Here is a 72089-nt window from a genome sequence, read left to right as displayed (position 1 = left end):
CTCACACAGATAGGACAGTTACTGGGCACACACACAGGAGAACGCTCTTGCTACCCAACCAGGTGTCTGAGGATCTGGCTTGCTGTCCAATCAAATATTACTGCATTTTGTCTAGACTGTCCATTCATGAATATCAACATTCCCTTCCACAACAGCTTTCATGAGACACTTTCCCTTTGAGACAGATGGTCCTTAGTGATGTGAGGAGTAAGTTCTGCACTGCCTGGTGAAAATCAAACTTCATCAAGAGTTGCAGCAACATATCACTAGTGTGAAAGTCAGCTCAGGGCAATATATATTAAATTTACTTTCTTCAGCTGTAGATATCCCACTAAAACTGAGATTGTTTTCTCTTTCTGTAATGAACCATATTAGGCGTGAGTTCAGTGGGACCTTTGCTTGCCTTAGGAGTGTTGGGAGGAATGATGCAGCCACGTGAGCCAGGCTAATGCAGAAAGAAGGCTCATGTAAATCGCCAAGAGGAAAATGAAGACTGTAGAAAGGTCTGAAAGCTCCAGGAGAAGTTGTGCCATTTAATTGTTTCTTTTCTTTTTGATTTCATATGTAGATGGGAAGGCTGCCAGTGTCTTAAAGCTGCTTTTTGTCTTCCCATGTAAAGGGAGCCTAGAATATCTTTTTAACATGCTGAGAGTCAAGTACTGCTAAATCATCCTGGTCAGTTAAATATATACAATAGAATCAGAAAGGAAGGGAAATCTTAAAAGGAATCTAAATAGAGGACTCTCTTTAAAAATAAAATCTCAAAATGGAAAGGAAGACTGAACGCTATGTTGTATATGCCTACAAAAATACTGTTAGTTTCAATGCATCACTCTACTGATTTCAATGAGAATGAGGCACCCAAAGGCTGACCCTAGTGCTTTGTATTTTGGTTTAAGCATGAAATGTTATGATTCCCTATTCTATAAGGAAGTAACCTGTACACTCCACAGCAGCTAAACATCTTAAAAAATGAAAATTATCTGTATTCATTAGACTCTGTGCTAGAGCTCACAGATTCTGTGTTAGAGCTCACAAAGCGGTGGAAACTCAGACGAGCAATCACTGGGCGAAGGCAGCAAATTGCTCGGCACTACAAAGGGAAGTTTTATAAAACCTTCTGGCAGCCTCAGACTGATTTGCTGTGCAGGAGACAAACTGCAGCTTCAATTACTATAACAACATTACAGGGAAATTCTTTATCACTACGATGCACTCCACTGATCCCAAACAATGTTTCCACTGCATTACAGTTATCAGCTTTACAAAGTCAGTGTTTTCCAGGCTTACTAGTGTAGTAAGATACGGCAATTTTACATAATACCCTGAATATGAAATAGCTGTAGCTAGCTGTTGGTTAATGTTGATATTTATTTTGTATTATTTTTACAGCAAAAATGATACACCACAAATATTCTTAGTCATATTCACATAAATGATTTATTAATTTCATACATTGATTTTAACTTCTCATATCCCTGAAATCTCAGCTTGTACATTATCAACCAGTGAAGAATTAATCCTTCTTTCTTGGTCTATACCAGATTAACCACCATGAAATACTACATGCCATTGCAGTTTCTTCCCTTGTTCCATCAAGATTACTCCATCGGACAGGTCTTGTCACTGGTATATTCTTTTCACTCAGCCTCATTTTTCGTGCTTTAATTCCAGTCTATTAGACTTCATTATTTTGTTTCAGAAAATAGAAATGATTCATCTTTCTTGCTACTCACACCCCTGATACACTTGCAAATGACTAGTGCACTCCCACTAGTCACAGCTCTCTGTACTGTGCCTGTTCACTGGGTCAGGCTTAGAACATGCCTTGGAGAGAAAACACACTGGCTCAAGACTTCATTTGGACGTGTTGGCTCCCCAAAACCACTCTATGCATCGAAAGAAAACTCTTGTATATGTGGACTGTTCAAAAGATGCGAGGTCTGTGTACAGAAGTCCTGTCTGTTTTTTTGCCAAACATTCTCACACGTTTAAATTGGACTGAAACACGCTGAAACATTTTGCTGTACAGAGATCTCTTTAAACATGCGCGTATGTGCTTTGCTGATCAGAATGTGCTCATGTGAAACCTTACATGGCAAAAAATGGATGTTTCTGAACTGCATCCAAGCAGGCACCAGCAATTTTCTGCTAACGGCCACCAATCAGGCATCAGCACAATGGGACCCTGGTTGGTCCCTACAGGGACTGCTGCAGTATAACTGAGAATGATTTTATGTTCATGAATATCAGATAAAGTGTTGTCCTATTGCTTGAGAAGTGAAATATCTAGAAGGCAGCCTGACTTTTGCATCCCCCTGACTTACTCACTTTGTAGAAACATTACTAAATACAAATAGGTTTCGGTACAATATTAAAAAAAAAAAAAAAAAATCCTTTGCTATTTAGCAAGCAAAACTCAAAGCATAGAGGAGATAAATCCTGCATCCTCCCCTGGGCTTTTGCTTGGGAATGGCCACTGGCCAGCTGGACACCTCTTGCTTGTTTACACAGGAACAAATCACACCCTTGTCTGCCAGCAGGTTCTTCTATTTCTCCTGGTTGTCACAGTAATAAATCAGTTGTTGCTGCAAAACAGAGCTCCTATCCAGCTTATGGGGAATCTGTGAACTCTCTGCAGCACAAATGTCAACCAGTTGCTGGCCGGGCTTTCAGGCTGGAGTGGTTATTGTTTGCCAGTTAGTTATTTGCGTTGGAATGGTAAATTCCACTTGAAAAAGCCTTTGCCATTTGAACACTTATTTTGCCTTAGCAGCAAATTAATTGCTGCTGTACGACACCATCCCTGCTGTGACTCACATAGGGCACATTCATACTGCCTTGGCTGGAGGAGGGAACAGCAGTTGCCAGCTGGACTTCATCCTTGCACACTGGAGCTGTTACTGTCCTCCTCATATGTGGGCTCTTATCATCAGGACTGTTCACATCAGACCTGAGCAACATAAAGATTCATTAAAGTGAGCTGCTCCCATATCTGATGTGACTTGTCTGCACAAAGTGACTGCAAAGTGTTTCTGAGTTGGGGGAAAAGTGCAAAGAGAGTATAGAGGTTCTCAGGGAGCAGGTAGGAGCTGGCTGGGGGGAGTGTACATGGGCTGCTGGAGCAGTTCTTGGCTCAGCCACCCAAGGGCAGCCGGGTGAGGCACCCAAGTCTCTCTTCTTCCCTTCACTCATCTGGCTGCCCTCTAAGCACTAGTTTGCAGTGAGCAGGTGAGTGGCAAAGGGTTGCTGCGTCTGACATTCCCCCAGAAGAGGTCTGTCCCTTCCTACTCCCCATACAGAAAACCACCGTCGCCTAAATACCACGAGGCTCCAAGTACAAGAGACATTCTAAGAGGTGAATAGACCAGCCTATGAGACAACATCCTTCCCTCAGTTATTAAACCCAAGGGATGCCAAAGGGTTTTTTGGAGGGGAATATATTTTTTTATTCATAGGGTTGTAGATAGCCCCAGTGTGACAATGTTTGGGTCCAGGACTGAGACTTGCAGGTGTCAGTGCATGTAACAGTAACACTTGGCTATGCTGACTAAGCCTGTCATATAATAGTATGTGCTACCCTGAAAAGCTCGTGGCTCTCATGGCTCACAATTTTCAGGATTTTTAGGGGGCAAATAATAAAGTCTTATTCAACCTGACTAAAGAAGTTGCAACTATTTGTGAGTAAACTCTTTGTTTGTTGAAATCCCCACATAGGTTAAAGCAGCTCAATAAGTCACAAGCAGGTCTGTCACATCCACCAAGAGAAATAAAGCAAGCTAACTGAATTCCTCTACATTTCTTACTGTTCCAGGGTAAATGAGATTATAGCAATGACAGAGAGGTGGGGGAGAGTGAGATAATTTGCTGGCATGCTTCCTTCTTATGTTTCTGGGCTTAGCTTTCTCATCCAAATTGGTAAATTTTGTAGACTAAAAAACTGGATTTTGAGCAGCAAGACAAAGAGATTATGGAGCAATCCAACACTACTGATTCTTGGGAACTCTACAATTAGAAGTGGAGTGCAACAAACTATCTAAAATCCCAGATTTCAACCTAATTCACTATTACATCAATCCAAGACACGTGGTGTTCTGTAATAATGGCAGCTGCAACAAAACTGAAGGATCTGTCTGTACATCGGTCCTGTGATGGGAAGGACCTTGGCAGTAGGCTGAGGGGCTGGAAACATGCCTTACAGTGAGGTTTTATGCAAGGACTCCCACCTGCAGCCCAGTGTTGCAACTTCTCTTCTTCTCAGGGAACATATGAGGGACTTCCCCATGCTGCACTGTGGGTGTGTGAGAAAATGTTTTGTACAAGAAAATGATATTGATTCCTAAACAGGGATAATAATAGGGTATGAATAACCGAATAGGGAGAGTGATGGATATTTGGGATATATGTCTCTAGGTACAGCTTCATTTTTAGGAAGAGACTAAAATGAAAACAGCTCTTTTCATCCCTCATTTGATTCTACTGCTTTTTCCCCTGTTCAGACAATAGCACTGCTATGATTTAATGGGAAATGGCAGTTACTTCAGTGAAAGATCACCATCATTCAGTTGCCGGCTCATCTGCCCCATTCTGATCCAGGTAACAAAAGGTACACACTGTCCCAATAGGCCACATCCTCTGTCATGAGAGGGATCTTCCAAATCTTTAGTACATAATGAAGTATTCCTTAATGTAACTCAAAGATGAATGAAAAGCAACTCAAACCTGTTAGGGTTTTCGGAGGTTTTTTTGTCACAAAATGTTACTAAAACACTTTAAGGCTTTTCACTGTCCTGTTTGGCTAATCAGTATCTACCAATGAGCTGGCAAAAAAAACCCCACTCTCACTGGCAGAGACTGCAACACAAATGCAAACACAAATAAAAGTAAATTATTTTCTGGGAAAAACTGATAAAGGCAGAGCAAGAAACAAATGTGTGGTAAATTGGTCTCATTTAGCCATCATCCAGTTGAGCACATTTGAATGCAAAGTTTGCATGCAGGCTGTTTATGCTTACAGAATGAGAGCCTAGATATGTGATGATGAAAGACACTTAGAGTTGAGATGAGTTACTGTGAAAAATAAATGAAGCAGGACAATACCCACTCAGTGTGGTAGGAGATTGGCTGCTGCAATCATACAGTTACCAAGTAGTAGGGTGGAGAGCAGGTGTACCACCATGCATGGTTTTAGACACTCAGTAACTGTCACGGTAAGGGCTTCAGGAATGAATTAAGGTCTGAAAAATATGCCTTAAATTATAAAAAACATAACAGTCTTTTTTTAGTTTGCCCAATAAATGGTTTGGAGATGGCTTGATTGTGAATACCAGCATAGCAAAAAGCTCCAGGTAGCTGCGGGCTTATTAATGTAATAGATTAAAGCATATCATGCAGAAGTGTAGCACACAAAGTAGATGTATAATATAATAACAAGGTATTATCTTACCACAGAAGCAACTAATTTTGGATGGCAGACTTTGCTGTCAGGACTCTTGGCTACATAATATTCCAAAAGCATGACCTTTGAGAAGTCAGTCACTCAAAGGTTAGTATCCAGCATACCTGAGATCATGAGGGTCTTACACCTGGCCTAGCGCAAAAAGTGTGCATATTTTCCGTAAGTGCTGTTCTGCATCTGCAGGTAGATTTAGGGTATTTCATGGGGAACTAGACTCCTAAGCATTCTCAAATGAATCAAGCCAGAGTCAGCACTGTCATTGGAGCCTACAGGCATTTTGGCAGAGCAGCAACTTTCAGGAGATCAATGCACTGGCATCTATGGCCAGATGAGACTACAGCATCATTTAGGTTGGAGGAGACCTTTTGAAATCACCTAGTCCAACCCCTCTTCTCAAGAAGGGTCAGTTGGAGCAGATTGTCCAGGACCATGTCCAGACAGGATAAGATGTTTGAGACATCTATAAATGATGGCAAATATACCCTAGGGGACACATGAACCTTTTCGAAGTGCCTGCAAGAGGTCAGGAAAAGTGCTTCAGAACATCTGAACCGATATTAGATGTCTCTGGGCAACTGAATCCCAGCCCTTGTGTTTGCTTGAGCATGGGCCATGGAACTTTAGTTGCATATTAGGCTCCACTGCTGGTATTGACTAGATCTCCACTGACTCTAGAAGGAACTGAGACAGGTAATGCACATACAGATGTCGGTACTCAGGTGTCTTAACCCTGACCTGAACCTTTATGTCTGCTGCCTGCCTGTCTGCTTTTTTTGTAAGTCCTGTGGTGAGGTACAGAGGACTTTGCTGAGGGCACAGCTTGTGAATGATCATCTTTTACAAAAAACCCCACGGGTGAATAGGCTTCTTTTACATAACAGTCATAGAATGAGTTTCTCCCTTGATGCTTGGTTGAAAAAAATCTATCACATATAAATAAAGGCGCCTTAAACAGATGGTCCTACAGTCTGTGATACAGGAACGATGTCATGACCTTTCAGGCTTCCCCATTAGATCAGGGGATGCCTGGATCTGGCTGCTGGAGCCAGGCTGTAAACCCTATCCCCACACCACCATGCTAATATACCCAACTTCTGTTTCTGATCTCACAGATCAAAAAAGGGCTTGTGCCAGTTGTGTTAGCTGGAAATTAGATAAAAATCAGAAATGGGCCATGCGTTCTGGCACTGGAACAGAACCAACCATGGAAGCAGAATGGTGACCATTCTCCGAAATGCAAGTGACACTCAGGCAGCTCCTGCAGACTTAACTGCAGCCATAATCCTGACAAAGCAATCATTTCTCAGTGCATCTTCTCTTTTTGTTCTGCCACACTGAAGAGTCTGCAGCTTCAGATCCTCATTCCCTCATGTGAAACGAGACAGCACTATAAACTGTGCTGTCATCTCCTATTTTGGAAATGTAAATTCAAGGCCCTTTCCACAAAGACTGGAAACAGTGTGGTTAATGCTTTCCAGCTGATGAGACTAGATCAAGCCTTTCAGAAGCTGTTAACATTTTTTTCTTACGGTCTGCAAGATTTACCTTCCAGGTTTTCATATTGACTCCTGAATGATAAAGTATAAATGGTATTTTCATAAACTAACTCAGCATCAAATTTTATTCTGTTACAATACTTAAAGATTGCTTCTAACTCTGCAAAGTCCTTTTTTCTTAGCATTTTAACGAAAGTTTTGTCTTGCCTAACATTCTCTGGACAATTTCTCATGCATATTAAAATTGAACAAACAAAACTCTGCATAATAATTCTGATGTCATTGTCCTATGATTTCAATAGGAGTGAAGATCACTTGGTATAGCTGATGACTGAATTCAGTATTCTTACAACAGACAAAATAACTAAATGATGTGATTTCACCGAATCATCTGAATAAAAATAAAAGACTAACCACCCACACAACTCAAATAACAATCTATCAAGATGCACTGCCCTGTTTATTATTGAAATAAATCTGTGATTTAAATTCAGTGGCAAACTGTTTGCAAACACTTATTCCATTATTGCATGCTCATTTTTTATCGTAAGATGAATCAGATGAAGTTCAAGTAATGGTGTAGTTCCATGATGTTTAGTGCCACACATATGCTTAACATCACGTTCTCTAGTCCTCGCTGTGCCCCTGCATAGAAACGGTGTGACTTCATCTCCCATTTATTACAGATGGAGTGACAGACACAGATTGTACTACTGTCAAAACAGCATTAACACTTGGTAGTAGTTGGGTACTAAAATGCCATGGAGTTATCTCTCCATCAGACTGCCTGGAATGGTGTTATACTGCAGAAAAGATACCGTCATTGACGTGTCACTGGGAAGAACAAAAACATCAAAGCTGCAGTGCGGTGACTGAAGAACAAAATGAATCTGATTCATCACCCTGAAAAATCCCATCTAAAACAAACCATCTTGAAGAGCCAGCACAGTTGCACCTTTTCAGCTAAAGACAATGAGTAAAGTTAATGTGCATGAGAGAGTGAGCAATTGCCACTTGGCCAGGCTTGATGGGAACATGAAAGGATGTATCGCTAGTTAGTATGAAAGCAGAACAGTACATGTTGGAATAACACAGGGTTTAGAAGGGTAATAGGGAGCACAAGAATGAAAAGCAGTGTAGAGAGAAACATTACAGAAGAGAGAGGCAAAAGGGAAGGGGATGAGAGACCATTTCCATTTTTAGACCATTCTGTCTTCACACAAAGCTCCATTTTCCAATTTCCTTTGAGTGACTTTAATCCAATATGATGAAAGTTTCTTTAGTACTTTGAGCACTGCCAGTCGCGCTAAAGATGAATCTAGTTGGAACAGTTATGGTGCATACATGTGTGTGTGTGTAAGTATACCTGTATATACACACATATATGTATGAATACAGACAGCCTTACATAATTAATAAAAAATATTTGTAAGTACTTTCAGAAATGTTTGCTACAGCTATAAGGGAAGAATCTTTTAAGAAAATATTTACCTTTGGGTATATGTATAAACTAACACATATTTACATGTTTCCCCTTTGTGCTTATATACAAAATATTTTTTCTATTAATAGTTACTTTCTGTATGGTGCTGAAAAGATCCATCCACACAGTGCCATCCATTTACAATCCAGACGTTTGTAACTAGCAAGCTATGAAGTCAAGTCAGTAACAAGCTTCAATCTATTCACATTTCCCTCAGAATTAACTTGTCATTACTTTACTTTTTCCACAACCAGCACAGAACTGACTCACTCAATTGGAGAAAACTTAGCACAAAAAGATATTGAATGTTTCTGAAAATTAATGGCTATATGTCTTATCCCTTTAATTTCCAGTTGATAATTCTTTTGAGTGAGTCCTACAGAAAAAGTCTCAATGAAACTGAATGCATGAATAATTTTAATGAAATAAAATCTTTGTGTTATTCTCATTGATACACTTACCTGCAGGAAAACCAAGGAAACAGCAGCAAGGTTGTGGCTTATGAATCAAAAGAATGTTTTTGTAAGGATGTGGTGAAAAAGTGCTCTTCTAGTCTAACATATTTCCTAATTCTTCAGGATCTGAAACACTTGATTTAATTGCTAACAGTCCAAGGTCAGGGATGGCATTATAAGTCACTACAGTAAATATCTCTACTTTAAAACCTCTGTGAGATAACAACTGACCTCTGGTTTCTGATCTTACAGTTAAGCATCTGAGAAGAGTTAATAGCTTGTTTTTAAAGATCTGTGAAAAAAATGTAGAGGAACCTCTGTTCATTAATTTAATCAGTTCTAAAAAAGCTATCAATGCCAAATGCTCTGAAATGCGTGGATGAAATGCACAGTAAGAGTTAGATATGAGCATTAGTGCTTTCTCTTGAAGAAAGATGCAGCTTCTCCATCTTTATATAAAAAGATAATGTGCCTGGATTTTTGCGAATGAGCATTGAAAGTGCTTTGGTGTCTGACTGTCCTGTGATAGAAGGGGGATCCAAGCCTTCCCCTCCCTGCCCTGACATGGACATGCATGTGCTGGTGCCTGCTGCTGGTTCCTGGACTTGCACAAGCAAAGGAGGTGGCAGGTGGCTGCTTGGCTACATAAGCTGCCATAAAAGCCTTTTGTGTCCTTTTCCTAAGCAAAAGCGAACACCCAGCAGGTTTGTCCTGGACAAATCCAGCCTGCTGACTGGCACCAGGACAGCTCTGCTCTCCAAAGGAGGTTAGTCCTCCAGTCAGCTCTTGTTCCAGCTGCCCTGACACAAAATGCTTTTCAGGCTAGACTCCAGAGATGTCCCAGCTTTCCTGATGCATGGTTACTTTTGGACAGTTCCAATGAAGCTCAACACTGAATCAAAACAAAAAACCTAGGGGAGAAGATGGTGGAAAAAGAATGTCCTGACAAGCTTCCCTGATAATTGGACTCTTGCATCTGTGGAAAAGAAGACTGTCATTAATGAATTTTCCTCACTTTAGACAGAGACAGAAATTAAAAGGCAGCTTTTCCTGGAAAGAGGAAGTCCTGGGTGTGATACAGCCACCCTCAGCATCACGGGATAATGGAACTCCTCTGCTTCAAACTGTCAAGGGAAGGCTCCAGAGAGAAGGACGTACGTGAGAAACCTTCCTTGCCTCTAAACAGCAGAAATATTTCTTTATGCTTTCAAGGTAGTTTACTTTTCTCTCATGTTTTAGTTCTACTTGATATGGCATTTATAGCACCACAACGAAAGATAGTGATGTGTACTGCTGCAATGAGAGAGGAATATTTTGCCTAATACCAGCTCAGCTCTTCAACTCATACATCCATTGCCCACTTCTTCCCACAGTGGTGAATCTCATTCACCCCACTTTTGAGGGAGACAAACAGGGATTGTGAATCATCAAAAGATTTTAACTGGATTCCATGAGGTTCCTGCCAGCCCATTTCTCTAGCTAGTCAAGATCTCTGAACAGCAGAGCAACTGCTCCTTCCAGTTTTGTATCATCCTTCAATGGTGGGGGTAGAGTTCAGAGATAACTTTTCAGAGGCTGTTTAGAAATAGAGACAAAGAAGACATGATCCTTTTTACGTATATTGCCAACCTAAGGGCCTTAGAAAGAGACCTCTGTTGCAGATGAGCCTGGAAGTAGCTTCAAACATTCTTGCCTCACATGTGTGTTTGTGTCCTGTCCTGAAAAGATTCCAGTCACTGTTATGCCAGCATACTGAGATGTTCAGCCTCCCACTGAGTGCTCTTATTGACTTGCTAGAAAGAGGAAGCAATTTCAAAGTCTTTTTTCATGCACCTATTGATTTTCACATCACTCCTTTAAAAGGATTATTGGATCTTCAGCTAGTGACTAATGATGTTATCATTAAAGAATTCATTAATCCTGAAAAATGTCTGCCATCCATGGAGTTCAGCAAAGAAACTGAAAAGAAGATATTGTAGAAAAAACAAGTCTAATGTCCTTAATGAAATTCCAAAAAGATAGTTATTATGAGCAACGCATCTTAGGGAGTGATAATAGATTTTGCTTTCTTAACAGTGCTGAGAGGTTAGCTCAATGAATAGCAAGAGAAAGGAATGATATAAAATGTACAAGAGACAAACACAAGTTTAAAACCTTGTTTCTGCAACTATTTCTGCAGAAATTTGGACCCGATGTATTAAGACATTGACAAACTTGAGGAAGACCAGTGGAGACCACCAGGATGGTCAGGGCTGGAGCACTTGCCCTGAGAGCAGAGATGGAGGGGGCTAGGCTTGTTCAGCCTGGATGAAGGACAACTTCAGGAGGGTCTCACAGCAGCCTGACCCTGCCTACCTGTAGGGTAATTGAGGAGCTGAGCTGGGATCTTCACAAGAGTGCACAGCAGGAGAATGGAGGCAGGAGTCATAAATTGAAAGAATAGATTCCAGCTGTATAGAAGGAAAGAAATGTCACTGAGGACAGTCAGGCACTGGATCAGGCTGCCCAGAGAACTTGTGTGGTCTCCATCCTTAGGGAGTTCAAGCCCCAACTGGATAAAGCCCTGGGCAGCCTGGTCTGATCTCACAGATGACCCTGCCTGGAGCAGGAGGTTGGATGGGGGTACCTGAGGTCCATCCCAAAACAGCTGATTCTGTGATTCTACTTCCCTTTGCATAGCAGTTTGATAGGACTTCTAGAGAAGATCTCTAAAGATTAATATATTTTATCTTCACTGCTTTAGCTAGGTCTGTCTTTACATCAAAACAAGTTAACTTGTCAGTCTATATTCATATATCCAGATGATACAAACCTAGAGACACCCATAAAACCATCAGGGCAAAAAGCAAAGCGCGCTACTTAGTTTACAAGACTAAATCCTCTTACAGCCTGTCCTCTAGCAGAAAGATAGGTTTTTACATTAAGAGGTGCAATACCCTGGAAAAGGAGTAATGACTACAAACAACAGACTCCTAACAACTCCTGCAAATGGAGTGAAAATCACACACAAGTCTGTCCATCTCTGCTGTTGAAGCGCTCCCATTCATAGTAATCTATTCCAAAGATCACATTACTCCTTCACTGCAAGCACCTCCATTCACACAGGCACTCCTCCAGAATTATGTTGAGAACATATTTCAGAAATGCTGCAATTCGGAGCAAAAAACATGTGCTAAACCAGACAGACATTTCCAAGAAGAGAACACATGCATGAAGTCTAGACTGCTCCATACATGGCAGAAAAATCTATGTTCTCTGCAGGACTATGTCGTCCTAATCCTTTTGCAACCATATTTACAGGGTGAAAAGCTTCAGGCTATCAGAAAAGCTAATGCTTCCTCTGCCTGCAGCAAGAGCATATTGCTGTCTGTAACTAATACAGGTGGCTAAGAAAAAAAGCTTATTTGTTTTAACATAAATACGTTTATGAATATTATCAAGATAGCACAGCATAGATGGCTATGCATTTTACATTTTCACATTTTTGTTATGAAACCTAATGTAATCTTAAATATATGCATGCACTTAAAATAGGCAGCTTTTTGCAAATGAAAAGTATATTGAAAAGAATTTTAAATGTCAAATATTCTGTTATAAATCCACAGAAGAAAGTCTTCTCTGACTTAGGCTGCTGAGACAAAGAACCATAGAAGGCAGCAGAATCTTGTCAATAAGAAGTCTGGCTTGGTTTTGCCTCAGAATTGGAAGGCTACCTACTCCAATTTTATACTGGTATGGAGATGCAATGTATTTGCAAAGGTAGAGCATCTTGTACATATAAAGAAATATGGAGATGCCATGTATTTCTGAAGGCAGAGTGGATTGTATATAAATTAATAGCTGTCCATAGAGTTATGTAAGATTAGCTGCATTAATGCTGGGACTTTGTTTTATCCAATTTTTTAATACTGATTTTGGAAGTGTTCAAAAAATGCAAGTGTGCGTGGGATCCTCTAGTTGCTGTCTTTCTTGTTATTCTAGTTTGTGGACAAGCAGAAAAAAAAAATCTTTCCTGAAAGCAAAAGTAAATTATTTCACACAGAGTACTATGTTCAAACAACCAGAGCAAAAACTAAAACCTAAATGGAAAAAGAACAGCAGAGATTCCTTTTCTGGAATGGAATGATATTCTCATGACTGAACAATTTAATACGTATGACTTGTGACTTCTGTGCATAGGTCTGTCATCTTTTTAAATGCCATTGAACCTCAATGTCAAAATACCTATTAGAAAGTGGCTATTGTTGAGAAAGAGATAATAAAAATCAGGTAGATTAATGAACTGTACGGGAAGCCTCACTCCAGAAATAATGAAGCTCATAAACTGAGCTTTGCCATTTACATCCACATCCTAAATCAACCAAGCACTTTAATACACCCAGCTCTGACCAAGAGCGATTTACCAGCCATGGAAAACATCAGTCAGAACTTAATAAAATTTTGTATACAGTCAATCTGCGATATTAGGTCATATATAACTGGAACAACAAAGTTTTGAATTATATTTCTTCTTCCTTCAGAAACATTTAATATTTAGAAAACAGGTCACTGGAATTTTGGCTTCCTGTAAATCCATAGAAATCCCTAATGAGGCCCACATAGCCCATTTGTACAAAGGATCATGTTCATGTAACAAGTGGGAATGGGATTTTGTGCATGGTAGGAATATACACTAGACAGTAGAGCTGCAGTTATAGGTCATAAATAACCTCATAGATCTATAATCACTCCAGAGCCTGCCAAAAGCAATTGCTTCTGGACTGCTAGAGCTTCCAAACCCACCTATTCATTGCCTAAAACTGACAATTGAGCATCTGGACCAACATTATGGCAATATGAATATAGTATAATCTGTGTCAGTAAGCATCCACTAATGTCTCTGGCCATTGATTTCTGCTATCATTTTAGAACATAATTTTATTTCAGTTATTGGATTTTGAAAAAGGATTAAGGAGATAAGAAGCTGGTGTTTGAAACAATTGTTTGAAATGAAAACCAGGAACAATGAAAAATTCCATAGCTACTCACAATATTCACAGTGATTTTAAAACAATTGACTTTGTTACATACAAATACAATAAATACACTCCTAGTTTTTTTATGTGAATATGAATATATGTATACTCAATAACTGATTTTCATTTGCTGTATAATCACTTATATCTTGTTCAAATGAGAGACCATTTTGAATGTAATGAATTCTAAAAATTACCAGATTTGGGCAAAATAGAAACATTCTTGGAATATAATTCACAGCAAAATTAAAACATTAAGGTAGCTGAAATGGTGCACTATAACAACCTGTTCAAACAGCAGACTCTTAAATAACCAATGGAATGTTAAAATGAAAGACAATAAAACTGAATTTTTTTTTGCCTCTTCATTCTGCTAAATTCCATGAGATAAATGTGCACCCCATTTTAAACCTAAATCTAATAAGAATTAATAAAATAACAGAAGAAGTATATTCATAATCTCAGGATAAAATTGTATCTTTGCATCAGTTAGCACAATTTTCTTATATTGTCCTAAATAGTCTATTTTTTTCCACATGAATAATCTTTCAGAAATATCATCTCATTTGTTTCCAAGTGAAATATTATTCAAGACTAGATGCTGAAACACTAATTTGTAAAACTACTTATTTAAGGGTTTTGTGCTGTAAGAGATGCCTTTTATTTCCATTCAGATAATTCCAGTAGAAACTATTAAATTATGAACTGATGAATGGCTGAAATTGTGATAAACTCAAGCAACCTACACATGTCAGTGGAATATTTCATTCTCTTCAGTTGCCTTCAGATCAAACCTTTAACTCAACACCTAAACTTCTGAGATCACCCCCACCTCCTCTGGTGACCCATTCTTAATGTGATTCTCAGCCCCTGAAGACAATGTCAGCTGCAGGTCAGGTCCTTTCTCATCCGGGAAGTAATACCACAGGTTACTTCATACTTGCTAGATGCATCACCTGTCTCAGCTACGCAGTATTGCACAGGGTGAACTCAGTCAGAGAGTACACAAGGGAAAATTGATGCCAGTGATGATTTGACCCAATTTCTATATGCCTCAGTTCACTAATTTGTTAAATGAGAAATAGTGGCATCCATCCCATAAGTAAACTGGAATGTTTAATGATGTGTTTAAACAGATTTTTACTTCCAAGCTGGATGAAAAGGCAAAATTACGAAAGTGATCATGAAATAAAAACCTGACAAATTTCCGTTCGTATAATTTAAAATTGTGTAATGTGGAGACAGGTTTCCCCAAGCTCCCAGAAAACAGGCAGCTCAGTAAAGGAGAGAGTAGGAGCACGCCTCTTAAGAGAAAGGCTCACTCATTTCTAATGCCAGGAATAAACCAAAACTGAGAAGCGTTACGAGCGCTCACCCAGGCTTTGCTTCTTTACAACGCTCATGGACCTACCTGTCTTTTAATTGAACTTGTCAGTACAGGGATAACATTACTCTTTAAATACCCACCTGTAAGTTTACCTTTGAAAGTTATTTCCAATTTATATTGTTATACTTAAAAATCAATCCTGATTTCCCCAGTGCCATACAAAAGAAGAGACCAAATTCCTGCAACATTTGCAAACAGAGTAAATTGATCCTTTATTGGAGAGCTGATAACACCTTATCTCTCTGTGGTTTCTTTAGTCCTAGACTGTCTCAGGAATCCCACCATTTCTCAGCAAGATTGTATTTCTAACCTCTTTCTTCAAACTGAATGAAACATTTTTCTATAGAACAGGAACAAAATGTTTGGGGTAAGATAAGATCAGCTTTCCACAAAAAGCTTCCACTCAAACATGAACTAGCTGGGGATGATATATAAACCACTGTGAAAGTTATAAAAAAAATATTCTGTTTTGACAACTAGTTTCATTTTTTCTGGATTCAAGTTTAATTCTGCTCTTATTAAAATGGCCATTTTTGCAATTGTCTCACTTGATGAATGAAGATAACATGGCGCAATTTTTGCATCAGTTTGCAAAAATATCTGTCTCAAAGGCCATGCCCAGCCTGCAGCTGCTCAGCTGGGTGCTGGCAGATGAATCCTTAGTCCCCAGCCTGTGATGTTGTCCAAGCAGTTACTGATTTGGGTGGATGATGGTGATGGAGGTTGTCACCAGGCTACTGCATCTGCACACTGTGATGTGGCCACCGCTGTTGACATATTGTTGTGATTTGAGTCAAGAGGGCAACTGAGCACCACACAGCCGCTCACTCACTCCTTCCTCCTCAGCAGTGGGAAGGAGAAAATAGAGCAAAAGGCTCAGGAATTGATATAAGAACAGGAAGGGATGACTCACCCATTATGATTATGGGCAAAAGACAGACTCATTATAGGAAGAGAAAAGAACATCAATTTAATTTAAACACCACCACCGTTTAACAAATTAAGTAGGACAGTGAGAAGTATAACCACACCTTAAAAACACCTTCCCTCTCTTCTTTCCAGGCTCAGCTTTGCTCACAATTTCTCCACCTCCTCCCTGCCAGTGGCACAGGGGGCAGGGGGTGGAGGTTGAGGTCAGTGCCACTGCTCCTTCCTCCTCAAGAGGAGGACTCCTTGCACTCTTCCCCTGCTCTAGCATGGAGTCCCTCTCATGTGAGACAGTCCTCCACAAACTTTCTCCAACATGAGTCCTTCCCACGATGCTGCAGCTCTTCCCAAACTGCTGCAGCATGGGTCCCTCCCACTGGCTGCAACTCTTCCCAGTGACAAACTACAACTGAGGGGACTTCTTCCCACAGAGTCCTGGCCTTCTTCGGGTGCAGCCACCTGCTCTGGCATGGGGTCCTCCATGGGCTGCAGGTGGGCATCTGCTCCACTGTTGGACCTCCATGGGCTGCGGAAAGGGACATCCTGCCCTCTCACCATGGGCTGCAGGGGGGTCTCTGCTCCAGTGTACCTCCCCCCTTCTCCCCCATTGTTCCACTGACCCTGGTGTTTGCATAGGTGTCTTCCTCACAACTCCAACTCCTCCCCTCAGGTTCCCCTTCTTACATACGTTATCACAGAGGTGCAGCCACCATCACCAACTGGCTCAGCCTTGGCCAGAGGCAGGTCCTGCTTGGAGCCAAGGGAGCTTCAAGAAGCTTCTCACAGGGGGCACCACTGTAGCCCCCTTCTCTGCTACCAGAAACCCTGCCACACACATACAAACCCAACACACATATACCTAAATTCACTGCTGGCACCTCTGCAATATACATACATGTGTAAACAAGAAATACTTAGCAGCCAGTCCATGGTAGATCCCAAAGTCCAACTGTGAAACCACCAGCAAGCCCACAGTGGCCTGATGTTATTCCAGAGACCAGAGCTATTTAAATACAAACAAGCAATCTCTTTGCTCCTGCCCAAAACTGTGACCCAACAGTGGGACAACTGTGCCTGCTGATAGTCTGGCAGATGCTGCCGATCTGCTTCCCTGGCGTAGGATGGCTGACCATGTGCGAGCTGCTGGCAGGAGGCAGCTTGGCTGCACATCAAGCAGGTGCAAGATGTAAAGGGGATGGAAAAACAAGTGATGCTGCCTACAAAAATAACTGGGGCTTTAGTACATCTAGTGCAGGCTCAGGCGTGACCTGCATGTGGCACAGCTAGATTTTAAGGCAGTGGTAGCAGGATTATGAGCATGTGCTTCACAGAGACACTCTGAGCAACAGGTCACAGTAGCTCTGGGAACAAAGGAACCAATAAAAATACCCAGAAAAATGGTCTATTCTACATCCTCAGTTTGCAAGGACAGATGTTGTAAAGCAGACATAACATTAGGGCTCTGTGTTCATTTCCTTCAGATTACAGTGAAACATAAAAATAAGGCTTAGCTTCATGGGAACTGCGTCTGGCTGGACCTGTACCAGCTGCCTGATGTGCTTACTTAAGAGTAATGAGGTCTAGGTTCATTTCTCAGAGAGCATTTCCCATTAGTGTTTTATGTTCATATCAGAGGGGTGGTGTGCAAAATCACCCAGAAAGGATACTGAGACTGTCAAAACAAAAGTGAAAGAAGCATAACAAAAGCAGTTATTTGCCAGTGTTGGCCAAGCCAACACTAGTTAAATGACTTGTGACAAATGTGCAAAATGCACAATGTCACTTCTAAGAGAGTTAATTCTGTGCCCTCTTCCTGTAGGAGGTACAGATTTCTTGCTGCCTATATAGGGCAAGAATTACTTCTGCTGCTTCAATTTCACATGTCAACAAATTTGGGTTAGGGAGGTGATGGGAACAGGAAGAGGGCAAGTTGAAACGGCCACCTAGTTCCTTGCTCTGTAAATCGGGGCTGGGTGCCCTCACTGAGATGCACAGACAGGTGTTCTCCTATCACAGGGTCAGACTGGAACAGTAAGTTGTCAGTGCTGGTATTTAGCCCACACATACTCAGGAATGTGGATTTATATATGGAGTATCTGCCTTTAGTTTTGAGAGCCAGAGGTGGTTCAACTCCAGATATATCCTTGGCTGGGTCAGCTGGGGAAGGCAGGGGAAACAAGTCAAGTGATAATATCAAGAGAAATTCTCTCTTGGCTCATGTCTTACTCTTCTCTGTTCAGAATCACAGCATGCTTAACTGGATCTTTCCAGCCCAGAGCAACAAACCTAATTTATAATGTTCTTAATGTTTTCTTTTTGTCTCCCCCAGCTGGCAGATAGACCTATACCATATCAGCAATGCTTTGTGTGGTGTTTGCAAGGATGATAATAGAACCAACAAAATGATTTTATTTCCTGCTCTGTGCATACTGAAAAGAAAGTTCAGTAAGCACTGTTTGGTCTTTATTTATTTTCATTCTCAGCTCTTGTCAGAGATTAGAAACTATTTCTGCTGTATTTTGTTTGCTTTTATTATATGGTGTTCTGAATTCTCTCTTTTAATTGTCACAAAGAATGGATTTTGGAAACAAGCCAAGCTCGCTGAAGCTTTGCTATGGATATAGAAAGGCAAAGGGTGCTGTGGGACAGCATGCAGCAAAGCATGCATGTTGAGTCTACCAACAGATAGGTATAAAAGAAAATTACTTCTATCACATGTATCAACCAAGAAATACATACATCTGGGGATGGATATAATGAAGATTTTAGTTACAATTGCCTGCCTTTAGACGCAAGCTGAAGATTCCACTCAAAGCAGAGACATCCTCAAATGTAGCCTTACATTCCGTAATGAAGTTCACAATTCTAACCTCTGCAGAACCAGCACAATCTTTTCTGCCTTCTTGCTATTTTACGGATTATGGAGAAGCGTGTCAGAATTGTATTTGTGCCCAACTTATGGAATGAATCTGCCATCATACTTTTGGATATGTGTATATATATATATATCATTATCCTGTCCCTCTGAAAATGATATCTTACTGAGGAATACGAGGTAGATTCAAATTCAAGCTTTAAAGATTTTGAAGACTGCAAAATCTTAAGAAGTGGTCCAGGTGACTTGCTAAGTGTTGGTGTGTTACATCTGATGAACGAAAAGATGAGTAGAATTGGCTTCAAGACGTTTTGCTATGAGGCATTTTGAATTGATTCTACCAGTCCTACAGAAAAGTCAGGCTAAATAGTCCCTTCTGATAGGAAAGATAATTAGCCCCTATTTTTTTTTAATTTCAGTTTTATTCCGGAGGTAATTTCAGTATTGCATAATTTTATCATTCTCAAATGTTATGCTCTAGATGGAAAAATTCAGTTTTCTCTTGGACTTTCTTCTTAGTCTAAGGCTGCATGTGAAAAAGCAGTGCACAAATGCCTGAAAATTTTGGCTTCTACTTGCAGAAGGGGACTGAAGAAAATTGCTATTTCCACTAGGGTGACTTTGATTTTAGCATTATTTTCTTTTCTGCTGAGTGATCTGATTAGGAGATAGTCAGAGTAGATAGCATGGAGTGCTATGCTGTGCCCCAAAGAAGGCTGTGAAAGAGCATGAAATTAGTTCAGCTAGTGTTTGTGCTGAATAACATTAATTTAAATACACATTTTATGTGAAAAAAAAACCCAGACTGGAACCATTTCAGCCTTTGAGCAATAAAACTGATTATGGCTGTGGTTACAGAGCTGTGATTGAGCCAGCTAGGAGAACCCAGAGGTGCAGTTTCCAGTGCTCTCCCAACGAAAAGCAGGGTATTACCTCCTCCTGGGTAATGAAATGGTGGTGAACCATCCATGGAGACATCAGTGGATGAGGAAATCAGTTCCACAGGGAGCTTCTGCCTCTCAAAGACAGCTTGAAATCACCCACCTGCCTTTAGCGCCATCAGCATTTTAAAAGCTCTGAGTTAGTGACCTTTCCCTAATATATCCAGCTACTTATGTAAATCCCAAGGCTTTTATATGGCTCCATTCTCAATTAGGCAAACTGCAAGCGCCTGTACGGGTCAGAAGAGCCAGAGTTCAATTTGCATCACTGGAGATGGAAGCACCAGATTCAAAGTTCACACCCAGATCTGCTATTAACTAATGTCAGGGTATTTCATATGCACTAGATTTTGGTTTTAACCATCCACCACTGTCTGACTGAAAAATGTGCATTTTCTTTATCTGCATTGCTCTTACGTGATTTGCAGGCACCAATTAATCTCTTGGTGAGTGATTTCTCTCAAACTCGAGTAAGCACAGACAGAAATTTTCCCCTGGGATTAAAGATCTCTTCTAGCTCCTCTCTTCTTCAGTTGAACTCGTTTTGTTCAAATTTATATTGGCTGAACGTCCATGCAAAGAGAAAGAGATTATAGCAAAAAAAAAAAAAAAATTATACTTCCATTTTTTTCTGGTGGTGTTCTGCTCACCTTAGTTGGGAACAAGGGTGATGCCAAAGAGGATTGAAGAGCAGCTGTAGGGGGCTCACAGCTGCTCAGAGCCTCTGCTTCCCTGCAGGCAGGACTAGAAAAGCACCGTGGATCTGTCTTCCTTTGCACCTTGTACAAACTGGCAGGGCTACACCCTGTAACAGCCCCTTTAGTCCCTCTGGTAAGTCTGGAGCTGGCAAGCTTTCCCTTCTTAGGCAGTGGTGAGGACAAACTCAGACTGCTCTGAGCTCACATACTCTCATGCGTCCTTTGCAATTCACAGGCCAGGTCCTACACAGGCCAGAGAGGAAGGTCTTTGTCAGACCAATATCTTTAGCAGCTGGAGGATCTGGTGATGACTCTGTTCACTGACAGTTTTGGGAGTGTCTCAGGGAAAGAGTACTTGAAGGCACATCTAGCAATGGACATTTTTATAAAAAGAGGAAAATAAAACAATCTAGTGAGTCTCACAAAATTAGTTAAAGTATTAAACTGTCAAATGTAAACCTTGCAGCTGAAGAAAACTTCAGTGAAAGAGGTTTTTTGTGTACTGATCCTAGCACTGTCATTTCATCCCTAAAGTATGGTTTACACAGTTTTCTTGGCATCTTGTCTTAGTTTTATCTCAGATCACATTTCTCTTGTGCTAATAAATTTCATTTCTTCCTACTGAAAAAGTGTTTTCTATTCTGCTACAGAGCAGTAAACATGAACTTAAATCCACCTCAGTTAACTATTTTGCAGAATTATTACTTCAGTTTTATTGTACTAAAAGGGAGGTGAGGTCCATTCAATAGGACATATAAGCAATATTGTCCAAGACTAAACCTAACAGCATCCAAATCTTTTCCCATTCTAGTGCCTAGAAACCTACAAATATTATTATTATTATTTTTATATAGTGGTAATTCCTACCATCTTTATGTAATCACATCATCCCAGTCATTTCTTTTCCAAACTTCTAAAGCTAAGTGCTCAGTCTCCTCTGCAATGCACAGCATTTCCATCTCTCATGAGGAATGACATGCACACAGGTACCTCCTGCTGTTCAAGGCATTGGTCTCACACAGCCTTTCACAGGAGAAATGTCAGTTCTTCTGATATTTGTCTCCTCATCCATGAAAGCCCCTCTGCAGCAGGGAAGGTCATATCAAGGGCAAATTTTCTGCTCCTTGTTACCTAAAAAATTCATAGTGATATTGAATACTCATATTTGCATGTATGCTGGCATGATGTGCAGAGCATATTGGAGAGTTTCTGTCTCATCAATTCATTATCAGCTACCCAAAAAATGAGAGACTTGAAGTCAGTTCCTAACTAAGGCTTTTATGTTAAATAAAGTTTCAGAAAAGCCAAATAACAATTCTCTTCCAGTGTAATGAGCACCAGATTCATTAAATAAATACTAGGTTACACAAATCCATATTTATGACTGTCTGCGGCAAACAGAAATCTAAAGAGGCAAGATGAATATTGCATGGAGTGAAGGTAAGTATATACCACAGAAAGAACGGTGACTTCATCCTGTTCTCATGGTAAAATCATGAGGAAAAAACCCCATTGAACTATTAGCAAGACTGTCATATTGATGTAGACAGAGTGAGGCAAATGTCATAACATCTTTTGTAAAGCGCGCTACATTAATTGACAAACAAGATGTTCCATTTCTCCACTATATTCAGAGGATTACTGTTAAAAAAAAAATATTTAAAATTACAAAAGGTATTACCAAAAATTACTTGAAGATTTTTTTTTTCCCTGGCTCCATATTCTCTCTCCCTCCCAGGAGGATTCAAGGTCTACAAAATTGTTGGCAGCATGACAATTTTTTTGTCACCCTTTCCATTTGGAGGTAATTATTTGGGGCAACATAATTAGAGGTTTTGCATACAAACAGCAATAACACACTGTTGAAAATTTAAACTGGGAGATTTCAGGGGAAGGAGTGTTTGCTGAAAATGTGCTCAATTCAGCCATTAAAAAGATTTCAAAATGGACTTTTTCTCTCTTTCATCTGGAACAGGAGAGAAAAGACATGCCATAATTGTATGTTCAAAAGGTCCAAAAGCAGAAATATACAAGTAAGAAAAGAAAACAAAAGAAAACCTGACTAAATAAATGGCTCATGACAAAGCCTTAAAAATTAGTGTTGCCTCACAGAAGCACAGGCTATAGCAAAATTAACAAGTAGGCTGGAAGCAAATGTGGTTACCACCTCTAATCTGCTCATTACATTTATATACTATATGCTACACAAAACATGCCTGTAGGAGTTGCCTCTCTCACCTCCCACTTTGTTTGTTTTCCACTGGTGCTGCTGAACATGAAATGTAATTCTCTGGAGGAAAGACTAAAGGCTTCTTTTTTTTACTGTGCATCTGTGTAATGCCTTGTGTTATGGACCCAGCCAGTCACAGCTCCTGGGATCTCCTGCATTGCAAATGGTAAATGACTTTCCAAAGAAATACGCAGAAATGTTCTCCTATTCCCCGAAAGTGCATTGAGTTTATGGTTTCCTAGAGATTCATAACCAACATCCAGCAGGCTCTGCATGTGGAGGGCATCTGGGAAACATGCAGAACTGAGATTCCTCTCCTTCCCTTTGGTTATTTTAAAAGCTGTAGGTTGGCCTTTAACAAGCATCTCCAGGCACCTCAGCCGTGCTAAGAGATCGGAGAGAACTGAGACGGCTTGTTCTCTGTATTGAAAAGAGAGCATGGCCAAATAGCTAGGTAAAGGGAGGTAATTTAAATTTCCCTTAAAATGGCTGCAAGTAAGGACTTTACCAAGTGGCAAAGATAAATATTAGTCTCCCCCGTTAATCAGAAGAATCTAGTTAGATTGAGCAGCACTATTGCACATGTGCTGCAAACAGTGTGAAAACAGAATTGCTTTGTTAGTGTGGAAGTTTAATTATCTTCTGTAAATAATGTTCTTAGATATCTGTTATTTCCCTAGTATACATGGTCCATAAATATTGAATTTAACTGAAGTTTTAGTTAAACTGTATTTTCCAGCTTTCATCTTATAACTTCATCAATATGCACTTACAATGCTCCCCTAACATGATGTACGTACAAAACCTCTAAACTTGCTCTCCAGACAGCTGATCTTAGCTGAAGCTGAACATGCCCAGTACTTTAAGCAGCAGCAACTGCTTCGTGAATTCAGATATGTGTTTCAAAACAGATAGCACTAACTGTGTAATCCATCATATGTGTTGAAGTAGGTTAATATAAATGGTAATAAGTAGCTGGAAATTTAGATATGGCTTGTTTACCCTGATTTGTACGGAGAATTAGGATGGGGAATTTGTCAATTTAAAATATTTATTCTGTCATTAACAGAAATAATGAATCTTATTTTCTATGGAGTTGTATAGAAAATAAACCTAATGAAGTCCTTCCCTCTTGCGATCACTAAATTGGCATGGCTGGCCAGCTACATTATTCAATAACAGATGAAAGATAGAAATGCCTGGAGACAAACTGAGTTGAACATCTATTGCATTACTATTGTATGTGTAAACAAACAATATTCCTGCCAGAAATCTTACAAACCACAAGAAAACAATTAAGGAGAAGCGCACAGAGACAACTGCATCATCCTGGGGGCTGTCAGTTTAAAAACAGGTCCTTCAGTGATTTTTATTTCTTTGCAGATGATCTAGGGTCCAATCCTGAATCCAGATAAGTCATTAAAATATTCCTGTGGAAGGAAGGAAGGAAGGAAGGAAGGAAGGAAGGAAGGAAGGAAGGAAGGAAGGAAGGAAGGAAGGAAGGAGATAACTTATCAGGATTTCCCTTCTACCTATTCTGTAAAGCCTGCTTTAAAGTCATCCTAAAAAGAACAAGTCCTTTTCATTCTATTAAAAAAATATATCAAAGCATTAATGAGTAGTTTGATCCCAGTATGAGAGAACATTTTACCTGTTATTTTTTATTAAATAATCACTTTCAGTTAATAACAATATTATTTTCAAAGTAAGAAAATAGAAATTCTCTGTGAACATTCCATATAATGGCAATAAGTTTTTATTTCTGCAGGGACAATAAATTGGACCCTTTCATCAACTACCATTTACCTCCTCTTTCTATGAGGATGCAAGTAAGTAATTATCAGTGAAGTTCAATGATTGAGGGGCTGCATATATTTGCAATAAAAACTAATCCTGACTAATTAATCTGACTAAATACATATTTTAAAATAATCCTCAATGCCAGTAGTTCTTTCTCAGTCATTTGTTTTCATATTAGAAGTTCATCTATCCTGCATGCTTGCTATTTGAAATTGCACCCAAAAGAGAGATATTTACCTGGAAATTTCATGATGCTTTGTAAATACAGCCTCAGGTACAAAGAGACAAAAGCAAATACTCTATTGATATAAATGAGCACAGTTTCATGAGATTAGTGAACCAATGCCAACAATCTTTAGGAAATTTGGTGAAGATAATTAAGGAATGAGTTTAAGGGGATGCAACGGATGGTGCTGAATCTCATGGATGGAGTCTGCCACAGCTGTAAGGAAGTTTTCCCCAGCCTATTCTTGGTGGGGAGGAAAAGGGTAAAGATGGGTTCTTGTACAGTGGTTTTACACTGGGTTTTCATTAATTTGTTTATAAAGCTTTTGGCTGTTTTATTCTGAACATTTTTTTAAAGCTATTTTAGACCTTTGTTCCCTATATTCATTTTGTAGTCTTAATTCCTCAAACTCCCAGAGACATGCACGATGTTAAATCTGGTACTGCGTTGCCATGGGAGGTCAAGAGCTCTGCTCTGCTGCCTTTGACCCTTGAGCCAAGGCTGAGCCTCGGGACCCCCACACGGTGGTCTGGGCAAGGAGCCACCAACCCATCTGATAAATTCTCCATTGAGGGACCAGTTTAAAAAAACTCACCACAAACTAAAGGTGTTTTAAATGTTAAGGGAATAAGTAGCTGTGTCAAAGGGTAAAGTTTACAAAAACATCCTCCCACTGAGAGCCGAGTGTCTCTGAGTGCTGGCAGGGGCACTAAATTTCTTCCCATATTTACCCTTCAACAAGCATATGAGTTGTTTGGCACACTGAAAAATATTCAAGGACCATAGAGAAAATTGGCAAAACACTACCCCCAGTTGTAACCAAGTGGATACAAAGAAGTACAATGCTTCCAACTGATGTTTCTGATGCAAATCAGGGAAGTACCCAAGCACCTTCCCTTGTACGAGCTGGTGTCAGAAAGAGCCTGTGAATAGTACCCAAAATGTGACCCTTTTTCCCTTTACACCTCCCCAGTGTCCCAAGACCCCTCCATAAATTTGGAGTGCAGTAAGCAGGCTGCTGAACTCTTGCAGTCCAAGGTTTGTCCCCACGTATCAGTGTTGAAAGCAGAGTTATCCCACACTTCACCCACAGGCAACAAATGTGCCTGTCCAAGCTGTCCCTGCAGCCTAGATGTTCAGGTGCAGGCATTCAGGGGGACCTGACTCCATAGGTGGGAAGGAAAGGTTATAATTTCCAGTACTCTGTACTCAAACAAGTAGTGGGTCTTTTTCAACTTCCTCTTTTTTTTTTTTTTTTTTTTTTGAATGCTGGTAAACTTAAATTGTCATTGCTATGAATTTGTAACAAATAGATATTTGGTTTTGGAAAAAAAAAGAAGAAATTAAAGTCCAATTATAAAATAAATACACAATCAGTTACTTATTTTAATACCTTTCTCTTCCCTGGATTTGATCTAAAATGCTCAGGAAAATCTCAGGTTGCTTGCCATACTGCTTTTCTCTAGATGACAAGTGTGGAAAAGAACGCAGTTTAAGGATCCAGTCCTGCAAATTGCAGGATGTGCGTAACTTCTCTAGCTTACACAGGCAACATAAATTCCGGTACCTGCTTGTACAAAATTCACAAGTTAACAAAACACAGCGGAGGTTCCACATGAACACATTTCAGCATTTCCTCAGGGGAAACTGAGGGATGAACTGGTTGCAAATAGTCATTTCTGAAGTCCAAGCCATTTTTGAAAACCTAATAGAGGCTTAAAGAAGTTGGAGCTATCATAGGTGAGAGTCTGAGTGTAACTAACCCAGAGCAAGTCTGGGTTATTTCCACTGTATACACTGGCAGTATTTGAGATTGTTGCAAGGAACAGCCTTAAATCCCAAGATTTAAATCCCTATTTGTGTTTAAGAAATGTTTAGATTTTAGAAATGAGAAGTCACAGTCTGTTTTCCATCGTTTTTCCTTTAAGGCAATAGTCAGGGTTTTTCATATAAGAATTTGTACATCATTTTGGCCTTGAGATCTCTTTCTGTGGGGAAGTTACACTAACCAAAGTCTGAAAAATATCTACTGGTTACAAATTAGTTTCCTGAAGGGGAGAATTTTTTTTTTTACTTTTAATGATTTTAGTGCTTATTAGACCAGAAATGTAAGATGTTAACAAGTTAAGGTTGTTAACCTAAGGTTAACAAGTTCACCCGTCACACGCAAATATCTACGATTGGCAGAACTTGGATGAGGATGGATCACTGGCTGACTCTGCAGCACCTTGTAGGGGGATTCGATACAGTAAATGCACAGAGCATTGCCCAGCAAGTTGAAAAAAACAGCGTGTCATCTGTGTTGTGAGCTTTCCAGCTTAACTCAGCTCAAACAACAAATAGTTTACCTGGCTTAGGGAAAGTTTAGTTCTCTGAAACTGTCTCACCTGCCAAAAAGCCCAGTGCTTTCATTCTTGAAAAATCCTTGCCATTCCTGCAGAACATTTTTACTACAGGAGAAGGAATTGTAGCATCCAGAACGTAACATTGATAACACAGAGAATGAATTTGCTATAATGTATTTCAGATAACTGAAGTCACAAGGTTATTGGGGTTTTTTATTTATCCCCTGAGGTTTGTACCTTTTCCTTGTTACAGAGAGGCTGCTTATAGGAGGGGAAGGTGGGAGGTTGGCTATAAATGAGAGTCATGGGGAGATCCTTCAAAGGAGCTGGGAATCGACAGTTGGATTTACATTAGCTATAGTTATTTTTCAACCTGTTTGTACCTTGCATGTACTGTACATGCATTTATATTTCCAAATGTTGTACATACAGCTACCAATGTCAATAAGTATACGTTTAGTTTCTTCACTTTGGAGACTCTTATAAGAAATGTAAACCTACAGTAGCTGTAAAGCACACATGCTATGATTTTACATGCTATGACTTAGATATTTCTGGGTCAGTCTTGCAAATACAAATCAGAGCACAGAACCTACTCAATAGGATAAAATACTCAGACCTGAATGGTGCAGGCTCTAAATGAATATACCATTTTACCACATCCTATTATTATAATCACTGAGCTGTGCGTGATAAAGCAGTCATCAAAAACAAGAGCTCAGCTGGAGACTCATAATTAAATTTGGATAATTTTTCCCAATTGTTTGTTATACAGAAATGTATTTCCTATGGTGTCTGGGTTACAAAGACATTATTGGCACTTAGGAGTTTAGCAGAAAAGGTTGAACCAGTTGACAATTAGTGAAGAACTGCATCTGCTTGTCATTTGTAGCCCTTAAGGCATCAGCTTTTCCTCCTGACAGCTATTACAGGCTATTATTTGTCTATTGCCTTCCAAGATTTTGGGGGGTTACCTTCATGCAAACTTCCACACACGGACACTTCAAACTTTCTTTCCTGCATTATAAATAATATTAGCAAAGCCCGTTCATGCCAGCAAAGCTCAGGTTCCTGGGTCACAAATAGGATTTAAGCAAACAGAAAAAAGAATTTGAGAACTCGTCTAGGAGACTTTGGTCCGAATGCAGACACCTTTCCCTCTTCAAGAGGCAATCTGAGGCACTGTGACCACTACAGTGTCTGAGCTCAAGAGAGCATGGATGGCTCGGTCTGTCCCAGAGCCTGCAACTGCCTGATTTAGGGTTCACAATCTTTTCTTCCCATTGCATCTTCAGGGATCCAGGAACTGAAGCCTCAGAGCAGATCCTCTCAGTTTCTTAACATTCACCATTGTAATCATACCACTTAACTTAGGTACTTGTAAAGTATTATGAATATGCCCCTCTACACTCCCCTGCCAGCTCTGACTTCGTCTCTCAAGTGGTTACACATCCCAGGCCTCTGCAGAGCCCAGCAAAGGTTTTTGTCTGGACCTCCCTTGCCAGGAGGAACAATGAGTCTCATAAACTATAGGCTTTTTCTTTCAACAGAGCTTGGGGAAAAGAGCTGGTCCTCATTTGTATTGATGTGAACTGATACTAAATTAATTACAAAATGCAAATCTGGTAATGAAGAAGACTGGTGTTAGAGCAATTACTGTTCTAAATTGTTTGGGAGAATTTGGGGAAAAAGTGTGTGAAAAGCAGCAACGTCAAAGAGCAAGAATGCTTTGGGCATCGAGGTAGCCCATATGTGACTGTGCATATATCTATGCACAGCAAACATTATAAAATAATGCAGAGAGCCTTGACTGATCCGCCAACCTTTAGAGAACAAGGCTTCTGTGGATAATTTATCAAAACAAAGCCATCTTCCTGGCACAAGCTTGCCTCATCAATTTTGTCTGACCTAGCTAACCAAACACATTACAAATATTCCATTATCTTTTGCTGTCTGTACTATCATCACAGCATTTTCAGTATGAAAATAAACATTTAGAGAAGTATATCTTTGCATTAGCCTATTATCATCAGCTTTTAATAAAACAGATTACTGTCAACCAGTGGAAATATGATGGATGTACACAGTTGGGCAGACAAATTTTTTTCAGTAGCTGCCCTTGTTCTTGTCTCACAATAAATGTGAGATCATTTATCCTTCAATGAAATAAAGTTAATCTAGTTCACATTACCATGGGGAAGAGCCCACACAGATATGTGTTGCTGAACAGGTAACTTGGGGTACATTTACATCAAGCTTAGCTTCTGGCAACTTTCTGCTGTGCCCATCCCAGAAGCTCACCTTACAATCGTCTGTGGAGGGTTGCCCTAAATCCAGAGACCTGTGATAAGAGTATGATTTAATCAGACATACCACTGTCCTCCAGTCTGTCTCATTACCCGTTATGTCTAGGTATCTAGCAAGAGCTACAGAAAGCCTGCCTTTCCCCTGTTATAACACAGATAGTTGTATAATAAATGGTTTCCAAACTGCATACTGCAAAAGGAAGTTATAGCCCATGAGAACCTTCTCAGCAAAAGGGGCCAAGTTTATGTTATAAATATTATTATTAACAAGACTTAAGCCTTTATATGTCTACCCAGCAATGGCTTTGCACTTCAACAGCACCTCTGCATATCAAAGACTAATACCTTAATACATAGCATGGAAAATCACAAGTTGATACCTTGATTAATTAACAAATAAAATTTTACATTTCACATTCACTGATTCACCTACTCTCAACAGGTTTTCAGTAAGATTGAGTGGCAAATAAGAGAAAATTTCACCCTAACTACATTTGCCATGCCCAGTAAGATGCTTGGAGGACGTGGTCTGTTCTGTCACTGCTTTACTCCTCACCTCTGGCTGAATGTAACACAGAAAAGATGTCTAGGTTAAAATATATAGCATGCAGATATGAGGGCATGTTATTACCTCACACATCTATAGTTCTTTCTGCATGTCCAGTAACTGGCATTTTAAGTGTAGTCCTCCCACAAAGCCTATCAGAGGTCAAAAGCCATTTCTGGTATAGCTGTGTGCTTCACTCCCTGGGGCAGCAGTCAGTATTTGGTGTTATAAACTGACTCCTTAAATTTGGCTGAGTCATTTTCCAATTTCTTTATTTAGCAAGCGGCAACAAGCAAAACAGCGCTGGGGGGCCGGGGAGCCTCCTGCTCCAACAACGGCCCGCACCCTCCAGGGCACTCTGTTTCAATCTTATACTACAAAGTGTTACATAGTCATTATACACATATACATATTCATTACTTGAACCCGCCTACTCCCGCTTCGTATGGTAATTAGCTTATCAGTCCTTTACGCTTGCGCAGAAGTTGTTAAAACTACGGTCAGGGGTCTTCAAATCGTGGGGGGTGGTCTTCTGGGAGGAAGGCCGTAGGTCCTCCTCACAGTGTACGTTTCACCTTTGGCTTGGAATGCGATGATCCTCTGAGTTTGCAGAGTTCTTATCAGTCTAGGCCCAGTAATCTCTTTGCATAATGAGATTCATGGCTGTGAACATCCTCCTGTTTTATTCAATTACGCGCCTGCAATTCTCCACATCTTCTGACATACAGATGCTTCCTCTCTTGTTGTTCCCCCCCTTTCCTGTCACTTTTTTTTTTTTTACACTATCATGTTAGTTCAATTTAGCATTTGCTGTTAGTATTACACAATATGCAATAGTTCATATTACAGTTCGCTGAATTTGATGAACAGACGGTTTACCACCTATCACATTTGGTGCATGAGATTGCTCCTGGGCTGCCATACTCTTCAGCTTTTGTGAAAGTCTCCTGTACCATGCAGTAGTAGTAGTGCTCGAAGCTACGGAGGCTACTGGGAGAAGTCAGAAGGGGAGGGGGCATCAGGAGTGAGATTTTAGGCTGGGTTTGGGGGAGACTATGGAAAGTTACACTCAAAAGTACAATGAAAGAGGTGAAGTCAAGAAACTCTATTACCTCTAGGTTTTAAAACTGTGTTGCATAAAGGAGTAGAGAAAAATAACACAGCATTTGATTTTGTCCTGGGAGTGGGATGGTCTAGATTAGTTTTTCCTAATCTCTTCAAAGCCTTGCATTATAATGGAGCCTAATGCTGGGAAACTCTTCCTATTCATCCGCTCCCAACAGAGGAGATAATTGTGGAAGTGGAACAGGCTACTACCACCAGACTGAAAACTACACTGAGATGCTCTGACAGATCACTTCAATCTTTATAAATTCATGTCTCCAACTAGAAGAGTTGGTGTCCCTCAGAAATTCACCTTAATTAATCAGCGTTTTATTACTGACATGATAAGTATATAGCTTACTGCGTAATCAAAACTCTCTGACAATTCTCTGACTGCACTTCAGAAAACTTTAAAACAGCAATACTTGGTAATCAGCAAGAAAACCAGTGGTGCATGTACAATTTACCAGTAGATTTCAGTTCTGCTATGCTACTACCAAAAGACTAGAAGACAAATATACACTTATCACTCCTTTCCATACTGTCCCTTGAAGCCCGTGAAGATGCTAAAAACTGCCTTTGTTTCTCCGGGGATTAACTGACAGTTGCTGATGCTGTGATTGCTTCATCTATTTTTGCTGATGTACTATTCAGTGCTAGAATTTGGTTCTACTAATTGATTCCTCCTACAAAAAAACAGCTGATGGACACTCATTTTAAAAAGTATGCCTAAACAGGGTTGATCTGCCACTCTTTTAAGACTGCAGCTACTTTTGATGACTTAAAATAACAATAAGCATCTTAGTCACTCGGTTGCCTTAGGTAACGCCATATAACACTTGCATATACTTTCACTATTCTTTATTGTAACCACAAGTATCTGAGGAAAAATTAATTTCTTATTCAAATTTTGGGATGTCTCTGTATCCCTCAGTACTTCTGCTTTTCCATGCAACAGTAGAAGACAGCTGGTATTAGCCATGGCTGGAAATGTTTTTGTGTGATGTATAGTCCTTTTCTTCACCCTAATTCTGGCTGCTGTGAAGTCAGGAATGATGAAATAAATAAAGTTGCTTATGTCTGAGAGTTTTGCTATGCAAGTTTATTTGACAATTACAAAAGGAACTTCTTTTCTGAATACTCAGTTGGAGTCGTACTATAGCAAAACTTTAAAAATAAAAGGGTAAAAGCTAGAACTGTGCTTTAACGAGGTACATATTGTTGTCCCACCTTGTAAGGAAACTGAGGAACTCAGTGCTTAGAGGGGACCAAAATTTCAAAGAAGTCCTAAACCATTTGGCAAAGTGCTGTGGAAAGCAATGTTTTAATTGCAAAGGAAGTAAAAGAAGGTTTGATGTGAGCAAAGCTGCTCTACACTTTAGTGGCCTTAACAGAAAGGCGTCCATGTCTGTGGTGAGAGGAGGAGTCCCATTCCTTGCCAAGTGGTACCTTGGACATAGGTGAGTAGTTGTAGACTGGTAAATGCAACTGCCTTGGGAACATGTCTGTGAAATTTCAAGGGGTCAGAAGGTGCAGAAAAATTTCCTTGTGGAAATGAGGAAAGGGGGAAGATCTGTAACACTTTTTCTAGCAGAGAACTGAGTGATTAATAGGTCCACCAGACTGCATCACAGTTCTGCACTGTCTCCTGCATTTTGCTCTTTCTTCAGCCTCCACAGTTTTTGGTGGTGTATCCACTATGCATTTTATATTTGCAAGTTTCCTGATCTTCCTGATCTTTACCAGCGACATGGCAAAGTAAAAAAAAAAAAAAAAAAAAAAAAAAAAAAAAAGCAAATCCTTATATCAAAGAGTAAATTGGGGAGGGAATAATATGCTGTTTTTCATAAATGTTTTGTATCTCTTTATCTATCTCTCTATAAATGTATGAGGTTAAGTAGCCACTGGGTAAAATAAGATTAGCTTTCATCTCCTGGCCAAATTCCATCTTAGGTAATTACATTCTTCCTGACTAAATATCTTTATCATTTCAATTGGGTACAGTCTATTTCCTATCTCAAATTACTTTGTTGTACATAATGTGAGCTGCTGTATTTTCTCCCACAAATGGGTGCACTCTGCTAACAGATGAAATGATCACTGTACGATCACTAGTGAGTAGTTACACAGTAAAATCAACAAAATGTTCCTAAATTCCTTTTGGAAACAGTACTATACAGCTATAAATCCCTAGTGTTTATCATTAGTATTGAGCAGAGGCAACACCTTGCAGGGATTTCTTTGACACGACATATTAGGCAGAAGAGTTTGGTACTAAGCTAGTGATCTCTGCCTCTTTCACCTCCGGATCAGAGAGTGACAGGACACGAGTAGGGGTTAGATTAGACACTGTGAATTACAGGGATACTCTTGGGTGATAGTTGGATGTTGGGAAAAACATTGTCATGAAGTTGCTATACTTTCAGCAGTAGATATATATATCAGTTAAATTCCTTGGAAGAAGGGATCTGTGCAGGTGACTTGATACCTCTTTGATGCAAAGCTGAACACAGAGACAGTTGCCAGTTGGTAAGGACAAGCTAGGGCAGTTAGAGTTAGGTACAGGCCAAAAAAACCCAGGATATGTGTAATTTAACTGATGTTTCACAAATGTCGATGAGAATGGCTGTAGGTATAGATATTTGCATCAGCAGCAGGACTTGCGACCATTAAGTGCGTCAGCAGATTAGGCAACCACTCTACAATACAATGTGGCTTGTATAGAGTAGAAAAGCCAAATCTTTAAAGATATATCTATAACATCTATACCTGTAAATAGAGGAGGCATTTATCTGTCCCTGAGGCTGTCTGTCAGAGTCTGGGTGTCAGTGCCCTTCAGCAATGGTACATGCTCACAACTGAACAAAGATAAGGACCACAGGACCAAGCCATGCCTAGGATGTGCTAACTGCTCACAGGCACATGTGATGGTGTCCCAACCCAAGCTCTGGTCCTGTCTGGTTCCCTGACAGGGTTGAAACCACAGTTCCTGGAGAGGTCTGCCAGCCTCCTGCTTCCCACTGCCTGGATGAGGGCAAGCCTGGGCAACACCTCCAGACATCACTTAAGGACTGAGAGATGGGACTCCCTGAAAGAGACACAGAACAGAGGAGGATGTAACAGTGATGAATTATGGCCAACACCAAAAGGGTCGGATAAGAGCATGTAAGTCTTCATGTGTGTTGGTCTCTTTTCCCAAGTAACAAGTGATAGGACGAGGAGAAACAGCTGCAAGCTGCACCAGGGCAGTTTTAGATTAGATATTAGGAAAAATTTCTTTACTGAAAAGGTTACCAAGCATTAGAACAGGCTGCCCATGGAAGTGGTTGAGTCACCATCCTTGGAAGTATTTAAAAGACTTGTAGATGTGGCGCTTAGGGACATGGTTTAGTGGTGGACTTGACAGTGTTATGTTTACGGTTGGAATCAATGATCTTAAAGGTCTTTTCCAACCTAAACAATTGTATGATTCTATTCAAATGGTCCCAAGGAGTGACATATGCCCCCATCGGTGAATACTGCTACCCTGGAGTTACCCATTCCCTGGCCTGGTCCTGACCTGTGACAGCTCCCTCACTTACATTCTTCACCTGGGGAAATCCAGTCCCTGCTGCATGGTATGGACCAGTCCTCCCTCCCCCAAAAGTCATCTAGCACCATCATTATGTGATTTGTAGACTGCATGCCATCATACCACATCACAGGGTGTGCAACTCTGCACCTGAGTTTCCTGCAATGCAAATACCCCTCAGGTGAGCCACAGTGTAAGCATTACATGATTTATGACATTTTGGAGCACAAAAATCCACAGGAAAGTAATTATTTCTAGTAATGAGTACTACTGAGAAGATCCAGGGCCATACCAGTGTGGATACACCAGTGTGAGCTGCTTGGAGTCATCATCCTGCTTGTTCAATACAGTCCCAACCAAAGTCCCAAATGTCTGACATACAAGAATACAAGAAGTCACTGTTTAAGGGGTAGTAACTTCTTCATAACAGCTCTTTGTTAGGAACTACTCATCTGCTATACTTTTCTGAATACTTGGCCAACTGTGTGCAGTGGACCCAAGAGCACAAGCATTTAATGCGCAGAGAGAAAATGTGACTTATTATTCATGTGCCTCATTTCTGTATCAAAGCAAAACTGAGATCACCACCACCCTGTGGGATGTCCCTTCTGTGCAGAGCAAGGCCTCAACATCTGCCGTGTCTCACTTAATTAATGAGAACGGGAATGACATACACACCACACACTCATTGTAATTTCCAGAGCAAACATATCTTAAAGAATAAGTTTAAAATATGAATTGCCTGGAACTGGACTAAGAGATCAAGACTGACTACCTCAAGCACTAAACACATGCATCTGACTTTAAAATTTCATGAGGCTGTCTTATTTGTAAGATTTAAAAGGTAATGAATTTTTTTCTTGTGTTCTCCTGGGGTTTAGAAGGGTAGGAGCCACTGTTTCATGTTTTATTCTGGGCAACAGTGGAGATAAGAAATCTGTTTTCTATATAAATACAATCTGACATAATAGCATTCATATATCAGTGCTAGGGCAAAGTTCTGTACAGAGAACTATGGATAAGAAAATAAAGAAGGAAGAATAAGAACTAGGCAAGCATATGTGTTACAAGGCAGTTATTTCCAGGTTTAGGATTAATCACTTCATACAGTTTCTAACTCCAGGTTCTGGAATTGCATATGACGATCATGATAAAGTCTTAAGTGGCCCAACGTCTCTTTAGTGCTGTGATTTACTTGTGCTGTGCAGTAACAACAACAATTGCCCTTCATGCTTCCGAGGTGCTTGGAAAGCTCCCTGTAGCATTCAGCAACCAACTGGATTTATGAAAGTCAGTACGGTTCAGAAACTGCTTCTTTCCAGCTTCTCTTTTTTATAAAGAAAAAATCTGTGTATAGTATAATTTTAAATTACATGTCTTAATTATGGGTTAAAATTAAGTATTTGGGTTTTGCATTATACTCTACTCTTGGTCCAGGTTCCCGCTATTCTCTCTTCTTGGTTTTCTTTTCCCATTGTTATGCTTATGAATAAAATAAACTGAGAATAAGCTTTCAAGCTGTATTTTACACAATTGTCCATTGAGTGTGACAGTTCTTGCAGTCCATTTGAAATTACTCGGCACTGAGCCTCTGTCTTCTTCCAAGCCACACAATACACTTTTTTTTTAAAAAAAGCATCCTACTTTAAGTGGGTGCAGAGTAAACTGGGTGTCCCACTTATCAGCATATCCTGGATAATGATACCATGCTTTAAATAGCTAGGCAAGAAGCATCATTGTCATGGTTTGAGCCCAGAGGGCAACTGAGCACCACACAATCATTCGCTCACTCCTTTCCCCTCCGCAGTGAGGAGGAGAAATAAAACAAAAGGTGCAGAGATTGAGACAAGGACGGGGAGGGACGACTTACAGTCACAGGAAAAAGACAGATTTGTTAGAGGAAGAAAAAGAACACGAATTTAACTACCACCCCCACCCCACCCCCCCACCCCCCAATAACTGCCACAATCAAACAGAACAGGACAGTGAGAAATACAACCACATCTTAAAAACACCTTTCCCCCACCCCTGCCTTCTTCCCAGGCTCAGCTTTGCTTCTGATTTCTCTAAATCCTCCCTGTCAGTGGCTCAGGGGGGCAGGGGCTGGCTGAGCCACGGGTGACCTCCGTGGGCTGCGGGGACACAGCCTGCCCTCACCACGGGCTGCAGGGGGCTCTCTGCTTCGGGCTGCCCTGCCCCCTCCTTTCTTCCCCTGACCTCCGTGTTTGCATAGCTCCCTCCCTCACAACTCCTCCTCCCAGGTTCCCCTTCTTAAACACGTTATCACAGAGGCGCAGCCACCATCACCGATCGGCTCGGCCTTGGCACGGCTCTTGGAGCCGGGGGAGCTTCAAGAAGCTTCTCACAGGGGCCACTGCTGTAGCCCCCTCGCCTGCTGCCAACCCCAACCCCAACACAATCATCATTAAACAACTACTGACATTGCTCATCACTATTAATTCTCTGTTTGGTAAGAAATACATGACTTTCTGCATATCATTTATTTCAGCTGTAGCATGAACTCAAACATAATTTATTAATATTAAAATTATTAAAAGAATTCCACAGAGGTCCTGACCCATCAATAGTTTTAGTGGCAATAAGCAATACTTAGTTCCTTGTACTCTGTCTAGGTCATCCTTTCAGCATTTATTTCTCATTTTAAAGACATGCATCTGGTTCAATAGCCATTGAACATCTACATTTTCTACACCAGCTCAAGAAGCAATCTTTGGCCTCCAGGGCTAGCCCCTTACACAGCGGATAGCCCTATCCACATAGCAGAGTATCCACCCTGGGTCTCCTCTGAGCAGAGGGCCTTTATGTGATTTTTTTTAATTCCAAGAACTTGAAAAAATGTGAAGGGTGTTGTCATGAGCTGGGAAAGTGGAGTGCTTCATGCCATGACACTAAGAGCATGTGGTACGTGGAGTAAAGCACAGCCTGATAGAGATTTGGGGTGCATGATACTACAAGGCCTGCCAGGACAGTATGAGAAGATCATGCATGGGCTCAGTCATTGTGAACTGCCCCCAAGCCATCCCTGGCTTTGTCTCATGTGGTATTAGGGAATGTAAAAACTCGCCCAAAAGGAGAGCCCTGGACTGAAATGCCGTGGTATAGAGAATCAGGGAACAGGATCCATCAGTGATCTGGGGGATTATTTGGCAGGGACTATGCACCAAATATTTCTCTTTGCTCAGCTGACAGATCACAAGGCAAATTAATGCCTTGATGACAAGATGAAGCCCCAATGACAAAAATGAGTTTCTTTCCTGAGACCTCAGTAGGGCTGGACTGGTCTAAATCAGTGCAGTACATCAGCACTTTCAAGATGCACACAAATACTTCATGATTTGACCTTCTAGGATGTTCAGAACAGACTATGAGCTAAATATTTTCTGAATGTAGAAAGTATTATGTGAATGTGGAAAAAGGAAAAAGTTACTTGGCTGGGAATGGCCACATTACTGCACATGTGCTTGGTAAAGGGGATAAAGCAACAGTGTTTGAGCATCTTCTCATGTAGGTGTGCTCCAGGTGACTGGCTTAGCTGCCAAGAGAGAACATCTCAGTAGAGAAAAAAATGCTTCTGTACCAATTATTTTAAATCTCATTCCTTTTTAAGTGTATCTGAAGTTGCAAATCACATGCAGACATCAAGTGCCAAGTGAGCTCTGAAGCCGAGTTCACAGTGCTGGAAAGCGTCTTTTGTAAAAATGTTCTCATCTGCAGCCTTTACTATGCTAAATGCAGAAAGTAAAAATATTACTTTTATGTAATCTTAAAAGAAAAAGATAATTTTTCTCTGCCTGTTTCTGGCTAAGCATTGATATAATTTGCAGCTGTAAGCCCAAGTGAAGAGCTGTTTGAAGAGCCTAAAAGTTTGAAGGAGGCACATCCTCCCTGCATGATGCAAATTCAGGTCCCAAGTGTCTGCTTTTGCCAGGGTGCTGAAGCCTTCCTGGCCCAACCACAGAGCATTGCTGGTGCTCAGTCCTCTTGCCCACAGCCTATGCACAGAGCGAGGAGGTAGCAGACAGCTTAAAGGAGGTGCAGCAGAGTCAGAGAAGAGCTGAGCATCACCCGTGGTCCTGTCAGACCTGAGCTGGCAGTGCAGAATTTGCAAGCTGATGTTTCTCAAATGAGTCTGATTTTGACCATTTTTTTCAATAATCCATGCCCAGGACATGGATAAAAAGCATTTTCCTCTCGTCCACTGAAATAGTCTCTTATACAACTCTGTTCCTACAACTGAGTTAAAATTTCCCTTCCTGCTACTTGCCTTTACTTGTGGCAATAAATTATTTAATAATACACCAGAAAGAAGGCTGCTTCATGACTTAGAAGGAAACAGAGCATAACTGGATGGTGCCATCCTTTTACTCCAGGGAAAAATTCTACCTTTTGTAAAACCATCAAGTGATGTCCCAGAGAAATCTGGTGATGTCAAGGTGAGGCAGAATCCTCTCTTTTAGCTTGAAAGCCTGAAGACCTTATGGAGATCCACATGAATTCACAGTATGGTAGGTTCTAAGGATTACTGAAAAACTACTGGGTCACTAAAATAAACCCAGCTGATGTTCAGGAAGTGGTTGACAACTAATCAATCCTGGGGAAGAAAAAAAGATCAAGGCGAAAGAATAGGATAAATAAAGTGAATTGTCATTTTCCTCCAATGTTTGCAGAAGGCTCTGCAGCTGTTATTATGTCAATGAGACTTTTAATAGAAGTGCATTTTTATAAAAGCGCTCTTGATAGAGTTACCAATGCAGTGTTTGGGTGCTTGTGTACTGGTGCCTGATAGAGTAAGCCATGAGCTGACTGGGGAGCTGATCCTTACCACAGCTGAGAGTGTGTGCTGAACCTCTAGCACCAGAATATGAAGGACCTGGGAGCATCTGGGGACACACAGACTTACTGCATACATGAATAAGACTTTAGAAAGTCTGGGGTGGTGTTGCTTTCCTCCAGGATGGCAGGAGGTGTGAAGATAGATGGAGGTCCCTCTAGAAGCCTCTATGCCAAATCCATCTCCGCTGTGTCCCTGTGACTTACCTGGACCTAAGCATGGCTAAGTACATCCAGTCCTTTTGGCACAGGAGTCCTGCATTTATTACCTGCCTGTTCTCAATTACACCATAATAATTGCCGGTCATTTTAATTGTGTTGTGACTTCAAATCAGGAGAACAACTCAGGTTTATTTCATTTCACCATTTCAGTGGGTGGGGTGAATAGTTAGGTATTCCTGATGCAATTGACTACTTCATGCAAATGTCACTGCTCTATAATTATGATAATTACAATGGAGAAGGCAGCATTGGAAGCTTCCTTGAGACAAAAATAGTTTTTATAATAGCAGGTACAGGAGGAAAATCCTCTTGTTTGTTTTACAGAGCAGTAACTAGAGAAGTAATTTAGTTTTGGAAACGGGAAATTTAACAGCGCAGCAAATCAAAGGGCATATAAAAATCTATCAGCAGAATAATTTAAAAAAAGAAGAAACCAAATCATAATATAATACTGCTTCAAGCTTGTCATCTATCAGACACCTTTTGTTTGCTTTTAAATTTGTTATCAGCCATATCAGTGTTAATTGGTATAGCTCCATTAAATTCACATATGACAACATGCAGGAGGATAGTAGTCAGGAAAATCCTGTGGCTTCAGTCATTTAACCTTGGTCTCACTGAAGTGAATTGGTTTTACTACCACTAGCAAAAGGGGTCAGCATTTCGCCAGGCCAGGTACTTCATCAGCACAAGTTAGTGACTGCCCCACTGAGCCTGTGTCTCTCAAACACAGAGCTCATCATGCTGCACCCATTTCCATCTTCTCTAAGCATCCTTTCTGAAATGCAATAAATAGTTTGTGTTTTACAAGCTTGAGAAGTGGGCCCATGTGAACCTCATGAGGTTCAACAAGGCCAAGTGCAAGGTCCTGCGCCTGAGTTGGGGCAACCCCTGGTATGAAGACAGGCTGAGGGATCGTGGATTAAGAGGGGTCCTGCTGAGGACTTGGGGCTACTGGGGGATGAAAAGCTGAACATAACGCAGCAATGTGCACTCGCAGCCCAGAAAGCCAACCATATTCTGGACTACATCAAAAGGGTGGCCAGAAGGTCAATGGAGGTGATTCTCCCCCCTACTCTGCTCTCGTGAGACCCCACCTGGAGTACTGCATCCAGCTCTGGGGCCCACAGAACAGGAAAGACACGGACCTGTTGGAGTGGGTCCATAGGAGGCTACAAAAATGATCAGAGGGATCGAACACCTATGAAGAAAAGCTGAGAGAGTTGAGGTTGTTCATCCTGGAGAAGAGAAGCTCCAGGGAGACCTTTATAGCGGCCTTCTAGTACTTAAAGGGAGCTACAGGAAAGATGAGGAGGGACCCTTTACCAGGGAATGCAGGGACAGGAAGAGGGGTAACTGTTTTAAACAGACAGAGGGGAGATTTAGATTAGGTATAAGGAAGAAAAATTTACAATGAGGGTGGTGAAACACTGACACAGGTTGCCCAGAGAGGTGGTAGGTGCCCCATCCCTGGAAACTTTCAAGGTCAGTTTGGACTGGGCTCTGAGCAACCTGATCTAGTGGAAGGTGTCCCTGCCCATGGCAGGGGGTTGGACTAGATGGCCTTTAAAGGTCCCTTCCAACCCAAACTATTCTATGCTTCTAACTTTCAGGCTATCTCAGGTGCAAGGCTTACTCTATGTCTTCAGGTAACCAGAGTTGTAGCTAATTATACCCATGATTAATGAAATGGTAACTGTTACTAAAACGTCATGTTAACAAGAAATTAGAAATGTACAAATTCTCAAAAAAATGTAAGTTAGAGACTGACACTGGAAAATGATTACTCTAGGCACATCAAAAGATTTCAGAGCTGGTCTGGAACTGCGGTTCAGTCCTGCAAGTGTGTCACACTGTAGACAGCATGTGTATTTACTATGAAGGAGGATTCACTGGTATAAAAACAACACTGTAAAGGTAATATCAGCAATACTGGTTTTTAATCATATGTAAGCATAGGTACCATTTTATATTACCAGAATGGGGCTAAAATCATCTTGCTGTTGAACAGGAATTGGTAACAACATTTTAAAAATTGGAACAGCCAATTGGTGTTTATCAGTTTGGTCTTTCTCTATTTTTTTGTTTTAATGAAATAAGCTTGGTAAAAAAATAAAACTAAATGGCGGTTTTAAATATAGCTTAATCAAAAAAGTTAACCCTATTTAAAGTTACTAGAGAACAGTGAAGCTAAAGAAGCCTGTCATGCTTGAATTTAGGATGTGAATTTAAACAGTTGCAGCTTCATACTTCCACAGTGATATGTGAAAGACAATGGCCTTATTCTGATTTCTGCTCCCATTTTCTGCATTAACTTGGCTGGCTTTAAGTTATTTATAACTTTTAAAAAAGCTGTTTAAAATGTGTTTAATAGCTGGACTAAAGTAGTTTGATCATTGTTAAACTGTTTTTAAGAAGTGATGTGATCATTTTTGACAGAAGTTTGGCACTTAACCAACCGCAAAAGTTAATTATTGCTTCATATGCTCTTCCAAGGGGGAAGTTTTCTTAATAAAAGAAAGGGGATAGAACTGGGGAGTTTAGGTACACACAAGGAAGCAAGGTGCATAGTAATTGATTTGAATAAAAGTGGGAGACTTCCTTTAACTTCCTGACTGCCTTCAAAAAGCAGTAGTAGGAATACTGTACTCCCTTCACCTGCCTTACCAATTGAGACCACAAGTTCTTTGGGGCAGGGGCAGAGTATCACCACATGCAATTTTCAGGATCGGGCAAAGGAGCACTTCTGGAGTCATTATTATAAATACAGCTGCTAGACCAGGCAGGGGCACAGGGATGGGACTTGGACCTTCACAGTTCTCAAAACTAGTCTGAAGACTCCTGTGGAGTCTTTTTTATTCATTTAGACTCTTTCTACAAGCACTTGAGATAGTTATTTTCCCCTTCCCTTCTTTTGTCCCTTCCCATTTTCTTCCCATTTCCATTCCTTTCCATTTCCCCTTCTCTCATCCCCCTTCTCTCATCCCCCTTCTCTCATCCCACTTCTCTCATCCCCCTTCTCTCATCTCTCTTCTCTTATCCCCCTTCTCTCTTTTCCCCCTTCTCTCTTTTCCCCCCTCTCTCTCTTCCACCTTCTCTCTCTTCCCCCATGTCTCTTCCCCCCTCTCTCTTCTCTCTTCCCTTTTTCCCCTTCCTTTTTCCCAATTTGCCCTCTAAACATCTTCACCTCAAGCCTCACTCAGGTCTTTAAATCCATGATATAATCTGCTTAATTATATAAGAGCTGGAGCACAGGAGAGGAAATAGCTGGGCTTCACTTTAAAGAATTGCAAAAGGAGAAATTCTTATGTGTTTCAGGGCAAAACCAGGACAAAACAGATACCTGAGCAGGTGCTGGCTGCCAAATCACATGGTCTGTGGAGAAGAAATATGCCCCATACGTGCATTTCCCATGCAGTGTTAAAGGGGGAGCATCAAGAATGTCCATTCCAAGTGATATGAAATCCAGAAATAAATTTCAGAAGAAATAAACATCCTAATATAGGATAATAATGGTAGAGGTAGAAGATCAGTTAAGAACATCAAAATGAAAATTAAACTCCTGCAAGGAACAGCAAAACTAATTAGCCAGCAAGGCCCTCAATTTGAGGAGAAAAGACCATCAGGCCTGGCCTTGGAGAACTGCAGAGGCTCCCAGGAAGCTTTTGATATACATGAGTAATTACACTGCATCTAGCAGTCAGGTTTAATACCCAAATACAAATTCACCCTTTTAAAATATATAATTAAGCTACTGGTTTTAAACACAGCTAATGACCTTGTTTATATGGCAGAAAAGAGTTTTAATTAATTACATAAAGAAACTCGCTTTGTCAGGAAATATCTACTGTGAAGTTGACACATGGGGATGTCCACTTCAATTAATTGGAGTACTTATGTAGAAGGCAAGCAAGGAGGAAAACCAATTTGATTAAATGTAGCTTTTCCTATATTATTGTGTACAAAAAAAAATCCACAGATCAAAGTGTATAGTTTATTGTCCTCAACTTACAATTCTTAATGATTAGGATGACAAAATGAATGGCTTTCTGTGTTTCCCCCAGCCTGGGGCATAGTCCACTACTTGTCTTCTTCTATTTGTATTTTTCTATTTTTCCAGCCCAGCATCCGTATATGGACGATACACAGAGTCACAGAATCATCTAGGTTGGAAAAGACCTTGAAGATCATCCAGTCCAACCGTTAACCTCACACTGACAGTTCCCAACTACACCAGATCCCTCAGCGCTATGTCGACCCGACTCTTAAACACCTCCAGGGATGGGGACTCCACCACCTCCCTGGGCAGCCCATTCCAACACCTAACAACCCCTTCTGTAAAGAAATGCTTCCTAATACCCAGTCTAAACCTTCCCTGGCACAAATTGAGGCCATTCCCTCTTGTCCTATCGCTTGTTTCTTGGTTAAAGAGACTCATCCCCAGGTCTCTGCACCCTCCTTTCAGGTAGCTGTAGAGGGCAATGAGGTCTCCCCTCAGCCTCCTCTTCTCCAGACTAAACACCCCCAGTTCCCTCAGCCACTCCCCGTACGACCTGTGCTCCAGACCCTGCACCAGCTCCGTTGCCCTTCTCTGGACACGCTCGAGTCATTCAATGTCCTTTTTGGAGTGAGGGGCCCAAAACTGAACACAGGAATCGAGGGGCGGCCTCACCAGTGCCGAGTACAGGGGTCAGATCCCTTCCCTGTCCCTGCTGGCCACGCTATTGCTGACACAAGCCAGGATGCCATTGGCCTTCTTGGCCACCTGGGCACACTGCTGGCTCCTGTTCAGCCGGCTGTCAGTCAACACCCCCAGGTCCCTCTCTGACTGGCAGCTCTCCAGCCACTCCTCCCCAAGCCTGTAGCGCTGCTGGGGGTTGTTGTGGCCCAAGGGCAGCCCCCGGCATTTGGCCTCATTGAAACTCCTCCAGTTGGCCTCAGCCCATGGCTCCAGCCTGTCCAGGTCTCTCTGCAGAGCCTCCCTGCCCTCGAGCAGATCAACACTCCCACCCAACTGGGTGTCATCTGCAAACTGACTGAGGGTGCACTCAATCCCCTCGTCTAGATCATCAATAAAGATGTTAAACAGGAGTGGCCTCAAAACCGAGCCCTGGGGGACACCACTCGTGACCGGCCGCCAACTGGATTTAACTCCACTCACCACAACCCTTTGGGCCCGGCCATCCAGATGGTTTTTTACCCAGCAAAGTGTGTACCCATCTAAGCCACGAGCAGCCAATTTCACCAGGAGAGTGCTGTGGGAAATGGTGTCAAAGGCCTTACTAAAGTCAAGGTAAACAACATCCACAGCCTTTCCCTCATCCAATAAGCAGGTCGCTCTGTTGTAGATCAGGTTTGTCAGGCAGGACCTGCCTTTCATAAACCCATGCCGACTGGGCCTGACCATCTGGTTGTCCCTCATGTGTTGTGTGATGGTACTCAGGATGAGCTGCCCCATCAGCTTCCAGGGCACTGAAGTCAAGCTGTCAGGCCTGTAATTTCCCAGATTGTCCTTCTGAACCTTCTTATATATGGGTGTCACACTGGCCAATTTCCAATCTGTTGGGACCTCCCCGGTCAGCCAGGACTGCTGGTAAATGATGGAAAGCAGCTTGGCGAGCACCCCAGCCAGCTCCTTCAGCACCCTCGGGTGTATCCCATCCAGTCCCACAGACTTGTGTGTGTCTGGTGCAGCAGGTCACCAACTATCTCCTCCTGGATGGTGGGGAGGTCATTCTCCCAGTAAATACATTCTAGTTCTTTACACACACTATTTTATTTGGTTTTCAAGACAATTTCATTCATACTCTCAACCTCAGTATTCAGTTAATACTAATACAAAGACAGCGTTCCTACTGGAAAGAATGAAACTCAGAGTTCAGCATATATGAGTTAGATTGCAAGATTTCCATATGTTTATAAAAAATGTTTTTTGCTCTCTGACCACCTCTGCAGAGGACTTGGAATTATTTTAGCTAATTTCCAGACTTCACAACCTCCCTGTATGTAAGAAAAGGTAGCTATCTGCAGGGACTCCCCTCCTGCTAATGGCTGGGGGAAGTAAATGGGGCTGGTGATAATCCATCTGTTCTAATCCTTCTCAGAGCATCATTACAGATCACATTTTGGCTTTCAGTGAGAAAATGGTGAAGCACAAGCACCAAAGCATTCTTGGAGGCAGAGCTGGAGCTCTAATATCATGTCATTTCACAATAATTTTCCATACCAGTTTATTCTGCTGCTGGTCTTTTTTACTGTGACTTTCTGAAGCAGCAACAGGCTGCTGCTTAGTGTTGCCAGGCTGCAGCATGCTTTCACCATGTTGTGTACTTCCTTGAACACAAAACCCCCAGAGACTTGTCTGCAGGGATTACCTTGTGTACAAGGGCAGGACACCTACTGTTTATACCCTTTTAGCCTTATTTTAATCCTCACAGGTTTATTAGTTTGGAGGCTGGTCAGTAAAAAACGTCAGTGAAGCTTGGCAGAGACTGTACTAGTCTTGGAGATTAAATCAGGCCATTTTATGCCTCCATCTCTTTCCAGCCACCAATACCTTCTGTGCTGTGACCTTGCTTGTCTTTGGTGGCTGCTTCCTGCTCTGCTGAGCATGATGACCCGTCAACTAAATGGGGGCCTCTAAAAAATACTTCCATTCGAAAGCAGGTAATTTCTGGAACCTGCAATGATGCACACATAACTTATGATTTTTTTTCGAGGCTGCAGTATTTTAAAAGCATCATGCACATAACTGTAAGTACGGAATAAAAATGACCTAGTGTAGGTCATCCTAACCCAAATGCCATAGGCCTCAGTGTAGGGGTTTAAAGTTGAGCTGACCTGAGGCTTTTTGATGAAACATTTTTTGTTGTGAATTGCCACTTTGCCAAAATTGTTGGGACAAATAGGTCAATAAAAAGACAAAACTTTCATTAAGACCATTTCTTGGATTCAGCCTTAGGACCAGGTTCAAACTCATGTTCCTTCTTCCACCACCCTACTATGGGCTATTTCAAGGCAGGTTTCCCTGCTTTTGACCTGTCTTCATTCTGAGGTACTTCCACAGCACAAAACACAGCAGTTCTGAGAGCAGCACTTTACTTGTTTGGGGGCCAAGAGCAGACATTCTACTTTGTACAACCCCAATGGACCATGTTGGTATCAAGTCAGTCTTTTATTCCTGAGCAGTATTCCTTGCTGGTCCAGAAAATATGAATTGCTTCATATTATATGAAAATAGAAAAGCTCCAGTGTGAAAGAAACAAAAAAGAAGAAGCCCCAGAGCACAGATCGCAAGTCATGCCACATCCCTTTCACAAGCACCTACGAGTTTGTTTGTACAAGGGAGAAATGTGGAATAAAACCAGACTAAAATCACACAGGTACAACAGTCCCTCAGAGTAAGAGATCTTTGTTGTTATTTTTTGGAACATGATACTCTGCTTATAAGATAAATCAAAAATAACATTACATATAGAGAAGATCTAGATAAGGATCTAGATAAGAGAGAAGAAGAATTGATACAAATGTCCATGGAGATTTGGTTCTGCACCAGCTGCCAAAACTGCCCTGAGCAGGGCAGCTTCACCCTGGGTGCCAAGACTGCTCAGAGAGAGGACAGGGCTGACTCATTAGTCTGGTACCTCCTCTCTCCCCCAGGGTTGTCTACACTTACACCTCAATACCCCAGTTCCTCATTTTCTTGGCTGAAAAATAAAGATAGCAACACTTTCCTGACTCCTGCAAGGGTTGTGGCAAGGATGAATGAAGGAACGGAAAAGGCCCCGAATGCTTCATCATCTTACATGAGTCCTAAGTATTACTAATGCTGTTATTATTTAACATGCATCCAGAAACTTGCACCGAGCAAAGAATTTTCTCCATTCTGCAGATAACAGTCCTGGATAGAGGAGTACAGTGCGGGAGGAGCTGTGTCTGGCAGTGGAGATTGAAGGCTCATATGCCAGTTTTAATCATCTTCACCATTTTGTCAACTTATCATCTGTTTGTTATCTGTTTTCAGAGAATAAAATTGTTTTTCATGTTTGTTTCACCTGAAGAAATTTCACTTATTTGACTCAGAGTTGGTTATACTCATTATATTTTCAATTTGCACAGATGTTATAGTTGCGATTGTTCACAAGAGTGGCAAAAAGGGAATGCTGTGCAGGCTATGCCAAACATATCCGTGAAATCCTAAAAAAAAATCTAATAAAGCACAAGATTTTTATTGAGAGTGTTACATTTCATTTTTTATGTGATTTCCTTACATTTATACATTCTGTTTTGTTATATAGAATTGCCCTCTCTAAAACAAATAGAAATTTATTGGCTTTAAAAGGCCATGAGTCTGCAAGTCCTGATTTCCATAGGCAATAAATAGGACCTAATCCTGGTACTTGGTACAGAAAGGGAATAAGGACTGCCTGGCAGAGCCACCGGGTCATAGACTTAGCTATGAAGTTTGGATCCCACCATGGTAGTCAACAGTGTAGAGGTACAGTTTAGTTTGGCCCATTAAATATGGAGGAGTCAGGAACTTAAAATCCGAGTCCAAAATATATTCAGATTAAGCCCTTATCTAAATAAGAGCACTCGCCCTGACAAGTGAAAGAGGTTACGTGTTTCAGCACTGTGTTTGGAAATAGATGGGCGAGTGGTTTTACCATGAGACATATATGCCAAGTCCAAAGATGACAGAGGACCCACCATTCCAATGCCTCCTGCTTGGTCCCACAAAACAGAACAATAATAATAACATTCCCCCTTTCTCTACTGACATTGCATAAAATGACAATTTTGATCTAAACTGAGGTGTCTGTGGGTCAAAGACAGGAAGACGTATAAATAGCCACGGATTATTCCTCATACAAACAGACTCCAAATCACCTCTGACAAAGGCATTGGAAGTCTGAAGTTTTAATTTTATTCATGGACTGTGGTCCCCATCCTCCTCTATGGCAAGGTAATTTAGACAAATTGTAAAAACAAGTAATTAAGCAGGTATAAACAGCACCATGGAACATTTAAGTGTGCTCTTTGCCACTGAGAACAACATAGTTAAATGAAGTTGTTAGTTTTGTCATTTGTAGGAATTAAGCATTACAGACACATGCTAACACATTAATTAAATAGTCAAGATTCTGTCATCATGATTTGATTTACAATATTTCACGTGAGAACAATCAAGATTCATCCATAGATGCACAGGCATATTAAAATGGAACATTGAAATGATTATGTAAATCCCAGGCTAGGAGAAAAATATTTACTTGCCAACTCTGCATTATCTGAATAGGCAAAAATACGCATTTTTCTAACATATTTCTTTAGCCAAGCCACTTGACCACAGCCAGAATGCTCTATGAGTATATAGTGTAGGAAGCTTAAAGTTTAGAGCATTTGCAGGTGACATCTTCACATATTTGATCATGTTATGTTAGCTTCAGTAGCTAACATAAGACACACAGAGTGTTACCCTGGTTAGGAGAGGGCTATAGGATTCAGGAAGGCTACAGGCACCCCTGGTGTGTCCAGGTGCAGTCACAGGTCAGCCCACATGTTCACACATCCACATGCATCATGCACAGTCCCAATTTCACAGGGATAGGATGTGCTTTTTATTTCAATGGGAAGCATTGCTTCAAGCTGGAAGCACAATGGCCAGGCACTGGCACCCCAAAGCAGCAGGGTTTACCCTGTGTCTCAGCCAGCCAGCAAGATGGTAGGTCCAAAATCAGGTGGTTGATACCAACTTCAGAGCAGATCACAGTCCTGTGATTATGCATATTTCATTATGCACCATGCATACCCCAGCACACTAAGTCCTTTGGCAACATAGTCAAGGAAAAACTCTGGCTGAAGACCATGCACTGTTTTAAGCAGGCAATATGTATCTAAACATCCAGGCCAGTCAAGGCAGAAGCACTTCTGGGCAAACCCAGCTGAAGAACGTTATGTGCTTGAAGGAGTTTTTAAAATCAAATAGCCCCTTGTGATCTAATCAGGAGCTGGACTGCTCTCCTGAACACTGGCACCCAAATTGTCTATGATGCACTGGGGCCCCATGTAATCCTATATCTTACCCTGAGTCTTAGCTTTTGCTCTTCAGTGCTTTCTATTGGTTCAGTAACTTGGTTCTCTGAACCTGTGGCTATTGGGCTTCTAAGGTTAATTCTTCTCCTGTAGGGTGGGGGAAATTTTTATAAGCAATAAGCCTCTTATAGGAGCCCTCAGAGAACATTATCATCTGTGATGGGACAGGGCCAACATTTTTCCAACATACTCTTCAACTGCAAGTATAACTGGACCAAAAACCTGTTTTAAAGGAGAAGCTATTTGTCAGACAGAGGCATAGCTTATAAAAATGGAAAGAAAAAGAAAAAAAAAAAAAAGAAAAGAAAAGTATCAGGAAGATTTTTGCCAAAGTTTTATGTTGCAGAATTGAGAAGTGTCTGCACTCTTCATGTGGGTTTCACCTGTAGCCTTACCAGCTGTGAAATGGTAGGAAAGGATTAGAAGTGCTACTTTTCAAGAGAAAGTGTTGTGTTTGGAAATCATTGTCAAGCATGTAAAAGGGAAGGTGTTACTTTTAAAAATTAAATATATTTTTCTCCTCTTCTTCACACTTTCTTACTATTTCTCAGTTCTACAAAAGCTGAAAGAGAGTGACAGTTTGTGAGTGTGGGAAAAGAAAAATCCCTTTTTCATGTCTTCATCCTTTGCTCATGGGAAAAAATTATAATTCCACATTCCTGAGTGGAATTCCTGAATGTGGAATTACAATTCCACATTCCTGATTCCACAAGTATTCCTGAGATAAGCTCTACTTTTCCAGTTCTACCTAAGCATGACACAGAAAAAAAAGATTAAAGGAACTGTCAAAAGTTTCAATGTCTATAGCAGAGTAAATAATAGAAACTCATCTTATCTGACTTTGTCTCTCCCTAGTATTCTTATTGCTGTGTCTTCTGCAAATCAAATACCCCTTCCCAAAATGTTCCCTCATGTTGAGTAAGAGCAGGACCTGGAAAGGTGGGAAAATATCCTGCAGAGTTCAAGACATTGTTAATAACTCCTCTTTTTGAGGAGTTATTAACCATCCTGAAGCTGTAACTGAAGATTTCATCCAAATCATTTTCTAAACAGTCACTGACACTTTGCAGACACTAAATTGCTACAGCCAATCCAGGTTAACTTTTGCCCATGACAAATCACTTCTTTGGTTTCTTCCTCCAGCCAAATTCTTTAGTCATATTCCAATAGCTTCTTGTTAAAGACCATACAATTTCTTTCTATGTCTCCTCTGTCTTAGGAACCAAGTTCCTCTGTGTGTGTACATTATCTACATTGCTATTCTCTAGCAGGTCTTAGATCAGGAAACTACATGGCTGCTTTCTTTTCCATGTCCAGCCCTTTCCACTTGCAATAATTTTCATATCCTCTGACTGTAAATTAGTTCCTGTAATCCCCAACTCCTGCTTTTGTAGCAAGGGTTTATACTGAAAAAAATAGCTTTATGTTGAAATCTCAGATGCAAAATTCTCAGTGGAGAATCTCAGAAAATAAGAAAGAAATCCCACAAACACTCAAACAAAATGACACAAGCCTTTCAAATGACTTTGTCTACCATTATTAAACTAGAACACAAAATGCTGTGATTTGTCCTTCCCTTGAACAATGTCCTCATTGCTGCTTTGCTTTCCCAGTGTCTCAGCCCAGCCTTTTGGGAAGAGAGAGAAGGTGTGACCAGAGAGGTAGGTACACTGCCAGAAAAGAGGTACCAAGTGCCAATTGACAGCAGCTATGTCCCTATGTGAGCTATCAGTTTGGATAGACCTTGGTGTCTTGCTCACTCTCTCAGAAATGTTTTCATGTTAAAGTGTAAATTACAGCCAGCAGGTGACAGTGTGAGATGACATGAGAAGATGTTACCAACAAGACAAGGTTAATGACCTGTCCCATGAGCTGCTCAGCTAAGGCTCTTTGTCGTTGCACTACCTCATTAAAACAAAATGAGTCCCAAAAAGAGGGCAAATACACTAAAAGTTACAGTAAGAAAAGAGAATGGGAAAATGGGGAAAAAAATCTACTCACTGTCATTATTAAGTCCAGTATATCAATGTGAGTACAAGATATCTTCTGCATATGTAGGTTGGATGTGGGACTTGCTCTATAGAGTTGAGGGCAAACCAGGTTTTCTCTGCTAGCACAGTAAATAATAAAAAAAAGGAATCACCTTTTCTGAACATTAAACTGTGGCTCTATATACAGTTTAATGATGGATCACACATTTTAACTGCACTGCTGAAGGAGTCTTATTGCTGACCCACAATTTTCAGAGCATCTTCCCTTCTCCCAAGTAGAACAAGCTGTGATCTACTGCCACCAGATTCTCTTAAATTTAACAAGATGGATGGGGTTTCCACAACCCTGACACTCTCATTATCTCATGGTTTTAATATGTTGTGTGCAGTTTTTTTCAATCTTCATGACAAATGATATATAATATTTTATGACAATTTTTCTCAATACAATGCTTCTAGAAGTTACACCACTGTGCTTTCAGGTGGCTGAAAAAAAAAAAAAAAGAACAAACTGCCTGAAGCCAGATGTGTTAATTTTGATGTGGGACAGAAATATTAACCAAGAGACCAAAGTAACTTAAATGGATAAGTCAATTTTCTTTTCACACAAGCTTGCTTCAGTGCTGGAGGAGAATTTTAATGGTTTCTTGTGGGCCTTTCTTTTTGTAACTGAGAAGAAAGCCAGAAAGCAAAATCACTGCTGTCTTGTAAGTTTTTGGGTGAACTTTCTCTTTTAACCTTAAATATGCTCTGGCAATCTCTTCAGATCTGTGGAAATTAATGCAGCTTAACTAGGCAGGCCTCTCTGTTGGGCCTGGCTATTTCTCTACAGAAGGGTGAAGGGGAAAATCCTAAATTGCCCATCACCCTCTGGAAAATGATGTGCTCAAAATCTTCATGGAAATTCTCTGCTGAACCTGCTTATTGGCAAGTGATACAAATTTCCTAAAATGAAGAAAGTCACTTTTCTCGACATGTGCACTAGTCTTGGCAGCTTCAGTGAGCAACCTGGGGTGGTGGCATTATCATGAACAAACCATTTCTCTTGTTTTCCGACACTCTTCCTCCTCCTGCCTGACACGGTGCTCGGGCAGATGCATCATGCCTTTTATCCACACACAGCATCAGCATGGGCAGCCTGGCACGAGGACACTGGAAGGATCACTTACGGATTAGCAGGGCACTTAATTCCAGTCTCAGCAGCAAAGTCTCTGCTCCTAATCCATCTGGAGTCCTGTGTTCAGCCATGGACCCTACACCACATGCACTGTTAGCAGGTTCCCTGATGCAATGGGTGGTTTGGATGCAGCTGAGTTAGATTTGGGGGCTTTGGAGGGTGGGGAGGAAATCTCTTGCCTGAACAAGTTTATCCACTGGAACAAGCAATGCTGTCCACTACACTAGACTGATCAGCAAGATCCTGAACTGCAAATTAACACAGCTGCCAGGTTTTCAGTGCCATATATTTAACAAAATGCTTATTTTTCTTCAGGTAAGGCAACACATTAGCAGCGAGCAATAAGTCTTTTTCCAGTGTTGAAAATTTTAAGGTGAAGTTACATTTTTATGAGCTGTAAAAATTCAGTGAGTGACAATCCTCCAGGCAGTGTGACCATCTTGGAGCTGCATGACCTGATTTCCTGAGTGCTCCCTAATCCACACCAATGCAAAGTCAGCAGGGTTTGAACTCCAGCAGGGCAGGTATTAGCTTTGCACTGGACCAGACCGGTAATTGATCAGCCATCAGCAGAAGGGGGGTCTTTTTGGTTTTGATTGCTTCCACTGATTCATAAAAGATCCAACAGTGATCTGAGACAGCCTTAGGATTTCCATAGAAGACTTTAATGTTGCACAAGGAAAGAAAAACAAAACACATGATGATGAGCACTAGATCTGCACTTGGAGCACACTGACATGTACAGACACTTGACTGCGCAATGAAATCCAGTGAGGAGACTTAATCTCCTAGGCTCCTTAGAAATAACTCAGCCTGTAAATAAGTTTTTAGGTAATAAAACTGTGTTTTGGGGAATATTCAGTCAAAGCATGATGCTGAACATGAGATGGGTCCCTGACTAACGTGTGTCACCTCCACATCAAAAGACTTTGAGCCGTTTTGTTTTCACCAAAGGAAGAGCTATTGTATCACCTGCTGCTCAAGTTATTTTAGAAAGTTTTGTACTTGCACTCAATAAGTCAAAATCAGTTGCAAAACAGTGAGTACAATGCTGGAAAGCATCTCTTAACCATGATCCAAAATCCTGTCTTCAGTTGGTTTTCACTCTTATCTGATATGATTTTGGCAATTTGCCTTCATTTCTCCAGGGTATTTTGCCTGTGTAAATGAAAAACACAGAAAGATGCTCAGTTCTTTTAAACATTTTTGTTAAGTGAAACATAAAAACTAAGTAGGTGAGAAAACATTATTTAAATCACCTGTGGAAGAACCTCCTTTTTACTGTCACTCGTATGTTTCTACAGAATGGTAGAAATAAATGATGGATTTATTTTCTCCACATTGCATATTCCATTCTTTTCCAAGTTCCCTACAAATTTAAGAACATATGAAACCAGGGAAACAAAGTATTTGACATGGTTAATTTTATCTTGTGACTTCATCCCACACAAAGTATTTCCTTTATCCTGTGCTTCCATAACCCTGTTTCAAGTTAATGAGGAATGATTACAGTAAACACTAAAAAATCTGTCTTTTCAGAGCTTCTGAATATAATGTTTGGCTCTGTACTCTTTCCAGAGTGCTGTGTAAATGGAACAGTGTACCAGAGACTTTCCTCATGCCTTGGAAGGGAGCAGGTCTGGATTTTGCATATGAGAGTCTTTAGGAATAACAGATTAACTGGCTACATGAGTTTGTCATGAAAAGTCAGATCAGTGTTCCCAATATCCACCAGAAATGTTAGCATGATGATGATTTAAACATGTTTTTCTGCATAATTAAGAAAGCATTTTTTGGAAGACCTCATCACACTATAACTGTCTCAGTAATTTACCATGCAGCCTGCGATACCTGTTTTTGATTCCGGAAGTAATTAGGTATCTCCCGGGACTTGCCTTGAATATACTTTCTTGTTTGTCCTGGATGCTTCTTCAGATAAACAGATTTTGCATCTCTCTTGTCAGGGAAAGCACATTAGGATCACCATTAATTTTTGCTGTTTAGAATTCTACAGTAATATGATGACTAAGAAGTAAATTGGCCTCAGTACTCATCTCTTATCTTGGATAAACATCACTTATGTTACTATTAGTTGTATTAAGCTGAATTAAATTTAAGGTGCCCTCTGTTATCAGGGATCTACTATCAGCTTCCTTGAGGCAAGTAACAAGCAGTGTGTAAACCAGGTTAGCTACACTAGGAAATGGTCCAAACTTTTATCTAGGCCTGGAACTAGTCCAAACCTCAACATTTCAAATATTTCCTTCCTCACTGTGCAACTATTTCTTTCTCTCTGAAGAAGGGGATTTTCTCTGTCAGGTTATGCTGTGTGAGTTCACCCATCAAGGGTTACTTAATATGTCTGACAGAAGTGGTTGTGTGCTCCAGACTGTCTCAATGCTTTGGGGATCACTCAAAGGAGAGCGTCAAAGGAAGGCAGTCAGGACCATAGTGACAGGCACAGGAGAAAAGCAAGGTGGGCAGTTCATGTAAATGTGTAAGACTGAACGTTTTTGTCTTTTTCAAAGCGTTAGAGAAGTGTGAAAAACTGGGCAGGTTATGGTTCAAGACACCTAAACTGAGGAGTCAGTGTGTAGGTGTCTCTGTGTGCTTCCAGGTTTTCATTACAGTCAACACAGATCCAGGTGGTGGTTCAGATCCTTAAACCTAAGTGTCTAGAGCCATTTGAGATGCCCTAGGACACCCCACAGCCCCCCTACATTCATACCTATGAGGTTCATGTGGGTGTTTCATGTACCTTAGAGTATCTCAGAAGGCTCTAGGCACCTCCTCTGGTCACCTGAACTGAGCTGCATATGCCTGCAGGCACTCACACATGGACACTGAAATGGAGGTCTCAGCCTTGAACAAAGCATGTCTGGGATGTGTTATACTGCCCAGGGTAGAGATGGAAACGACAGTAATAAGTTATTAAGTAGCTGTCTTAATCCATAGAAATGGCTGACACAAAATCTTGAGCAGAACCTGGACGTGATGCAAAGCTTTCCAAATACCAGCCACTGTCCTATGCAGTAAGTGGACAAGTATAGCTACAAGGTGGTTAGAAATTCACATTGCTCATCAGATGCCAGAATGGTGTGCCAAAAGTGAAAGATTAGAAAAGCATGACTTACTGGTCCTGATCCTGCAGATACAAGCTTTTATGGCCACCTCATTTTCTTTCATGGATCTTCGAGGTTAATAATTTCTTAACATGTGGCAAACCCTAATTCTCTATTGTTTTCTGTAATTTTAAATGAATACAGACCAGAGGAGATAACTGTGCAATTGGAGTGGTACACTTCTCCTTCTGCACAGCTTAACAAATTTATGTGTATTGCCCATCTTTGACAGTTTCATTTGAAGTTTTCTTTCTATTTCAGTTGTAATCAATTGCCTTAGCAATCTGAAAAAATATCTTACAGGCCACCAGTCTTATTTACACCTATGGTTAGGTTTGCAGTAAATCATCACATGTGAATTGAAAAACATATGAATAAACCTTTTTTTACCTATTATATGACTGCAGGTTCCATTCTCATCAGTCTTTACTGGTTTCTATACATCAGTTATTTAATCAAACCCTAAACACATCACTGTCAAAAGTATCCGTGATATCCTTCCATTATTATTACCCTTTCATTATTATTTCACAGGCTGAGTGAGTTGGGGTTGTTCAGCCTGTAGAAGAGAAAGCTCCAGGGAGCCCTTATAGTCTTCCAGTACTTAAAGGGGGCTACAGGAAAGATGGGTGGAGAGTTTTTATGAGGGAATATAGTGATAGGACAAGGGGTGATGGTTGTAAACTGAAGGAGGGTAAATTTAGATTAGATGTGAGGGATAAATTCTTTCCTGTGAGGGTGGTGAGACACTGGCACAGGTTGCCCAGAGCAGCTGTGGCTGCCCCCTCCCTGGCAGTGTTCCAGGCCAGGTTGGACGGGGCTTTGAGCAACCTGGGCTAGTGGAAGGTGTCTCTGCCCATGGCAGGGGGGTTGGAATTAGATGATCTTTAAGGCCTCTTCCAATCCAAACCATTCTATGATTCTATGATTATAACTTACATCACTTCATTTCCAAAAGAAAAGAACATGACATGCCATATGTTTCTCTGCAGCCCTGAAGGTTATAGTTGCCATATCCAGAAATAGAAGAAAAACGTCGTGTCTCTAGGTACATCTTTCCATCTGAACAGCATTCTTCCCTAAGAAATGTTTTGAAGACCTTTGATCTCCCTAGTTTTTCTGACCCAGATAATGAGTTTCTCATCAACTCTTCTGGGGAGTATTCCTCAAAACTTTGCCTGTCCTAATGTCATCCTACACAAACCATGACTTTCCATTGCTGCAGTTTCTCAAGGGTATCAATGCTGGGCAATGAGTGAATTGAGAACTGCCCAGCTGAGAAGGACTTGGGGTTACTGGTGTATGAAAAGCCGAACATGAGCTGGCAATGCCTGTTCAGAGCCTAGAAAGCCAACCATATCCTGGGCTGCATCAAAAGAAGCCTGGCCAGCAGGTCAAGGGAGGTGGTTCTGCCCCTCTACTCCGCTCTCATGAGACGCCGCCTGGAGTACTGCGTTGTCATGGTTTGAGCCCAGAGGGCAACTGAGCACCATGCAGCCACTCACTCACTCCTTCCCACTCCACGATGGGGAGGAGAAATAAAACAAAAGGCTTGGAGATTGAGACAAGGACAGGGAGGGATGATTCACCCACTATGATCACAGGCAAAAGACAGACTCATTAGGGGAAGAAAAAGAACATTAATTTAATTCAAACTCTAACAACAACAACATTTAACGGAGAAGGACAGTGAGCAGTGTAAACACATCTTTAAAAACACCTTCCCTCCACCTCTCCCTTCTTCCCAGACCCCAATTTTTCCACCTCCTCCCCACCAGTGGTGCAGAGGGGCAGGGTATGGAGTTGCAGTTAGTCCCTCACACATTGTTACTACTGTTCCTTCCTCCTCAAGAGGAGGACTCCTTGCACACTTCCCTTGCTCCAGCATAGGTTTCCTCTCCCGTAAGACAGTCCTCCACGAACTTGCTCTGACATGAGTCCTTCCCACAATGCTGCAGCTCTTCCCAAACTAGTCCAGTGTGGGTCCCTCTCACTTGTTCAGTCCTCCCAGCACCAAACAACAGCAAAGGCTTCTTCCCACAGAGTCCTGGCCTTCTTCAGGTACAGCCACCTGCTCCAGTGTGGGCTCCTCCACAGGCTGCAGGTTGGCATTTGCTCCACTGGTGACCTCCATGGGCTGCAGGGGCACAGCCTGTCCTCTCACCATGGGATACAGGGGGAATCTTGTCTCTAGTGCACCTACCCCCTTCCTCCTTTCTTCTACCAACCTCAGTGTTTGCATAGGTGTCTCCTTCACAACTTCTCCTCATAACTCCAACTCCTCCTCCCAGATTCCCCTTCTCAAATATGTTATCACAGAGGTGCAGCCACCATCACTAATTGGCTCGGCCTGGGACAGAGGCGGGTCTGACTTGGAGCCAGGGGAGCTTTGAGAAGCATCTCACAGGGGCCACTGCTGTAGTCCCCTCCTCTGCTACCAAACACCACCACCACACACACAAACCCCAGCACATGTATTCAGCTCTAGAGTCCTCAGCACAGGACAGACATGGACCTCTTGGAGCAGTAGGGCCACAAAGATGATCAGAAGGATGGAATACCTCTCCCATGAAGAAAGGCTGAAAGTTAGGGTTGTTTAACACGGCGAAGGCTCTGGGGAGAACTTACTGCAGCCTTTCAGTACATAAAGGGAGCTATAAGAAAGATGCAGACAAACTTTTGAGTAGAGCCTGTTGTGATAGGACAAAGGGTAATGGTTTTAAACTAAAAGAGGACAGATTTAGACTAGATATAAGGAAGACATTTTTTACACAGGCTGTACAGAGAGGTGGTAGATCCCTGGAAACATTAAAGGTCAGGTTAGACAGGGCTCTGAGCAACCCAATCTAGTTGAAGATGGACTACATGAGTGATTATACTGCTACATGGGTTGGACTACATAACTGTTAAAGGTCCCTTCCAACCCAAACTATTCTATGATTCTATGATATTATGATTCTAAGTGTTTTCCATCATGTTGTCTCATTGTCTCTTAACTCTGATTCATATGCTCCACACTAAATAACCACAGGACAATAACAGTTTTGTTTCCTTTTTGTTACTTCCCTATCTTTTCAATTCACTTTAACTACCACCCACAACCTAGCATCACATCATTGGCATCCATATACTAGGACCACATAGACACAAAAAAGCGCTCTTGGCTTGAGTTTCTGTGGGCAGACTGTAATGTATTACCACACCAGAGCAGAAAACAGAGCAGATTTCATGAGGTTTGCTCTGGGTGCACTTCTTGCAGCAAAGATACCAGCTAAGCTCCTGAAACAGTACAGCCCCACAGACTATAGCTGTACCAATACAGAGAGATCTGAGCCCCATCAATGCTCCTGTACTGGGTCTGTCTCCAGAATGGAGTGAGAAGTGGGTCATTCATGCCTCTTCACACAGCACAGGATGCAGAGGGTATACATACACTCATCCTCTGGTCTCTGGGGCATGTTTGGTCCTGTCCCGCCAACACAGTCCAAGATATCTTTACCTTTGCCACACTACTACATTTCAAGATTAATTTTGTCACCATCATCATGTCCAATCTGACATAGATATTATCAGCACATTTTCAGCTTTTGCTTGAACACTTATATATAAATATTTACTGTTTCTAGGTTTTGCTATCCTATTTAATACAAACATTTCCCCTACATATTTACTTGCATTTTCCAAGTGCAACATTGTTAAGTAATTTTTCACCTATAGCACTGACCTCCATCCTCTTGCCTTATTCCTCTGGTCTCAAGAGCATTGCAGTGTTTCCTTATTCAATATGGATTGCAAACTAGCCCCTTTTTCCAGGATACCAAGAGGTTAAATGAGACCAGTACAAGGTCCAGTACAAGAAACAATGCTTTCACAGGGGCAAGTCCTAACCCACAGTGTAAGCACATAGCACAAAGAGGTTTTAAGGTGGCCATGGCATGGGCATCATCAGGAAGGGACTGGTACTGAGCTTCCTAAAAAGACCATGGTGGCACAGGTCTTTCTTTCCAACTTGACCCCTTGTTCTGACAAATTGTTCAATGGGACTGGCACAAAACCATTACCTTCTTATTCTTTCAGCCCACAGAAGGACCTCAGAACATATTTTAAGGCCTGTCCTAGCTGGATGTAAACTAGCAATCTACTGCAACAACTTTAATAGTTTTCTGCTAATCCTACTAGCCTGCAAATGCCCTTTTCTCTATTTTATTATTTCCTGTACTCATTGCATGGTAGAGTTCCTTCCTTTTCCCATGAGGCCATGATCTATTTCTCATTGTTTCCCAGTTGATACATTAGCCATTTGAGAATTCAATTAGTTTAAATTATTTTTATATTTCTGCTGTAATTTTGTAATTAGCATTGCCAGTGACATACTGTAAGAAATGTGTTCACTGAACTAATGAAAATGTCATTGCTGATATCCAGTAAATTTTGCTGATAGTTAGCTATGATTACAGTAGGTTTTGTGTTGTACCGTCACTTCAGCCCAGACTGTCTGTAGCAAATCTTTCATACTATGAACTTAAGGAGACTGATCTGGCACCCACTGAAGTCAGTGGAAGTCTCTCTGTTCCCTTAGGTAGCCGCTGGTCCCATCCCCATAAAAAGTATAATTATAACTAAATTTAACACTATAGAGTGATAGCAGTGAAGTGAATAGTCTTTAAAATGGAGAAGCCGTCTCATTTACTACAGAAGAGACAAAAGATGTCCCAGATGTTTCACCTGCAAACCAGTTGGGGAACCTTTCATGATGACAAAGCTGTTAAGAAGGAAAGCACTTAACATTTGAGTTGTTTACTTTCCCAGTCTCCAGAGTGCAAGCATGAAGATATTTTTTCTTAATTATCAGTCCTCTAAAAAAGACATCCAAGTGCCCCTTATGAGGGAAAATCAAAACAATTTACAGGTGTTTAATGCAGCTTCATGATAGACAGCTGTCAGGTAGGTAGATAAAGGCTTTTATCTTTCCACAGTCAATGCAGATTGTTCAAAACTTAAAATCAGAAGGCATAAGATTCCTTATATATTTCCTACATTATGCACATTTTGGTAGGACGATGGGCTAATTTTATTGAAATGTTTTGAAAAAATATCTTTTTAAACTTTTTTTTCCCCTCCCAAAAGATCTATCAAACTGCAAGACACATAGAGAGACTGGACTTACCACATTTTCCTATAATTCTTAGTGTAACTCTTCACAAGGAAATGAAATAGCTCTGCAAACAGTAAGGAGTGATAACATAGGCAAAAATGTTCTATATACCCTGTAAAATTTAGAAGCACACTCTAGTATTTACAAATTCTCTAGGTATGTACCTGAATTTTCTAGTGCTGTTCAAAATTTCTCCTAGAATGAAGGCCCATGCTGCATGTATCCAGGTCTCCCTTTTCTTTCTACCATTCCTCAGATACAGCTTTTCTCATGCTAGATTCTTAAATCAGAATTCAGTTTCTCAGGAACTGTAGGATTCCCTGTTCATTTTGGACCTCATTTGTAGTCACAGACTGCCTTTTTTTTTTTTTTTTTTTACCTGTGTTCTTTTCATTTGTGTCTTGAAAACATTCTTCCTTAATAGAAAATATGTAACATCAGTCACAGAAGTTTTTTTCCACTTTTCATCAGAAATAAGTATGTTAACAGTACCAAAGCTTAAATTTCTGCAAAAGAAACCCAATCTTGACAGAATTCAGAACTGGCCAGAACTTGCATTTGCACTTTTTCCTGTCAGGGAAGGCAGCTGGTCTGCTGATAACCTGGCTGAAGAAGAGTTTGACCTTGACAGGATTCTGGTGTACCCTTGAGATAAGGAAGCCATGCTTAAAGCAAATAACTTTCAAGGAGCTGCTGACTACATTGCAGGATGAAGCAAGCAGGGAGGAAACTGATAAAGGTTATCCAATGAGAATGTTAAAAACAACTTTTTGACCAATTATATTGTAACACTCTGGCACCTGAAATATATAAAAATGCATGCTTTTAGTAATAAAAACTACTAGCCCCTTGCTCAAACATGTGAGTGTGTGTGTGTGTCACTTTGTCTGTCTCTACAGTGACATTTTCACATGTTTTAAGTTGTTTAGAAGTTCACAGGGCTGGAGGAGGAAGGAAGGGGATGGTGAGAGAAGCACAGTGTAATCCCCTCTGCTCACTGGATTCGTGCTTACTGATGTTACTGAGGCTGATTGCAGGAAGACAGCTGAAGATCTGTGCTATTCCTCTTAAACTGAATATGAGAAATTACATCAAAGGAACCTGGTACATTATTTAATTTCTGCTGCCTGGTGTGCTTCTGTTTCCAGGGCTGCACATGGACTTGGGCAAACATGGCTCACCAAGGTTATTTTTTCCTGAGGTTGGTTATATTATTGTGAAAACATTCCCATATTAGAGAAGTTCTTTGCATAGTGTGGGGCCATCAGGACAGCTGTCATATTGCATTTATTCTGGGACCTGTCTTAAGGAAAGTGTTCATGGAAGGAGGAGAACATGGGCAGGACTTCCTTGCCCACACAAATCCTGGCAGGTCTATTGCCCCTTGGACCCACTTCCTGGCATAAGGAACCTGAGGAGCTCTTAAATGTCCCCTGAACCCTCCCTGGGTCATGCCGCAGTGGCCAAAAGGGCCTGGGCAGGGCCAGGAGCAATGGCGGCCAAGCCCCCCACCACATATAAAAGAAGCTCTTAGGGAGCACGAGCAACACTGAGTGCCACAACTGGGGTGGGCAAGCAGGGCACGGCACAGCAGTTCACGCAAGCGGGGCGTGCAGGAAGGGCGCTGAAGCTGTGCCAGCCCGACCAGGGAGCAGTGGTATCCCCCCTGCTGAAAGCCATCGCCTCTCTAAACCCTGCACCCACCATGACTGCCCAGAGCGAGCTGCAGTGGGAACACGCTGCCACCCGGTGCCAGGCTGCAGGGTGGGCCCTGCCCTTACACCAGTATGGGACCGCAGCAGCGACACAGCTGTGGGAGGTGTGCCCAGGGAAAGGAGCCCCTCCACTTAGCGACAGAGCTCCGGGAGGAGGCGGGGAGGTTGAGGAGTGTCAGGGAGCGTGAGAGAGAGGTAGATGACAGGAATTGCACCCTACATTCCCGGGACAGGCCCAGCAGGCAGACAGGACGCATGACATGGAGGATTCCCTATCCTCTCTGCACCTGACTGAACACACTCACTTCAGGGACAGGGGCCAATGGTGACAAGTTCCTGCCCAGCACAGCAGGCTCAACTCCTCTGTCACCACCCCACATTTCCAAGTGCCCCTGAAGTTCCACTTCTGCAAGTGGAAAACATTAATGAGGATGGTTCATCTAGCTTGAAGGGTTCACCAGGGCTAAGCTGGACTATGCCCTGGGTCAAAACTGCTTCCACAAAGAAAAAAATCTGGGTCATTGTCATAGTAGACTCTCTTCTGAAGAGAATGGAAGGCCCAATATGCAGACCAGACCCACTTCTTATGGAAGTCTGCAGACTCCATGGGGCCCAAGTTAGAGATGTGTAGAGAAAGCTTCCTACGCTGTTATGGCCCTTAGTTTATTATCCATTATTGAATTACAATAGTGGTGTTCCCCACGGCTCAGTTCTGGGGTCACTCCTGTTTAACATCTTTATTGATGATCTAGACGAGGGGATCGAGTGCACCCTCAGTCAGTTTGCAGATGACACCCAGTTGGGTGGGAGTGTTGATCTGCTCGAGGGCAGGGAGGCTCTGCAGAGAGACCTGGACAGGCTGGAGCCATGGGCTGAGGCCAACTGGAGGAGTTTCAATGAGGCCAAATGCCGGGGGTTGCCCTTGGGCCACAACAACCCCCAGCAGCGCTACAGGCTTGGGGAGGAGTGGCTGGAGAGCTGCCAGTCAGAGAGGGACCTGGGGGGGGTGATTGACAGCCAGCTGAACAGGAGCCAGCAGTGTGCCCAGGTGGCCAAGAAGGCCAATGGCATCCTGGCTTGTGTCAGCAATAGCGTGGCCAGCAGGAACAGGGAAGTGATCTTACCCTCGTACTCAGCACCTATGAGGCCACACCTTGAATACCGTATTCAGTTTTAGGCTGCAAGAAAGACATTGAGGTGATGGAGTGTGTCCAGAGAAGGGCAACGAAGCTGGTGCAGGGTCTGGAGCACATGTCCTACAAGGAGTGGCTGAGGGAACTGGGCGTGTTTAGCCTGGAGAAAAGGAGGCTCAGGAGAGACCTTATGCACTCTACAACTACCTGAAAGGAGTTGTAGACAGGTGGGTGTCGGTCTCTTCTCCCAAGTAACTGGTGTTAGAACAAGAGGAAATGACCCTAAGTTGCACCAGCAGAGCTTTAGAGTGGATATTAGGAAACATTTCTTTACAGAAAGGGTTGTCAAGCATTGGAACAGGCTGCCCAGGGAAGTGTTTGAGTCACCATCCCTGGAGGTATTTGAAAGACATGTAGATGTGGTGCTTAGGGACATGGTTTAGAGGTGGACTTGGCAGTGTTAGGTTTATGGTTGGACTCAATAAATTTAAAGGTCGTTTTCAACTTAAACAATTCTATGATTCTATGAAAAAAAATCAAAATATTTATGATTGTATTTTCAGTTCTTCCCTAGTATTTGTCAATGAATCAGCTGTGTAAACATGTACAGTTATTTTGTCAGTATGTAATATTAAGTCCTAACTTTTGACTTTGACAAGAATTTCTGTTATTCAATTTGTTTTGGTAGGATCTATTTTAGTTTACTAGCTCAATTCCCAAATTACTTTTGTGTAGCTTAGTTTTATAGTCTCAGTAGTGCTTTCATAAGTAAGCTGCTGAACTAACAACAATGACCTAAATTAATAATACATTCCTCTATTTCAAAATGTCAGCAATATGGAGTAGAAGTAGCTGCCAATAAATCCTTCCCAAACCTAAGTTTAAAAAAGAAGCAGCATATCAGAACAGCAGCCCTACATTTTACTGCAAATATATTCATGTTGGAAGCAGCCAGAGACCTCCAAGGTTTGGTGAGTTCTAGGATTGTTTGCTTTGCTGACATTTAATGTCCTGTTTGGGCTTCTCTGTGCCCTATTATTTCCACTTTTTTTTTTTTTTTTTGAGTGAGTGAGTCACATGAAGTTCCCATTTACTTTCTCGCAACATTTAGACAATTCTCTTCAATGCTTTAGACAGAACTTGGAGCAATTTTCAGCATAACCTGGAAAATGAAGTGGTCTGATAGCCTAGGCATTGATACATGCAACACAGAGTGTGCAAGTTACACGTTAAGGAGCCAGAGGGCAGCTCTTGCCAGAAATGTGTTGGGATCTGGGAATAAGGTGAGAAGTTGCTTTAACTTTGCTTAACCCTCAGAGACTTCATGCTGGCAGCCTAAGCTCCAGCCTAAAGAGAACACAGCCATTATAGGTGTTTTCATTCCTGGAAGGTGGGCCTGGGGAGCAGATTTCAGCTCCCCCTGCTGTCCACACCATCAGGCTAGAGCTCTGAAGGACTGTGATGTGGTGTCACGTCCATCTCAATAGGTTCTCCTGCTGTGCTCTGTGCATAGGCACCTTGCTTCAGAAGCTGGATGCTGGTGTACATGCCTGGTGGGCAGGGTGCTCAGCTGGAAGTAGGAAGGGGGATGCAGATCTCCTCCAATTCAGGGAGAGGTAGAAACTGAACCCAGAGCTTTAACTTCCTGATGCCAATATGGAAAAGCAGATGTCACTGCTGGGCAGGCTTTAAAATGAATGAGTTCTGCTCAGCTGTAGTCCTCACCTCTGAGAGGGTCCCTTGTGCTCAGCCCTAAGGAGTTACCAAAGGCTGAGCAAGAGATCAGTCACCCCTGCCTACTCAGAGCCTAATTATACACTTTTCTATGGCCAGGTGGAATGATCTGGCCATCTCCATGCAACTAAACATTCAAAGCACTGTGGCTGCATCCAAACCACCTTTTGAGAATGGTCTCAAATGCCAGGAATGGCTCCAGCGGTTTAACCACAAAGGCAGTCATGGTCCAGCATCTACATCCAGGTCTTGGTACTGTTTTTACCAGCATGGCCACAACTTGCCAAGTCGACTGGCCTGCTCCTCTGACACATAGTTACTGCACCCTTAAACTTTCTGATATACAGCTAAGGAGATTAAAAAAATAAAAACAAACAACAAAAAAGACTGACTAGCTGACAGACAAGTCTGGTTTCACTAGCTCTGCAACTGCAGAAAGCAAAAGGGAGTGAGGGATGGGAGCTGGCAAGATATTATCTTTAATAAGCAATATGTTACTTGTCATCACTGAAACCAAAGCTTCACTGCTTGAGGCTGCTCAGAGGATACAGCTTTTCTGTGTGGTTTGGCAGCTTCATGCTACTGGCACCAAAACACCCATGAGTGTTGGCACAGAGAACTTGATAAAGGGAAAACTTTAACCACCTGAAATTTGATTACTCAAAATGAGATGAGACTAAAGAAGATGAAAACAGAGGCTCAATATCAACTTTTAGCAGTAAACCAATAAAAAATAAAGAAAAACTTTGTCTTTAATGCAGTCTGGGGAAAATTTTAAATTAATATCTAACATTAAAACAATTATTATCCCTTTAAGTGAGCTCCTGCAGTGCTGGGGAACTTCATCTTCCAGCCACTCAGTTAAGATGCACATTACTTAAAAAGTGTGATTCCCTGGAGAAAGAGAAGATGCCAGAGTAGTGATGGACACAAAGTGGGGTTCAGAGTCTCCAGCTGAGAGTCCTTTCAGGCATGGACTCAGATATTTAGAAGTTGCACAATTAAACTTGAACAGAACATTATTTTGATACCGACAAAATGCCAAGTCCATATGAAACGCCCCAAGTCCCATAATTTAGCAACAAATCAAAAGGAAACTATGAAGACTATGAGGACAGATGATAAAATCACTGATAATACAGTTGGCACAATGAAGAACATTTAATAATATATGTTGAAATAATACCTGATAATAATAATACACCAAACAAGATGGACTGTACTATATGAACACATTATATTCCTGGTCTTTAGGAACCACTGTGAACTGCTTGCTAATGACAACCAAGGGCAGGCACTTCTAGTCCACAGCACACAAACTCTTGAGGGTCCATAGACTGCTTCTAAGAGGTAGGGAAGTTAGGGTAGCTTCCTTAGGGTCATAACAGAGTGGTGGTCAGTGTCAGGGAAGCGGGTATTTGGATTAAATACTTTTTGCTAAGGCATGTCTTGCTTGTCCTGAAGTCACCGGGAGTTCCTTCCAAAAAGTGAAATGAAAACAGGGCTGATTGCTGTGGCAACACTCAGGCTGTTTCGAAAGTGTTGATGCTTTGGGGAGAGGGAATGTCACCCTTATTCCAGACTGTGGATGACAGTTTTGAGCCATCTGTAGCCCAACTATCCAATAAAAATCCGTTTAGCAAACAGGAGATTTAATCTGATGGGTTTTGACTAGCCTGTTGTGCCCTGTCACTTGTATGTGCACACTGCAGTAAAAGAAAATAAGTAAAAACTTTTGGCCTGCTTGTGCCGCTTCTGTTCACAGTGAAAGAGCAGAATTAGACCCAGTAGCCAGTTCTTCTTTTACTGTGCAGATCAAGGCACTTTATCTTCATGTCATATACAAAAAGCATGAATTAAACTCATCACATAAACCAGGAAAACACTTGCATTTTGGTGTCCTTCCAGTTGAGAAAGTTACCATCCATATTTTGCAAATGTGAAAAATAAAAAATGAAGAGTCAAATGGAAGTAATTAATTTTACATTTCAATACATTTTCTGTAACTCTAATGAAAAATCAGCATTATTAATCTAGTGGTAAATGCAATGAATATTTCTAATTCTTCTTTTCTTGTTATTAATAATTTTTCACTTGAAACTGCCATTACAAAGAGTTTATATTTAGACTGTTGAACAGCAGCAGCTCCTCTCTTTGGTACTACTCATTCCTTCCCAAAGGCAGCTCTAGAGCAGTGCAGCAGCACCAGCAGCAGTGAGGACTATATCCATACCAGGCTGGTGCAAAGGCAGGCAGAGTCAGGCCCCCTCTCCTCATCTGTACCAAGATACACACTAGGTCTAACAGAATTAGTAATATTGCAATGCAGTGAGAATCACTGATGGTGACAAAAAGATTCTTCTGTAAGCAGTCTGCAGCTTTATAGAATCCCACAAGCAAGATTTTCAACTTCCCACTGAAATACAGAAATAAAATTTCACTTTCAGAATATAATGAGAAATTTCAAACTTATTAGATAATTAATTTTGCATAAGTAGTCACACACTCAGAAAAGTAAAAGCAGATATTCACAACAATGGTGAACAGAAGTGGAGCTTCTCCCACTTCATGTTTGCAATCTCTAGAGTGCAACTATAGCAGGAGCAGCAGAATAAGAGAGTAAGCAGAGGAGAGATGAGAAAGTGGTCATGTTAAAGTAGAGGGGAGCAATCACTTCATTCACAGAGTTCTCTTTTGCTTTTAAACTCTTAAAGGAAAATGCTGCAGATCAACGCATTTCCTCATTAACCAACTTTAGCTGTGAATGCCAAAGGCAGCTTTGACTTGCATACTGAAGAGCTGTACAGATAACAGCTGAGCTAACATCACTTGAAGTGCAAGATCTCTCTGGACTGAAGGTTTATATGTCAGGAAATGAGGGCTGCACATGTAACTGGTTCTTTCAAAGCCACCTCATCTGGGGACTGCAAATTTCCTTTCTCTTCTGCCCAGAGCTTTGTAAATTTACCCTGCTAGTCTTCACTGCTTGTCCTCAGTTTATGAGGATGCTTCCCATTCTGTTCAGGTTTTCTGGTAGGAGGAGGGCAAATGAACAGATCTTTTTAAAGCAGAGCCACTTGTTCCAGTTTCTCATTTTTTAATTTGAAAAAGCTTTAGACCATGCTTAAGAATAAACATCTTGTAAATTATTTTATTAAACACAAATTGTTTCAGGTAAGCATATTTCTTTTCTGCTTGTGTTCTGCATTTCACAGAACAAAAGGAGTTTTATTTTGTGGCAGTATGACGACACAGCTCACAAACCCCAAAATTTCCAAATAATAAGACTATTTGTTTCCAACCCCAAGGGTTTTAGCAGATGACATAATGACATAATTATATTTAAATCCAACAGCAGAGACATTTTACTTGTACCTGCAAAATGTCTGCAAAATGTCTGCATATATAATGACTGTCCAAGCAAAAGTCCAGTTCTCTTTCCACTAGTGTCCTCAAAGCTCCCTTCTGCACACAGGAGCGGAGTTTATGGCAGTGAACAGAGATTCTTGACACCAGGTTTCAGTTAAGTAAAAACCTGTAGGTCTCTACCAGTTCTCTCTGGAATTTAGTTACTAATTATTTTCTGTTCTGTCAATTTAAATTGTAAGCTTCTTGGTACAAGAAGTATCTTGTCTTATCAAATAATTAAAGTTGTATAATTGGTCACATGTCTGAGAAAGGTGAAACCAAACCTTTGCCCAGGGTATGAATGAAAATTAATTTTCTAACATTTTGCATTCTGTTTCCTGACAATCTTGCCTTGTCAATTTAAAACAGGAATTATTTGGGTCGATAGTTCTTCAGCTACGGTTTGCAGAGAAAAGCAATAGCCAGGCAGGGTAAATCCTACAGCTCTTGCATGGGGACATCCAGGAGCTACTGCCTTTTCTCCCACTTCTACATGGGAGGCAGCACGAATACCAGAGCTGACTACTTATTTATATTTCACATCCAGGGGTTGCAAAAGGCATCAGCTATGTCTCTCACAGGAATGGAGACATGTGGAAATAGCCTCCAGTTCAAACAGAGAGCTCCTTGCCAGTGCACCACTCTTTCTGAAGGTGTCACAATTACCTGTGTCAGGTCTCCATCCCCTGGAGACCCCCTGTTGTCACTGCATGTCTCTGCAGCCTCTACCTGCTGCTGTGGCTGATACAGTTAAGTAAAACTCAAAGTCACATGTGTCCTGCCCATGCAAGTACGTATAACAAAATAGTGGCAGAAACTTAGCTTGACTTCTAGGTGATTGATTTTTTTTTTCAATACTGGCATTTTGAGTGTATTTGATTATAAAAATCAAATAATGAAGAGAAATGCTTTTCTTCTGTCACAAGCCTGCTTTGAAGAGTGATGATTGTTCATTCCCTAACTTGATTTATTCAGCTAATCTACTTGACCTCAGGTAGACCTTCTGGTTTCATGTCTGAATGGTAAGGAGGAGGGGTTCTCAGTGCGTGCAAGAAAGCCAGAGAGACTATGCAGAAAAGTGAAACCCAAAACATAGTGTTTTATGAGGAAAAAGTGAAAGTTGCATTTATTACAATAATTGTTACAGAGGTCTTCTCTCTTCTCTGCATTTGTATTGTGGGAATACAATAATGAAATTATTAACCTAAGATATGAAAGTAAATTATTCACAACTGTCTTTCTGTATTATATGAATTTTTATGTGAATAAGGCTTTGTGTCTCCGCTATGATCAACAGGCAGGAACACATCACATATAGGTTACAGACTCAGAGAAAGGTGCTCAGGAGATTTTATTCACTTCATACAGCCCGAGTGGCCATCACTCCATGCCAGTCTCATTTGGGATCCTTCAGTTTGACACACTTTTTTACTTGATCAGCAACATCTTCCCTCATACAGGGGACCCAGCACAAATCTAAGGAGTGAGTTGGGTCTTTATGCTCCTCTTATGCCCACTGTGGAAGAGCAGCAGGAAGGGCACTAGCCTTGCAAGATTTTGGTCAACCCCAGGTGGTCTCTCCTTCCCTCTCAGCTTTTGCATTTTCTTATTTTCCATTTCTCTGCTCAATTTTATGCCTCTTTTTTTTCTTTCTTCATCAGAAGTGAGAGAAAACTGCATGTTCAGAGGGGATGTGGGTACCCAGCAGTGGATGCCAGCACCTGGATGCCAAACAGCAAGTTGGTTTGGGGCTCAAAGGGATCCCAGTCCAGGAGGTAGTCTCACTGGTTGAAATATCAGGTACATTTTTTCCTCTGCTACTGGCATCTTCAGCTGTCCCTCTGGATTAATCTTCATCCTGACAGGGAGCAAAGTGACTGCCTGTGGTGCAGAAAAAAACTGTCCTTCCTGTTCTCCTAAAGCAGAATTATCTTTTAACCCGAGGGATGTTTTTTCTGAGAACTGCAACAGAATCTGAGAGATATAATCTTGAATGAACACCGGTGGCACTCCCTGCTTGAAGAAGGGGGTCTCTCTTGTTGACTTTCAAGTGAGCAACTGGCAAGAGGGAACATTAACACTCAGATGGAGGACGGGGCAAATAGACAATTTTGGGGATTTACACCAAGATACAAGCATGTTGCCCTTGCTCACATGCCAAATGGGCCCCCTGGAGATCACACAGCTCAGTACAGCAGGGACAGCTTCATCTCCCAGTGCTTCTGTTTTATATACTCTTTTCTAGCTAAAATTATCATCTGTTGGGTTGCTCAGTCTTAGCTTTCTGTTCCAAAATAGTTGGTATTTAAAGTAGACGAATTTTCTATTACTGATACAATGTGACTTGAAAAGACCCAAAAGAACAAGCACCTTAATGGATAGTACTTGCACGTTTATAGTACAGAGTATTTTAATGGGCAGCTGAGAAGGAGCTGGTTAGTATACACAGGGCTGGGCTCACCCTCTTCTTCGGGGATTAGACATGTAGCAACAGGCAGCTTTATTCAACTTTAAAACCCACACAGCTGTGCTGAGAGATAACTAACAGCAGTAACTCACGCATTTGAGAGTTTTAACTTGTTTGATTAACTTGTAACCTGCTTGAAATACCTTTAAACAAAA

Source organism: Athene noctua, chromosome 1 (assembly GCF_965140245.1).
Source record: "Athene noctua chromosome 1, bAthNoc1.hap1.1, whole genome shotgun sequence".
Classification (NCBI taxonomy): Eukaryota; Metazoa; Chordata; class Aves; order Strigiformes; family Strigidae; genus Athene; species Athene noctua.
The sequence above is the reverse complement of the archived record's forward strand: the minus strand, read 5'-3'. Positions refer to the sequence as shown.